This window comes from Alligator mississippiensis, chromosome 14 (genome assembly GCF_030867095.1).
Source record: "Alligator mississippiensis isolate rAllMis1 chromosome 14, rAllMis1, whole genome shotgun sequence".
Lineage (NCBI taxonomy): Eukaryota > Metazoa > Chordata > Crocodylia > Alligatoridae > Alligator > Alligator mississippiensis.
The window spans coordinates 17,769,884-17,840,489 of NC_081837.1; the positions used below are offsets into that span (position 1 = coordinate 17,769,884).

At 51.2% G+C, this 70,606-nt stretch overlaps 2 protein-coding genes, 1 long non-coding RNA gene and 1 other non-coding gene across 5 annotated transcripts; 1 reads left to right on the plus strand and 3 right to left on the minus strand.

Annotated features, from left to right (window-relative positions):
• Positions 1–32,305: 32,305 nt before the first annotated feature.
• On the minus strand, positions 32,306–34,367 carry LOC132244837 (nicotinamide N-methyltransferase-like). Its single transcript, XM_059717364.1, has 2 exons — positions 34,027–34,367; positions 32,306–33,775 (listed from the first exon to the last, which is right to left on the minus strand). Exons 1-2 carry the CDS (start codon positions 34,287–34,289, stop codon positions 33,349–33,351), a joined length of 690 nt encoding a protein of 229 aa, XP_059573347.1. The 5' UTR covers positions 34,290–34,367; the 3' UTR covers positions 32,306–33,348.
• A 13,096-nt stretch (positions 34,368–47,463) lies between these two features.
• On the minus strand, positions 47,464–49,391 carry LOC132244786 (uncharacterized). Of its 2 annotated transcripts, none has more exons than XR_009456551.1 (3): positions 48,019–49,391; positions 47,847–47,936; positions 47,464–47,524 (listed from the first exon to the last, which is right to left on the minus strand). It is a non-coding gene; the product is annotated as an uncharacterized LOC132244786 (long non-coding RNA). The 2 variants fall into 2 exon arrangements; XR_009456550.1 differs by having other exon boundaries at positions 47,696–47,936.
• A 3,728-nt stretch (positions 49,392–53,119) lies between these two features.
• Positions 53,120–53,193, minus strand: TRNAT-AGU (transfer RNA threonine (anticodon AGU)). Its single transcript has one exon. It is a non-coding gene; the product is annotated as a tRNA-Thr (tRNA).
• Positions 53,194–66,691: 13,498 nt separating this feature from the next.
• LOC132244865 (olfactory receptor 5AP2-like) lies at positions 66,692–67,733 on the plus strand. The gene has a single exon (XM_059717520.1). The coding sequence runs from the start codon at positions 66,780–66,782 to the stop codon at positions 67,731–67,733; it is 954 nt and encodes a 317-aa protein (XP_059573503.1). The 5' UTR covers positions 66,692–66,779.
• Positions 67,734–70,606: the final 2,873 nt, after the last annotated feature.

The window sequence follows — 70,606 nt, forward strand, 5'->3', positions numbered from 1 at the left end:
ATGACAACTGGTGTCCCAGTACATTGCTTTACTGTCTACATTTAAGGGTCACACCCCGAGATCCGCTTTCCCCACAAAAACAGTTGTATTGCAAATTTCTGCTCTGGGGGTATCACTCCCTCTGCTCCAGAAACAGTCACCTTCTGAATAAATCAACCACCCTCTTCCCCTTCCCCCCAAATCCTGGGGCTCAGTCTATTGGTTGTAACATAAAACAGAAGGGACCCATCTTTCACTGACCATCCTGAGACACCGCCAGAGAGGGTTTGTTCCCTGGGAGGGAAAGGAAGATCCAGAGCTTTGACAACTCCTGGCTTTTAAACACTTTCCATAATGCCTTTAGGTCTTTATCGGCTTCTCCAGGTTCCTAAACCCCTTGGCTTTCAAAGCCGCATTATCAGTAGACAGATGTACATTGTGTTCAGTGAGGTCAACAGAAAGGACATTTATAAAACAAGCTCATGCAAATCGTGTGACCCGATTTCCTGCTTGACACCTGGAAGTGTCCTCATTAAGCACCAGCCCTGGATCTGGGTGCTTCAGTGTCTCCTTAGATTTGCCCCCTCCTTTCTCTTGGGGATACCGGGCATTAGTCAGAAGGACCATGACACCAGCACTGGCTTTGCTCATCCTGCTGGCAACACCCCTGGGTCAGTGCCTGATGAGATGTGGGGCAGGGGGATGCAAAAGCATGGGCAGAGGGTCCATTAGCTAATGCTTTATTAATTTCTCCATTAGGTGTCCTGTCCCAGGTCACTTTGAAGGAGTCTAGCCCTGGGGTAGTGAAGCCTGGACAGACCCTCAGCCTGACGTGCACTGTGTCCGGATTCTCCCTCACTTGCTATGGTGTGCACTGGGTTCGGCAGGCAGCAGCAGAAGGGCTGCAGTGCATCGGAGGTACCTGGCGTAGTGGAAGCACTAACTATAACAGCTCTCTCCAAAGCCGCTTCACCATCAGCAGAGACACCTCCAGCAGCCAAGTTCACCTACGCCTAACTGGACTCCAGCCTGCAGACACTGCCCAGTATTATTGTGCCAGATACACAGTGAATAAAAACTCATGAGAGCCTGCACAAAAAACAGCCAAGAGGAACCACCTGCCTGTGTGAGCAGCAGAGGCAGCAGCTGCCAGCCCCGTGCTGTGCCTGCTGGGTCAGACACATCAGACTTTTTACATCACTTGAACAAACCAGGAATTAAATCCAGGGAAGGCTCAAAAGTGACCAGTAGGTCAGAGTCTCTGAGAATTGAACTCAGGTGCCCTGCCCTGGTCTACATCGTGCCCCCTGCTCTGCCTGTCCTTCTTATAGCAATCCAAGGGACAGACTCCCCAGCGTGGCACCCAGGACTCAGGTTGCCACCAGCCTGCTGTGCTGTTACAGGATTACAGGGGGGAGATGCGAATGTGGAGGTGACTCCTTGCTTAAACCTGCTCCATGCAGCCTGAGCTGCACAGAGGGGCAGAGCCTGGGTGCTGGGTCTGTGTAGGGACCAGCTCCTCTACACCAAGAACTTCCCCCCCAGCAGCATGAGGCTCTGGGCCCTGGCCATACTCATGGCCAAAGCCCTGGAAGGTATAACCCTGAGTGCAGGAGAAGGGATAGGGGAATCATGGCTCTGGGCACTGATGTTTCTGTGAACAGTTTCTCCTCAAGGGGTTATCTGAATGAGGGGTGGAAGACGACCTTGAGGAGACTGACGACCTTGCTAAGATCTGCAAGGTCCCTTCCGACCCTACATCTATGAATCTATGGCGGGGAGACATGGGGATGGGGGGAAAGGGCTGGACTCGATGATATCTCGAGGTCCCTTCCAGCCCCTAATGTCTATGAAATGTCTGAAATCTATACTCCAAAGTTCCTTCCTGCAGGAAGATCTGGCCAAGCATTTCAGACATCATCCAGCGTACTTCAGCACTCAGAGCTTAGCATACCACATGCCAGATTGAACCCACCAGCTGGATTTGCCCTGGGAATTAACTGGGCACTGTTCCTCCATCCTATGTGGCAAAGTTTGAGTGCCACTGCTTAGATGATCACAAGGCAAGGAGAATTGCTCTTAACCAACTATAGGAAGACTTTTCTGTCCTCCAGTGCTCACAAATCCCTCATGATGGCCTGATCTGCTGAAGGAGATTTGGCCACCCATATCCCAAGATGATTGTAGAATGTGGGTGCCCTCATCTGCTAGATAACCTTGGAAATGGGACCCTCTTACCCAGTTGAACTCACTGTCCAGGTGAAAAAAAAATCTCCTGGGGTCAGGTTCCCAGCTGTGCAGGGTTCGATGTCAACCGCCTCCTATATCCAACAATGTACCTACCTACTCATTCCTGCTGGAATTTATTGCAATCTCCTGGTCCCAGCAGCCTCTGTCTCCTCCCAGATACTGAACAGCCCAGTCCTGCCTTCTGGGACTCTGCAACCTCAAATCTACAGTGTCCCAGGCAGCAGCACTGAACCCCACTGTGCTTCAGACAACATACCCTGAATCCCTCCCAGTCTTGCCTGGGTCCTATTTTATGGGGCCATGGATAAAGTTTGAAGGTCTCATATGGCACTGCAAAGTGGGGGGCAGGCTGCAGGGAGTATCTCACCGGGGGGCAGTAACAGACCCAGTCTGACTGATCTGCAGTCCACAGCCCCATCTCCCCTGGGTGTCCAGTCTCCCACTTCCACCAAAGCACTTGAACCTCCAGGACCAAACCCAGCCCATCTCCTCCTGCACCTGCAGCTTCTTTCCCACAGCATGTTCTCAGCGAGACTAGCTCCCCAAGTGGGTGCTGTGCATTGCTCAGACACCTGCCTGGAGCATGGCATGCAACAGGTACTGCTGAGAGGAGAGACCCAAACAGTGCCCATGGGGTAGGGGCAGGGATCAGACCCAGAGACACGAAGAACACAAAAGACCCTCCCCAACCATGAAGACACGAAGAACCCTTTGGGGCTGGACTCGATGATCTTTCGAGGTCCCTTCCAGCCCTAATGTCTATGAAATCTATGAACCTTCCCCGCACCAAATCCCACTCCCAGGTTGGAGGCCTCCTGGCTACTACATTCCTTCTAATATATAGCAAACAGTTTGAATACACAATACCCCCTCTGCAAATGGCCTGTGTTTTAAATGGGATGGAAAGGCTTTGAAAAAGACCAGAGCTACGTTACCTCATCTGTGTACTTGCTGTTTAATTTTGTTTTCTCATGGGAGGCTCACAAGATCCACGTCTTTTACATTGAAGGTGTTCTTATATTCCAAAGAAAGTGATAGCAAAATCCAGGCTGGGGAGAACCGTAGAGAAGCCCCCTGCCCCAGGGGGGTTTCCTGAGCCCTGGTCCTGTGCCCACAGACTCCCACAACCTTCCCCCTACTTCCCATTAGAGCTCAGGCCTGGGCAATGCAGATCTGAAGAGAAGGGCACAACGTCTGTCTCCAGATCAAAGAGCTCACAGACCTTCACCCTGACCTGTGCTGTCACAAGCAATCCCATCAGCAGCTGGTACTGGCACTGGGTTCAACAGTCTACTGTGAAAGGCCTAAAATGTATGGGATGGATCAGTGGAAATCATGGGAGAACAAGCTATTCCTCTTCTCACCAACCCCAACCTCCATGTGCAGAGACACCTCCAAAAACCAGCTCTGGTTTCACCTGTACTCCCAGACAGCCACAGACACCACCAGGTATTTCTGTGCAAGGCAATTCAGAGTGACACAGAGTAGGGCAGGGGCTGTGCCAAAAGAAGAAAGTCTGAACAGCCTGGCAGAGTCTGTGCCCAGGCTTCCCCATTAGAATGGGAACGAGACATGGACTCAGGGGCTGCAGGTTCAGCAAAAGGGGGAGGTGAAAGGAAAAAATCCAGGTTACCCCCAAATCAATCTCAAAGAGACCAGGCACAAAAAGATGCCCACAAACTGATTGCTCACAGCCAGGCTGCACTCCCCTGGGCCAGACCCAGCTGCACCTCCCTGCTGGGCACAGATCCCTGCCCAGCCTGATGGCCCTCTCATCCAGACCCAGCTCTGTTGCCCCACAGGGAGGAGAGGGTGACCTGCTGAAAATGGACTGCGAGTCCCTGGCAAAGCAGAGCAGCTCCTGCAGAGAGATATCTGCCCCCTCCCCAGACCCTTCCTGCCCTGTCTGCTGCTAAGCCTTCAGCCCCAGCCCTTCCAGAGCTAGCCCCAGACTGGCAAATTCCCCAGCTGCCCAGTGCACCTTCTCCTTGCCTAGACCTGGCTGCTGCAGCTGGGGGATGTCACAACCCAAAGTTGTGATTTTTTGTGTGTGCGCTTTGGCACTGCTAAATTATTTCCTGCCATTTTTGTCGCTTTCTTTGCACGGTAGAGCTCTCTGCTGCTAGAGAGAGCTCTGGTGCAACGGGGGATTTCCCACCAACTTACAGCTTCTTTGCAGTGTGCATTCCTTTTGCATTGTAGTGATGCTCACCGCAAAGAAGTTTCCGCCATTTGTATTAGAGTCTACGCCATGTTATTGGCCGACTTAATTTAGGCACACGTGGTGGCTAGCGATTGGCTTGCTAGCCGTACATAAGGCTTGGGTAGTTTCCGCCCAAGCTGGAGGAGGGAGGAGAGAGAGATATTCTGTGTGAAGATCTCCAAGCGCTGTGGACCCTCGCGGATCCGGTGCGCCTCCCCTAAGCAGGCAAGAGAGGCAATAGAGCCGAGTCTACGGAGCTTTCGCTTCTTGCCTCTCCCCGTCGCCAAGCGCAATCCTAGACGTATCCCTTTCCTGTAATTTCGGACCCCGCGGAGCCTAGCAAACTCCGGGGAAAACTTATCGGACCCGCGGAGCCTGAATAGCTCCGGGGAAGCTTTTCGAGTTCAACTTGACTGGACCCGCGGAGCCTAGCAAACTCCGTGGGAGCAATCGTTTTGTCAGAGTCCTCCAACGAGGGTTCAAGCGGGAGCTGTGCCTGGAAATTTATCCAGCCTACACCGATACCATCTTTGGGTGTAAGTAAACAATCTTTTCAATCAACCGTTACGCCTCCGTGACTAATTCTAACTCGCGTGCACAAGACCATCCCGCGGTTTCTCCCACCCTGCGTGTCTGGGCTGACGGCCACAGCCCGCGTGCACCGGAGACGGGTCTGGTACGACCCCGGTTCGCCCCCGGCTTGCCCATGGCGGCCAGAATGGGATCGGAATCACCACCGTGCATGGTGACGAGGGCGGGCTCGGGGCCCAGCCCGCACATGGCGACGAGGATGGGATTGAGATTGGGAGAAAACTCGAACATGGGATTGAGATCGGGAGACAGTGCGCACGTAACAACTCAGACGGAATTAAGAGAGAGCATGCTAGAGTTAGAATTGGTTAGGAATTGCCCTTGGCGCGATAACCAACGCCAAGTGAAAAATTTTGAAGAACTAGAGATCCATATCGCTTACCATCAGGCGGGTGGAACGGGTGAAAGATTTGTAAGCGGCCGTTTGTCGCTAAAGGGAGAAGAGGGAATCTCCGAAGACGGAGCCCCGAAAGAAAGGGAAGTGTATTTGCTCCCCGCGGCGTTCGGGTGTATAATGAGAGATAAGCAGGTCCTGTTTAGGCCCCTCGATACTATGTCCCTCGCCGAGCCCAACCCGGCGGGCAAAACGAACCCGACTTTCACCCGGGAGTGTGCCCGATGCCTACGATATGCTCGGGAGAGTGAAGAACCGGAGCCCATCGGCCCGTTCTCTCGGGAATAGTAATGTCTAGATTGAAATGAGGGAGCTCTCCACACTCTGCACTGGTGTTAATGGCTGAATATGACCTACAACATTGGGAAGGGACTAACCTGAGGCCCTGGGGATTGTCCTGTCCCTGTGTGACAGAAGCACCAAGAGAAAGCCCAGGCACAGTCCTGCTCCTGTGATAACAGAAGGTCACCTGTCAGACCTCTCCCAGTTGGCAGAGCCATGGGACCTTCCCCCTGGGCATGGATAGCAGTTCGGCTGGACCATGGGTTTTCTCCCATAAGGGCCCAAGGAGGAAGTGCTGAGCATCTTCTGGCAGTGGCAGCAGCTGCTGTGTGCTTCTCAGGCATTCCCAGCCCGAGACGGTGGGTGCTGAGGACACAGGAAGAGATACCAAGTCCTTGCCTGGAAACACATGGGGAAAACCCTGCCCCAGGGAGCTGTGACGGTCACAGGGGCTCAGTGAGATGAGTGCCCACAGCCTACGTGTGGCCCTGGGCATCAGCTGCTGACATCCCTTAAACCTCTTGACTGTGGGCCATGCTTCATCCACCCCAGTCTGGAGAGGGGGTATCATGCTGCACACACCCCAAGCCCTGGCCAGTCACCACCTGCACCTGCCCTGTTCTGAACCCAGACAATCTTCTCCCCCTGCAGATGCTCATGGGCAAAACTGGACCTTTAGTGTGGAGTGCAGTATGCCTGGGATTGGTCCCCAGGCCACAGGTCAGAGGTGTGGGGGGTCACTCAGGTTTATTCATTGGCAGCCCTGGGTCTGCTGTGGGCTGTGTAGCCCCAATTTTTGTCACTGCCCCAGTGTAGACATATCAGCTCATTAGTGGGAGAGGCTCATGCCCCTTATTGCAAAGAGGGTATGCAAAGGGCAGTGCCAGGTCCTTGCTCAAATCTGTCTGCCCAGGCTGAAGTTGGAGAGAATCCACTGCCCCTGCTCTGTGCAGTGCTCAGCCAGTTAGTTTCACATCAGCATTGTCACTTGAGGGGAGATTCACCGTCTCCAGCAATAACTCTGAGAACCCGTTGCACCCGGCATTACCGTGCAAGGGACTCAGGGCATTCGTGCATGGCAGAGGGGTTTAATTCTCTCTAAATTGAAAAGGTGGCTTTTTAAAAACACTGCTTCAATTTAGGGCAAAGTAAACCCCTGTGTCATGCACACTCATGTTGGAGCCCGATCCTTAGCTGCCTCTCCAGTGGCAGGGAGGAGAGAGAGAGCTGCTGGTGAGCAGAACAGTTCCTGAGCTGCGGGGGGCAGGGAGGGCACCCACCCGCAGGCACCCAGTTCGGGCAGTTCCAGGGGGCACTGCAGCTGTGGAGGGGAGCACCAGGGCCCTGCACAGCTTAGGTAGGCAGGCAGGCTTGGAGGCAGTGGGATTAGGCTCACCGCTTCCATTTTTTTCTCCCTTCTGTGGAGCCTGCCTTCCCGGGCTGCTGCCAGGCTGCCTGCACAGTCTGTCTGCACTGCCCCTGAGCTGCACAGAGCCCAGCGCTTTCCTCTGCAGCTGTAGGGTAGGCAACAAACTCCTTGGAGGTGTTTTAGTTTGCAGCACCCCAAAGTCATTTGCTGCCTCCCAAAATCATTTAAGGCACATTGCACCACTGAATGTGCAACAGTGGATGGAATTAAAGTGCAATACACTGCCAAATGTGCAAACAGCAGTGGCATTAAAGCATTGCAAAAGACATTTAACCCACTTTAAAGTGTCATCTACAAACTCCCACAGTGAAGCAACTCCAATTAGAGTTAATGTCAAAAACTTATTGCAGTTCCTTCTCCAGTGGCCCCAAGGAGGACAGCAGTGACCAGAGCAACACAGCCCTGGGAACAGGGGTAGGACAGGGAAGGCTATGGAGTGAGGAAACCTGGCAGCAAGATTTAACTCTTTCTTTCCTGACAGAATCACACATTTCAGTCAGTCATCATCATCCTTTCCAGTAGATCCAAATGCCCAGAATCCCAGGTAACATATGAGCCCCACAAATATTCCAGTTTCATACAAAGTAAGTCTGGCTACCAGGATTATACAACCCCAGTATCTACAGCTCAGGTACAGATGGGCACAGGTGAGCCCCTGAGCTCACAAAACTCAGTCCCGAGAGGCAGTGGTCACAGCCCACTGCTAATGGGAAATGTAGGGGCACAAATAGACATGTGCTACTGTGCCAAAGACAGATGGCCATGAATGCACAGAGACACAGCAAAGCAGGGCATTGTGCAGCCTGAGGAGTGGGTTTTGCATAACAACATGATGCTGGGTCAGCTGGGATGGTGTAGCAGGCTCCCTGGCTTCCATATGCAACATGTAGGAAATACAGAAAAGTGTCCTGCACTCATACATCTGAAATAAGAGCTGTGCCCAAGAGCTCTCCAGGGTTTTACCTGCTACTTAGCTCAGGCTTCACGGGATTCTACCCCAACCCTGAGGAAGGGCTCTGTGTAGTCAAAGATTGTCTGACATGATCTCAGCCAACTATGCATTGGGTGCAATGCTCAATACCTCCCCAAAAGCCCTGGCTTCCTGCACCATCACCACCACAGCAACACTGCAACCCTGGTGCATGATAGAAGCAAGCATAAGTGATGAGGACAGCATCAGGGAGACAGGTACTGTTGGAGCTCAAACCAGTTACATTAGATTAGAGAAATCCTCAGGGTTGTTACCAGCAGATGAAGAGCTATTCTGCCACATGAAGTACTCCATAGGAGACCAGGCCAGGGGCTCAAAGCCCTCACCAGAGCCTGGACAAAAGAAGATGCTGATTCTGACCAAGCATCTAAGGCCCATCCCAGCCTCCTTCCTTGTACCATCTACCTGCCAAGCAGCTACCAAGGGCACAAGCTGAGCCCAGTCCAGCCCAGACCCAGACCCAAGAGCTCTGCTGCCCCTCCAGTGCTGCCAAACTCCAACTCCAACAGCTCAGGCCCTGTACCACCCCCCCCTCCCCCAGGAAAGGGCTGGGAGGGGAGAATCCTTTGGATGCAGTAACCAGGAGCCTGCAGACACAGACACCCCCTGGCCTGGAGCTAGGTAGTAGGGCTGTGCGAAGCTTCGGACCATGATTTGGATTTGGAAAAAAGATTAGATTAGACAGTGGAATTCAGACACACTGCAACCTGGCGAACATCCGACTCCCCAGGCACCTCTGCACTTTTACCTGCACTGCTACATCCTGCTTTCCCACCCCCCAATCCCCACCCCAGTCTGTCCCTCACCCCGTGAAGTCTCCATTTCCATTTTCACTGACTAGCTTTCTTGCCTGCATTGCATGACAGTCCAGCCTCTGGCTTCTTCACTATTCCTTCCATCCAGGACCAGAAGACACACCAACTGCAGGTACTTCCTCAGCCTGACAAAGGGTTTTTCAACCTGAAAGCTTCCAAAGAGATATCTATAGATATCTATATATTTAAGTATTCCTTTTGTTTTCTCCATAATAAACATATAGACATAAAAATACAAGATAAGCTATCACATACCATGAGTAACATCATATATCCAACACAACACAATATTTTTAATTCTTGCTGCCAATACTTTTATAAAAAGAAAGGCGCTGTGACAGTTCTGTTTGGGTACCTTTGATGCTGCTGCTGCTACTGGTGTTGAGCCAGCTCAGTTATTTTGACCTGCTGTTGTTTACAGTGGTGGACCGGACCAAGGCTGTAGGGAAGAAGGAGACCTCACTGGGGCACACTGCCATGTTGTGCAGAGGCCCCAGCGCCAGTGAGGGCACACCTTAACACACACACTGTCACCCACCCACGCCACGACTTTTGCCTGTTAGCAGCCAGAGGTGCAGGGCCCCAGAAGCCAGACTCCCCCCTGCACTTATCTCCTTGAGAGCTGGCAGGCTTTGTGGCCACAGCAGGACCTAGCAGGCCTGCAGTATTCACCCCGCTGTGCATTCACACACACACACACACACACACACACACACACACACACACACACACACACACACACACACACACACACACACTCTGTTACCAATGTTACATGTTTTGCTGGTCAGCAGCCTGAGGTGCAGTTTCCCCAAAACCCCTGCACCTGTCTCCTTTAAACTTAGCAGGCCTCATACTCTCTGCAAGGGCTACCACCCCTGCAAGTTTCATCTGAATAAGGCAAAAAACAACAAAGTTATAGATATGTCATTTATTCCCCATTATACCCTATGGACAAATCTCTGAATTGGCTCCACTGAATCAAAGAGGAAAAATGATTTGGAGCTCCGAATCGAATTGCTGACATCCAAAACAGCTGAATCCAGATCCAAATCGAACAGTTCCCTATTCGCACAGGCCTACTAGGCAGGGCTGTGCTCCCAGGGGCCCTCACTGCTCAGGGAGAAAAACAAACCCTCTCCAGGGGCCAGAGAGGACACAGAGAGCCCACAGCCTCAGTCCAGGGGTGTCCAGCTCCCAGGACAGTTTTCACTCCAGGGCTTCAGATCTGAGGCCCCAACCTGAAGTACTTGCATCCTGGCCACATGCACACATATATCCAGCAGCACTGTGCACCTGCAGATGGACAGCCCGAGAGCTGAGGACATGCCAAAGACACAGTGATCTCAACAAGGGCAATGTTGTCTGGCACCTCACAGCAGCCTGAAAAGCAGCACCCGAGGGCGCTGTGCACCCTGCCCCAGCATCCAGCTGAAGTACAAAGGTTTGCTTCAGTCATTTTGGGACCTGCTACCTTTAGGTCCTGACTCCTGATCCTATTTCAATCCCCTGGCAGCTTTTCTGTCTCATTGCTGTAGTTCAACTCATTAATTATCTTTAGCAGGCGATTAATGAAAGCACCCTCCTTTTAGTATCTGCCCTTGCAACGCAGTGCTTCAGCCCCCAAAACGCGGGGACCCGCTTCTCAGCACAACACCTCCGCCCACGCCGCGGCCGCGTGGCGCATACTAATCCCTGAACGCCAACGGTCAGTTAACTCTCAATCTCGGTTGCTCACCGCAATTTGCCTGTCATAAATTTCTCCCTTGTGTTTGGGGGAGAGTTTTTTGCAGGGGGAATCCTTTTTTTTCCATTTAAAAAAAAAAAAATTACATAAGGCTGGTGTTTGGGCGGGGGGGGGGGGCGAAGTTGCACGTGGGCTCCCACTCCTCTGTCCTGAGTTGGCGTTGCTGGCAGGATGGGTCTTCATTTATTTTTAACTTCAGTTGTAAGCGGGTTGTAGTTTCACTGATTCCATCTGGGACAAAAAGACACCACCGTCTGGGTGGATGACTTTGATTTCTTCCAGCTGGCAGTCAGGGAGTGCAAGAGAACAGAAAACCTCGTTTTGAGAAAATTTGCCTCTTTCTCACCTGATGTTGGGGGCTGTTTATTCTGGATTTAATCTATTATTATTATTATTATCTTCTTTTTCCTTCCCACCCCCACCTTCCCTCAGTTTTTTTCAGCTCTGCCCAGAAAGCACATGGTAGGGTAGTGGATGAGGCTGAAGTTGGTTGTTTATTCTCAGTTCCTTATTTCTTGTTCCCAGTTTCTTTTTCACACCTAATCTATACCCAATAAAAAGCTTGTTATTAATGAATTACATATCCTAGAGAAAGAGCGTTTCATTGGCTATGCATATATACTAATTAATATGTAAAACAATATCCTGCATCTAGCATAGAGCCCTAAATGAAGGTCAGATGAGGATGGGATTATGGGGCAAAATGCATCTTGGGCCGCCCGAAATTTTCTCTTCATGCCACTGGGGGACTGTCCCAAGAAATCCTGATCACAGTCCTACCCAGCCCAAAGCATGGTCTGGCCATGCCAGGCTGCCAGTCCCCATGCCCACTGTACTAAAGACAATGGCTTCAATAAGGACCTGGCTTTTGGGCTGAGATTATGATTGGCAATTCTTTTTGGGCCATCCCATGCCATGTCTCTCTGTCACTGTAGGACTCTCCTGGACATCTCTGGCCAGGGTATTGCCTGGCCCAAAGCATGGTTTATGCACGTCAGGGTGCCAAATGACCAGTCCCCCCATGCCCACTGTACTGAGTACATGGGCTCCAATAAGCAACCAGTTTTGGCTGGGTTTCTGGTTGGAAATCTTTTTTGGGCCACCCCACGCCATGGCTCTGTGCCACAGGAGAATCTGATGGACATTTCTGACTAGAGACGCCAGGCCCTTGCCATGCCAGGCTAGTAACTGGCAGCATCCCAGCCACTGTGCTAAGTATATGGACCAGAAAAAGGAACTGGAATTTGGGCTGGGATTACAGCTAGAAATCCTCTTGGGCCACCCCATGGCATACCTCTGTGCCATAGGTCAGCTCTCCTGGACCTCTCTGACCAGAGACTTGCCCGGCCCAAAACACGGTTTGGCCGTGCCAGGCTTACAACTGACCCCCCAACACCCACAGCCACAGCACTAAATATATGGGTTTGAATTAGGAACTGGTTTCTGGGCAGGGATTAGAGACGGAAATGGTTCTTGGCCCACCCAACACCATGTCTCTGGCACTGGGGCACACTCCTGGACATCTCTGACCAGAGTCTTGCACGGCTCAAAGCGTGGCTTGGCCCTGCCCCCCCAGCCCACACACACACTACTAACTACATGTGTTTGAGTAAGGAACTGGATCTTGGGCTGGAATAATGGTTGGAAATCCATTTTGGGCCACCTCACAGCATGCCTCTGTGGCACCAGGGGACTGTCCTGGTCATCTCTGGTCAGAGTCCTGCCTGGCCCAAGACCCAGTTTGGCTGTGCTAGGCTACCAACTGACAGCCCCCCGAGACATTGTACTAAGTATATGGGCCTGAATAAGGAACTGGGTTTTGGGCTGGGATGACAACAAGCAATCCTCTTTGGGCCACCCCCTGCCATGCCTCCGTGGCACCGGAAGACTCTCCCGGACACCGCTGACCAGGGTCTTGCCTGATAGAAAGAGCACTTTGGCCATGCCAGGCACCAATTTACTCCCCATCCCCACGTCCTATTTACATTTCTACCAATAAGGAGCTGCCCTTATGCTGGGATCCTGGGGCCAAACCCTCATGAAATCATCCCAAAACATGTCCCCACTACCAAGGGAGCCTCCGGAAGAAATCTGGGCATGTCCCTGCCTCGCTTTTTGAGTGTGCGCCTGCCAGTTGACACCCAACCCTTAAGACCTTTATGTTGCTGTTCCACCAGGCACTGGATGGTAGGACGACTGCCTGCATGCAAATACAGGGCACCGGTACACGTGATGCAACTCTGCTCCGATGCATAGTCAGAGCAGACCCGATTAACTGAGTTTGCTGCCAGTCTGCTGAAGCATGCTAATTAGTGCACTCCAGCAGCCTCTGCATCGTGTATTCAGTTGACTGTCCCCGTGTTTTAAAATGGCAGCGCCAGCACTTTAACTAAAGCTCTTCTAACAAGCTTTGTTAAAGCGCCCCTGCCGCCATTTTGAAGCACAGGACGCTGAATACATGTAACCCTGCAGCCGACTTAATTAGAGTGGCTCTCAGAGCCGTTCTGTTTAAAGCAGGCCCTCTCTCCACCCCAGAGCATGTATATAGAGGCCCCTAGGGATTTTTCAACAGCTTTTCACACTTACCTCCAGCCGCCACCCAGAAGCTTGGTAAAGTAACTTAAAGCTGGGTGTTGAAATTTAAAGCAACCTGCTCACTCACTAGCAAACATTAAATTAGAACAAGTTTATTACAAAGGAGAAGGGGAACAGTGGTACTCCAGAGCAAAACCTTAACTATTAGCCTTCATTTGTAACTAAAAATGGATCACAGTCACAGTCAGTGGAAAACCAACCTAGGGAGCTCCCGCCTAGCCGAGTCACTGGGGAAGCGAGTCTCACCCACGGCTGCCATCCAGGGACCACCTGCAGTCCAAAAGAAATTCCTTACTCAAGCCTGTATACTTAGTGCAGTGGGCATGGGGGGCTGCCAGTTAGCAGCCTGGCACGAAGCTAAACTCTGATCAGGGGTGTCCGGGAGAGTCCTCTGGTGCCACAGAAGCATGGCGTGGGGTGGCCCAAGAAGCATTTCCATATCTAGTCCCAGCCCAAAAGCCAGTTCCTGGTATCCACAGACAAGGGGATGGTGTTCCCACGCCAGTGAAATCTGTCTGCCCCCGGGGTGCAGCTGTATGTGACCTAGATCAGAAATGCGCCAACTCAAGGCAGGTTCCGGAGGTGAGAAACAAGCAGAGTCTGAAGTGAGGGACGATGGTTGTGGGATGTGCTTGCTCCTTCCCCCCGGGGGCCGTTGCCATCCTTTGGGGGGAGCTGTGCAGGACCCCAGGCCTTACCAAGGTGGCGGTCCTAGAGATCTCAGCAGCAAACTCATTGGGCTGCACTGGTTTGCTCTCCTGAGTCCTTCTTCGACACGACCAGTGCTTCACAGCGCAGACGGTACCAGCTCCCTCCCGCCCTGCACTTGGTGCCACAGGCCAGCGGCAGTGACGTGTGGCTGAGCAGCCTGGGCTGTGCCAGGTGTCGAGAGGTTGTGCCTGAGTCACACACAGGTCACAAGAGGGGAATGTTCCCATAAGTGTTGCTCTTAGGGCTGGTCAAAGAGGGCAAGTGGCCCTTCACCTGGGATTCAGTCACCAGAGGACCTTGGGGCTGGGGAGCACAGCACAGGGGAGAAGGTATCGCTGCTGCAGAGCACGCAGGGGCAGTGAGTGGGGTGGGCAGGGATGGACAGAGGGCCCTTGAGTGCAGGAGCAGCAAGCTTGGGGGGTTACATTTCTGCTATCTCTTTGCAGGGGGTTCCCGTGGGTCTGTCTGAGAGATATGCAAAGGAATCAAGTCCAGACTCTAATGTGTCACTCTGGGCCTTGCTCCAGCCCCCAGCACTTCCCCAACCAGCTCCAGGATGTGCATGAGGCCCAGCGCTGATGGCCCACCTGGGACCTTTGTCCACTAACCCGAACGTGAAGCAGGAAGGGTCCCAGATGCCAGAGCCTCCCTGCAAACCAGTGATTTCCCATCCTTTCCCCAGCCTGCCTATGCCTCTGCGCCCTGGAACAGAGGCCCCAAGCACAGATATCCCCACACACACCATCCTCACAATGCTCCAGGCTGAGCCAGGCACCCGGGGAGCCAGAAACCTCAGGGGCCGTTTCGAACCACGGTTTGTAGCCCCAAGAGATTCGAAAAGCTTCCAAATCACGAGCCCTGGGGATTTATCCAGCTCAGCCTTCCCCGCTGCTGGGGAGAGCACTTCTGACATGCAGGTGACACTTCTCTGCTGTGTTAGAGCTACCATAGCTGTGAGGAAAGACTGAGGGGCTAAGCCCTGCAAGGTGCTGGGTGAAGAGGCTGTGCTTCCCCAGTGTTGTCCCATGCGTCGGGTAGTGGGCCAAGCTGGCTCAACTGGCTGGATCCCAGGGAGGATGGAGCCTGCTCTGACCACAGCAAACGGTCTTGCTCTGTCCGGTGGGACAGCTGAGCCCTCTGCTTGTACTGCTGAGAGCCAAGGTTGAAACCCCACGGAGGAGTCGTGACCGGGGCTGCTGAGCAGCACTTGGTGCACAGGCAGCTCCGCTGTTTCCTGCCGCACTTGAGCAGCAAAATAGGAAATCCCTGGCCGAGGTGTTACATGGTGTGACTCTGAAATGCTGAGGAGATCAGACTAGCCCGGAGAGAGGGCCCCACACAGCTCACGGGGCAGGAACTTTGTTCTGAGCTATGAGCAGACATGGGACATTTGTTACATATGTTTGTGCTGCAGCGCCAGGCACTTTTAAAAGCACCCGGTGCTGCATTACATACATTTGTATAAACAGTGAAATGCATGTCAGCGCTGAGAAAACAGTGGTGGTGCACTTTCGAAGTAAAACACATCAAAAACGTTTTAGTTCAAAACCACACTGCTGCCATTTTCTCAGCACTGATGCACATTTCACTGTTTATATGAATGCAGGCGACGCAGCACCAGACACATCAGCTCGTGTACAGAGAAGACTCGATTAATTGAGTCTGCTCCAACACACGGGATCTCTGGCCCATTACAGCAGACAAATATACGTGGATAAATGTCCAAGGTGCCTAAGGAGGCGCACAGCATCGCAGTGGTTAAAGGAAGAGATGGTACAGAAGGGCTAATGCACCACACATCGCACAAGGTAGCCCCACATCACCTGCAATGGGAGCAGGAACCTCCTTGCTTGAACTCAGCCCCCTGATTTAGTCAGTTCAATTCTCAAGTCCAGAAATGCAAACATTTGAAATATCCATATTTAAAACTGCAGGTGGCCACGTACATCTCATTAGGGGATCTGTGCGTGGGGTGTCCCCATATCTTGTCTGTCCTGTCTGACCGGTCTGTAAACACAGCCGCCCACCCAGCAGTGGCTGCATCTGTGTGCTGGGAGGGACGTGACTGTGGGAAGAGGCGCACTGTGTCTCCTGTTGGAGCTTGTGCAGTACCGGGGCCAGGTGCCTCAAACCTCCCCCCAAAAGAACGTGTGTCCTCAGCAGCCTGGTGTCTCCCTGCTACCCCTGCACACACGGAGCTGCCAGCGGCTCCTGGCTCTTATTTGACTGAGAAAGTCACAGACCAGGGGAGCAAAACCCCTTCCGTGAAAACTCAGCACATCACCTCATCCACCACTGTGCTAAACCCCTCCTGCCTCTCCAGCCAGGCACAGCTCTTGTATCACTCAGCCCTGCTTCCTTTCTTGATGCTGATAGCAGAACAGACCATGTCTCTGCGTCCCAGCTCCTGGGGACTCACTGGAAGGAAAAGCCAGGTTTCACTTTGGCCTTGACTACCCCAAAAGCTAAGCACCTCCTGCTCCCCTCACGCTGCAGTCCCCCTGGGCAGCCCAGGCACAGCCCCAGGCAGCAGGGCTGAGCACTGATCCAGTCAGATGACAGGATCCCAGAGCAGTGGGGCTGGGAGGGACCTCCAGAGCTCACATCTAACCCCTGCCTGAGGCAGGACCAGCCCTGGCCAACCCATGCCAGGCACATCCACTGACTGGCCTCTTAGCAACACTACAGTCAACCCTGACACTACACTGGACATAACATGTAAACTGGCCACAGCTAAAGCAGAGGGGTTACCCCAATACCTTGGACTGGGGACCCAGGGAGTCTTTGGGAAAATGAAAGCTCGGGAGACAGGAGTTTCCACTCCACTCACGTAGGTTTTCTCAGCACTCACTGCAGGGGAGCAGCAATCAGCCAGGAAAGAAGCCCTCTCCCAGGCCAGCTCCACAGAGCAGCAGGGAGAGCTGTATGACCTGGCTTTGCTATGCTATGGGGCTCAGCCCCGGTGCTGAGAGATAAGAGGGAGCCAGGGGAGAGAGACAACAGTATGGCGGGTGCTGCAGGGTTAGGAGAGGAGCCTGGTCTCTCGTTGCTGCAGACACTCTCGGGTCTTCCAGGGGGTGCCATTGTGTGGTCACATAGCTCACAGGCTGGTGGCACTGGTTCCCTTCTGCCCAGATGCCTTGGTCTTCTGAATCCGGGCAGGAATTGAGATCAGACCATGCCAGGGTAGCACCCACCGGGGGGTTTTTTAGGTCTACAAAGCAGGAAAGCAGGGCAGCGTCCTCCCCTGCGTGACCATGCACAGGCTGTGCCTCTGGTCTGCTTGTTCCCAGTGTATTTCCCCTCCTGCCTTCCAGAATGTGCCCAGGCCTGAAGGAGCTGTGCACCAGCACTGGGGTGGGACAGGGAATCAAGGCTGGTCCAGTGTAGCTACATGCACTGCACAGCCCAACACAGAGGGAGCAGGATGGAACAACTGCTGCTTTGTACCCAGTTGTCCCAGATGGATGTCAGCACAGTTGCATGTTATGGGCAGGCTACAACAAATAGCTGCTTCTGTCTAAAGAAGCACAGAGGCACATAAATAACCAGCATCTAATATATACTACAAGGCAGTTTACCACAATACCATATAACAGGAAATAAAACAATATAATATAACTTAACCTAGCCTAACCTAACATCATATATAGGGGGAAAGGAGAGGCAGGGAGGGTGGTGAGGGCTGGAGAGGGAGGGGGCAGAACAGAGGGAGTAGCTTTCTGGTGCTGATTTTCTTCCCTCCATCGTACAGCCCCCAAATCCACTCCTTCATGCTTGATGTCCTGCAGACCAGGTCCTGAAATACAAAAAGGCAACAGAGAAACTTTCAGCAACTTCCCAGGTGGCAGAGGAGGGAGAAAAAACAAAGGGTGACTTATAGGGGTGTGCAGAGACCACCACACAGCTGGAATCACCTGTCAGGACCCTTAGCAAATACTCTGAGCACAGCCTTGCTGTCCCACAGGGCACCAGCCCATCAGAGCTGTCTTCACCCATCCATCCTGCCCAGCTGCCTAGATGTTCGTCCTGACTAACATCAGCTGAGTCACAAGAGTAGAAACTTCTACCAAGGAGACAGGGTGGACCCCACAGTGTGCTGGGGTTCCCACAGCACTGACACCTGCTGCCTGCCTGGGACATATGTTGGAAATCCAGTCTCTAGCAGTGGGAACTGTCCCCAGGGGTAGGGCAAACAATGCCCCCATGCACTGAGGAAGCTTGCCCACGGTGCCAAGAAGAGGCAGGCACCAAACCCTAGGCCCTCTCCCCACTGAGCTCTACCCAGTAGCCACTGGGGCTCTACTGTTCTTGCATCTTACCAGGAGGGAGCTGGGGGCCGCGGGTCACAGTCCGTGTTCCCAGAGAGGCGTGGGAACTGCCATAGTACAGCCGTAGAATCATCTTCAGTGGCTGCGGTGAAAGGCATCGTGACATGGCATCAGTGAGAGAGAAAAAAACTCATGGGATTAAAACCAATACAAAACCATGGCCACACCCTGATCCCAACGGGGCGGCACCCCCGGCAATGCCCATGGCTGTGCCTGGGTGAATGCACTGCTGATACAGCTCTCAGATGGGCCAGTGAAAGCTGCTCTGTTGCTAACCCTCACTTCCATCCAGCTATTCGTTCCCGGTCCCTATTCCAGGGTTAGGCCCCCTAAACCTCTCACTGCTGCTATCAATTCCTGCCCAGGGCCCCTTCCCTCGAAGATGTGTCCTAGAAGACTTCCTTGGAGTCCCAGCTGTGGGGCTCCTAGGTGTCAAGAGATATCTCTGGTGAGTAACACAAGACATGTCTGAGGGGAGAGGTGATGGAGCTGCCTCCAAAACTCAGCCATCTTGTGTGAGCGCAGCCACTTCTGCTTTACACAAAGTTCCCATCACTGTAAATAATTTCAAGGCTTGGAAGCCCCCAATGCATGTGCTTCTGGAGATAATCTCTGTACAGGCCAAAGGCTGCACAAAGCAGTTGCTGTAGGGGGATACTGGGAAACTTAAGAGGAGACCAACCATAGAAAGCAGATTTCGGATGCTGCACCAAGCTGCACAGTTCTTGCCTGGAATCTGGAAATAAAATACAAATTATTTCCAATGGACTACCAGTTCTCAAAAGTAAAAAGAAACATTCACTAGTAACTTCACGTGAACAACGTAAAACATAAAATCGTAGAGAAGTGGGGCTGGAAGAAGGGACCACCAGAGGTCACAGCCAGTCCAACCCCTGCCTGAGAGAGGAACATCTCTATCCAAACCATCCTATACAATCCATCATCTAAACTCTACATCAGACTGCCCTCAACCCTGACATGACGCAAGACGTAACACCCTCACCTGCCACAGGTGAAGCAGGAGAACCATGGCAGCCAACGTCCTGCTTCTATGAAATGTTATCAATATACACTTGAGAGATCTTGCATACAAGCCACACTCCCCACTACAGAGGAAGGAACCCCGCACCCCGACAGACCATACCAATCTCACCATGGGGTAAAATTCTTTCCTGACCCCAAATGTGGCGTTGGTCTGATCCTAGGCAGATGGGTAAGACCCTCTAGCCAGGAGCCTCTGGCTTTGGTCCCAGCAGGAGCATTGGCACAGCACAGTCAAGGTCCCCAGTCATAACACCCTCAAGGCACATATGTCCCAAAACATAACACCTTCACCTGCCTGTCTCCCCTGACGTCATAAAGAGGAAGAACAATCTGAGTGGCCTCAAGCTAATTCAATTCCCTTGCTTGAAGGGGATTCTCACTTGAAGCTTGGATTCTCACTTGGATTCTCACTTGAAGCTGAGATGACATGTAAACATATTCCAGCCCAGCACATGAAAGGGAAATTTCAGATACATCCTTACCACACGGGCCATTGCTGGAGTGCAGAACTGGAAAATCAGTTACCACTAACAGACATGATACCTTTTGCAATGGCTCCAAGACATGCTGGATCCTCCCCTTCCCAGTGGGTCGAAGCTGACCAGGACTCCAAGTTTTTCCTGTCTGGAAAGTTTAACATGATGTTACTGGCAGAACTGTGAAGTCCAAGAGGTGCCCAGGAGGCCCGCTGTGTTAGGACTCGGGCAAGAGAAGACTGTGCACCAACCCAGTACTTCTACTCCCAAGGGATGCAATTAGGAAAGGTGGAAAAATACAGGAGCTACTGCATGAAGAACATCTCCACAGGAGCTTTAGGATTTCTGTTCCAATTGTATGATAAACAGCTGACAAAAGCCTCCCAGTTGCTCAGCAGTTTCACCTACCCATTAAGGCTGCCATGCTCTGCCACCTGATCTTGCAGGTTCCAGGCTTGGAGACATTGGCCAATAGCCCCTAGGCAGAATGGGGTTTTCTACATGTCTGTACAAAACATGAATTATCTCAGTGGGAACCTCTGAGAAAGGCAAAAGCTGCAAAGGGACATTCATGGACAAAGGTTCCTGCATCATGAGTCTAGAGGAGGCCGGGGCACAAACCTCTGCTTCCAGCAGTACCAAACGTCTGATCTTGCATCACAAGGTTGGCTTCCCTGGCAGTGGGGCCAGGGTGAGTGATAGCACTGGCATGGTGTCATATGGGAATTGGAGGGCACATTGTATTTCCATCACCTTCTCTCTCTGTCCATCCTGTCCATTTGGCTAGAAGTTGATACTTGGGATACAATAAGCATCCCAAGAATCAGAAACTCCTGTCAGGGAGACAGGGTGGGTCCCATGGGTTTCCATTCCCACAGCACTGATAGGTGCTGCCTGCTAGAGACACATGTTGGAAATCTAGCTTCAAGCAGTATGAAGTATCCCCATGGGTAGTGGCCTGAAGGGATCCTAGCCTGGGTTCAAAGGCACAAGTGGACAGCTGGGAGAAAAACTCACCTCTGCCTGCCCTGTCTTCTTCCCAGACATGGCATCATCCTTGGTCCATGCCCTCTGAAAAGATCAAAGCATTTCTGTTTAGACCATGCAGTCCTGGCCACGGGGCTGCATCCCACTCACCTGAGGAAAAAACATGGACTGGGCCTTGTCACTAACCTGATGCATGGGATTTAAGGAGTAGGACAGAGGGTATTTCAAACCAGTTATGTCTTGTTTGGATTGATAGCATTGCAGGAGGCTGCCCCTGAGACCCAGAGTGAGCCTCAGTCCTCAGCTGTCTAGTGCCCCATGTGCCCAAATGCTACCAGTCTTGTCCTTAGCCACTATATCTCCTGAGAGGCATAAGTGGCTCCATCTGTCCCTGTAGCCATACCCATGCCTTGCAGGTGGTACTTCATATCACTTCAGGGGGTCCCTGGCTCCATCACAACACTTGGACCGCTCAGGCCTCAAACCTTTGTTGGGGCTTCAGCCTTCCTGGCTTTGGTCCTTTTTCTCTGGCTGTGCTCCGTCAGCCAAGGTCCATGGCCTTGGACTTCAGGTTCTGGACTTCAATCCCATCTTGCCCTTCTCAGCGCCCTTAGGCCCCTGACCCTGGTCTTGCCCATCTTGGGCTACTTGGGCCCCTGGCCCTGCTCTCAACCACCTTGAGCTGCTTGGTCCCCTCGCCCTAGCCCTGGCAAAGCTGCTGCCTTGCATCCCCACCCCCAGGGTCCCTGACCCAGGCTGGGCTGCTCTCATGCTGCTCAGGCCCTTTAAGGTCTCTCCCCTCTGCACAGCTCTATGCTGGGTGCCTCGCAGGTGCCCCCGTGACTTCCATACCACCCCCATAGCCACAACCCAGTCCTCCAGTCTTAGACTTCAGTGTAACACAAGTATAAGCAAGCAGCTTCCCAAGCTAAACTTTACCCTCACTCTGGGTCAATGCCCCACCACAAGGCATACCTCCCTTTAGCTAGGCTGACCATAACAAGATCATGGACATCCGGGACATTGCCCCAAACCTCTCCTCCCGCACTCTCACAAGCTGGCAGGGGGCTGGGTCGCCTTTAGGTGGGCAGCCGTTCCTGGCTGCTGCCTGCTAGCTGCGTTGTGCCACTCAGTGCCGTTCTGACTCCCTACCCTGCACCCCTGCATTTCCGAGGCACCCATTATAATTCTTCTCAGCCAGCCAGGCTGACCTCTTTAATCTGGGACTGTCTCAGCAAACCAGGCCAGGTGGTCACCCTTCCTTTAGCTGCTCTGTCTAGCACCCCTGGGTAGCTCGGGTGGCCATGGCACTGTTCCACGAGGCCTCTCTCTTCCAGGAGCTCCTTCCCCCCAGCATGCAGGGCAAGACTGCCCCTTTTGCCGCAGGCCCTGGGCTTTTATACCTCTAAGCCGCACCGCTTCTGGTCATGTGGCTCACCAGCCACACACAGGGGTTTCCCCTTTTCCCCATGGCCAGCACGTGCTCTCCTGCTGCAGCTGCACACAGCCCACTTGGCCCGCTGCACCCTCATTAAAGTGACAGGAGCCTCTGGCTTCCTGCCACGCCATTGATTCACACAGAAAACGGGTGCCGAGGGCGTTCCCTCTGACCTGATGATTTATTCTCTGACCAGGAAGATGAGCTGGAGAAAGATCCAGTCTGACAATGGAGGAGCAAAATGTTGGGAACACAGAGGAGAGGAGAGGAGAGGAGGGCTGGCCGCCTCTCAGCAGAGGGTCACACAGCCCTGGGGTCCAGCACTGCCAGCGATGGGCCCTTCTTATTCCCATACCCAAGCCGAGGAGGTCTCCACTACTACCACGTGAATTCAGCTGCACTCTGCGAAGCAACTGTTTTGCCAGTGGTGGTCTCTCTTCTGTGAATCGTACTGACCAGAAGCCCAGGGGTCCTGGACACGGCTGCCTGGGGCCCCATGGAAAACAGTCCCAGCCGTCCACCTCTAAGGAGAGGCAGCGAAGGTAGGAAAAGCCCCACATTTCTCTCACTGCTCTCTCTGGAAAAATGTAACGTGGTATTTTCCCTAAACATTTCTCTTACCTCAGCAGATGTTTTGGGGGACTCAGCCAGGCTCCCTCTCAGGGCTGATCCAAAACGCCCACAAGGTAGCAAACAAATTGCTCTCCGAGCTCGTCTCCTGTGCCATTGGCAGGCCCTGAGTGGAGAGAGGGGGTTAGCTGTGTGAGACTGGACTCCGGCAGAAGGCAGCGCAGGGGTCTGTATTTCAGACTACTAGAGTTGCAAGTCAATGCTTTCACATGGAGATGGAGCTAATTGTCACGTGCATGTGAAATCAAGGCTGTTACAGGCAGGATGGCATGACCAATTTCTTGGCACTAAGCTTTGTTGCCAAACAGTGCCTATTAGGGCTAAGCAAAGCAGTTTGCGATGGCATTTCGAAACCCTCCACTTGCATGGCCTAAGAAACTGGGGAAAAGGAAAAAACAGAAGTAAAGCCTCCCTTTGGTATTTTTGAAGTGAGATGGTTCACACTATACCTGCAAACTATATTTCTGTTTCAGTCTTTACCTGAATGTATTTGTTTTGAAATGCATCTCCCCAAATTCAAATGAAATGCTTCAAGTACACACCAACTGCTGAAACTTCCTTAGCCTGACAAAGAGTTTTTGAACTCGAAAGCTTGCTTAATAACTATTCTCCAACTATTTGGGTTGGTCTAATAAAAGATATCAAATTCACTCAAGGAACCTTGTCTGCCTCATTCAAGCAAAACATTCGTTGCCGCCTTAGCTTGCCTTGGCTACTGCCTGAAAAACCAAATCCTCAGACACTTGCCATGGTCACAGGGGTGAGATTTCACTTTACAGCTGAACAGAAATGGGATTATTTCCCTCAGAGGAAGTAGCATCTCCTCTAGTTCAAGGTCTCCGTATCCCCAGACACCTGCTGCTCAGCTTCCTTTCCAGGCAACTTTCCCAGAAGACCAGTCGAAATGCTAAGGAAGAGAACAGCCCGGGTAGGGGCTAAAAATCAGATGATGCCAACAAATAAGGGACTGTGCATCGCACCCTGAAAGGAGGGGCATAGTTAAAAAGGGAGCTCGCCACACTATGGATTCTCCTTACGCCTGGAGACAAGGAGTCCCCACGGGCAGAAAGAGATTCTGCCGACTAAGTGAGAGCAGCAGGCAGCTGTCGCCTGGAAGGGCGGCCGGGATACCTGGGAAGGAGTTGATGGAGTGGCCTGGCCATCTTTGGAAGCAGGCTCTTGTTTTGCCAGAGTCTGAAAAAAGGAAACCCAGGTAGTCAGACAGTCTTCCAAGGGTTTTGTGGCTCCAGCAAAATTCAGCATCAGTCAAACACAGAACACAAGTAAATCACACATAATACACTGAAGCAAAGCCAGAGACAGTCGGTTCTGTTTGCTCTGTAAGGAGAGAAGGAGTAAGCCAGCAGTAAAGAGCGGGCACAGCCAGATGTCAGTCCTTCCTAGGGAACGCCTCTGTGGGCACAACACCTTCCCCAGGCTGTTTCCCTCAGGGGGGTTGTAACTGGTCAAGCAGTTTCCAAAACCTGCTCCCACAGGAATGGCTCCATCTCTGCTCCATCAACTCAGGTGAGATTGTGCCATTAAACCAAGGGGATTCATTAGAAACAATTCCAGCCACCTCTACAGCTTTACCCAGCCGACAAAAGCCTCCTCGCTGTTTGGGAGTGTCACCCACTGGGTGCCTATGCACCTGCTCTGACCCGCTCTATTTAGAACCCAGCTGAGTGACTCTGGCCAAGTCCTGGAGTGCCGACCGCCTTGGATCGGCATTAACGGTGGTGCAATGAAGCTGCTTTCTGGCTGGGGCCCTGGATGAGGTCAGAAAAGTTATTTAAAGTTGCGGCCACTTGGCCTGATCTCTCTTCTTGTTCCTGGGGTGCTGAAGTCTGAATGCTGATTTGGGAGCCAGGAAAGCCTGATACCCATGGGCGGAGGGCAGCGGGGGGGCACCCATGCTCTTCACCGATGAAGCAAACTGAAACAATGTGCAGGACAAGCCTCAGGGACAGCGAGAGAAAATCTCTCAGGGCTTGAGACCTCTGTTCTCTCCCTCTGCTTTCTGGGTTTTTGAGTGGGATGAAGCTGTGTGAGGGACATCAATCCCTGCAGCAAACTGGCCAAGGTTGAAACCTGGCGTGAATCCAAAACACCATAAAACCAGTGGGACGTGTTCTTTTATTAGTATGATGAGATGTCCAAAAGGCGAACAAAATCTCAAACTAAAAGTCTAAAAGACTCTCAAAAAAAATTAAAACAGCAGTTAAAAGCTGTTCGGGAAAAATTGGCTGCTCCCCCAAATTACACGCCGGCCACTGCACCAATGTATCCAGCATTGCCTGGGGTGCCCCCACTGCCAAAGCCAGCAAAGAATATCCTTAACTTTTGTTCGAACCCTGCTCTCCTGAAACTCCCACATCAGCAACAACCGGTTCAACATCAGGCTGCAGCCCAGGCTAGTAACCCATTAGCTGAAGCTCCTTTGGTAAACTCATCTACGGAGCTTAATAGTCCAAACTCATCCACCATACCTGCCACTCAATCATCACCAGTGTGGCAATTTACTCCTGGGTCACAACCCACCACAGGTGTATTTAGAAGAATGAGAATAGGCACGGAAAGATCTGCCATTAATCTTAGATCCCGGGATGTACAAATTCTGCCCCTAAGACAAATGCCAGGCATTGGCACCAATGGACAAAATATAGTAACCGTGCATGCACCCTGGACTCCAGGTGATCTCTACAATTTAACTCAAAAATTCCCCAAAATCAGGGAAGACCCAGAAAAATTTCAGGAAGAATTGCAGACTGTTATAAATTGTTATAATCCAACATGGGCTGACATTAATCAGCTCATGCGATCCATTTTGCCCAAGGAAACTATGCTGAGTCTGTACGCTGCCAGTACTTGGCCAGATCAAAACCCAGGGACTGGCCAAGACTTTATTGACAAGAGAAATGCTTTGGTTCGGGCAGTTCTCACAATTTGCCCAAAAAAGGCAGACTGAACCAAAATAAATACCTGTAAACAAAACAAAAATGAACACCCCAGTGACTATTTGGAACTCCTCAAACAGGCATTTGAATGATATTCAGGAATGGATAACCCGGTTGGAAATGCTAAACAAGCAATAGTGGTAGCATTCGTCCAGGGACTTAACCCTAAAATTGCTGAGAAAATTCAAACAGTTATTATTGGCTGGGAAACTAAAGATTTGACTGAAGTCCTTGCTGCAGCTAACCATTTTCATAACAAATTGGAACGGTTCAAAGACAATGCTGAGTTTAAGTTAATGGCCTTACAGATTTCTCAGTTGCAGGGTCCAGGTAGAGGAAGGGGATGAGGACAGGGAAGGAGAGGCCCCAGTAGATTCAGGGGAAGAGATAGATCCTCGGGCCCACAAAACCCAGGCTATGGGAACCAATGTCATTATTGCAAGCAAGAAGGACATTGGAAATCAGAATGCCCCAACCGCCCCGGCCAAGGACCCAGCCCCCAGCCCCCACCTCCTCTTCCTGTCAGTTTTCCCAGTGTTGAATAGGACAGCCTGAGGGACAGTGACATCATCGCTCCTTTGCTTGCTACTGACCAATCCGGTCCCTTTGTTGAATGCCTTATTTCTGGTAAACCTGTCTCCTGTCTTGTTGATACCGAAGCTTCCCGCTCCACGCTAAAGGCTACTGAATTTCCTTTCCTACCTCATTTCCCTGAAACTGTAAATGCTGTCGGTATAGGCAGACAGCCTATCCCACATCCCGTCTCTGAACCTGTCTCCATCTCTATTGGCCCTTTGTCTGAAAATCATGCCTTTCTTCTTAGCCCTTGTGCACCTGCTGAACTCATTGCTTTAACACATACTTACATTCTTGCAAAAAATCAAACCACAACCATTTATACTGACTCTAAGTATGCTTTTGGTGTTGTTCATGATTTTGGACAAATCTGGAAACAAAGAGGGTTCCTCACTTCATCAGGGACCCAAATCAGTCATGGTTGTTATGTAAAAGCGCTCTTAGAAGCTGTTCAACTGCCTTCTGCTATTGCTATTGTTAAATGTAAAGCTCATGAGAAACCCGTTGATGATGTCACACGAGGAAATGATCGGGCAGACCGTTCTGCCAGAAACGCGGCCCTTTCTGGCCCACAGGCTCCTAACTCTGGTCTTGTTTGTTTTTCAGCAGACCAGTCTCCTTTGGCTAGCCTTTCAAGTCTGGCCCTTCTTCAAAAACAGGCCCTAAAAAAAGGAAAGGATGGCTGGCTGCGTGCAGGATGTTCACTGCGCCCCGACTCTCTCTGGCGCTCCCCGGACGGCCGCCTGGTGGCGCCTAGAGAGCTTTTGCCACATCTTGCTCGTTTAACCCACACTGTGGCCCATACGAGCAAAGGGGGAATGATTGCTATAGTACAAAGAGATTGGTTTGCCCCAAATTTTCCTTCCATGGCACAACAGTACTGTAGCTCCTGTCCCATCTGTCTAGCTTACAATATTGGGCAACGGGTAAAAACGACACCTGCAGCCCATCCCCCTGCATGGGGACTGTGTAAATCTGCAAATGCTGCGAGCGAGGAGAGCCCCCCCCGGCCTGGTCCGGCCCGGCCCGGCCCGGCCCCGCTGCTGCTTCCCTGCCCTGCCCTGTCCACGCTATGGGACCGCGAAGGATCGCAGGCGGACCAATCGGCGCACAGAACGGCATCCCTCCCAGCCAATCGCCGCACGTCTCCAGGTGTCCCCCTGGCTTTAGCAGGGAGCTGATGTTCTTCAGGGCAGCACAAAACGTGCCCAGGTCTTTGCAGGCAGCTTCCAAGCACAGTGTGGAGAGCAGGCACTTGGCCGCAGGCAGTGTCATGGGGGCCAGAGGGTTGGGCTTCCTCACATCGCACTTCAGAGCCTGCTTCACTTTCTTCCTCGGTTTCTCTTCCTTCTCAGCCCACTTTTCCCTGGGAAGAAATATTGAGTGCATGAAACCTCTCAGTCAGCTGCCTGCCTAGAAGCTTGTGTTGATAGAAAAGGGAGGGCGTTCAATGAAACTGAAGAGCAGTGCCTTGAAGAGGGGATGCTCGCCCCCGCTCTATTATACACAACGAGGCTGTAGACCTTACTGCCACAAGAAGCCATTGAGGCCATGGCCAGGCACCTGCACTTGTTCCCAGACAGAGAAAGGCCCCTAACTCTGAGCTCAGGGTCCCCAGAGGGAGACTCGGGGTGCATATGCACTGCAAACTGGAGGAGCAAGGGCATCCTGTGCAGACACCCCCAAAGCTGCTTCCGGGGAGCTCCGATGCCAGCATGAGAAACATTGAGCTGTGGAAACCCCAGGACCAGAGAGACTAGATTAAAGCTATGTGAGTTGGTCAGCACCTGCTGTATCACATCAGGAGAAACTGCTAGAGTTGCTGCATGTAGCTACAGCTGCAGCTGTTTTCCCACTTACCATTTGCATTGCCTTATTCACATCAGGGCCCTTTGCAAGGCGGCAGAGATAAAGGTCCTGTTTGGAGGCCCTCTCCTTCAGGGACAGAGGCTGGTGAGAGCTGAGCTAGAATGAAGGGCCCACGAGCCCTCTGCTGGAATTGTTCAGAAACTCACCCAGAAAGGTTGTGTTGTCTGCAAAAATATCTAGTGTGCGGTTGTCTACGGTTTTCAGAGACTGTCAGGGGCTGCAAGGGACCTGGTAGATCGCCGGGTGCAGCCCCCTGCACTAGGCAGGAAAAGACACTGGGGTCAAATGACCCCAGCGAGGTGACCATCCAGTCTCCTGTTGAAGATGTCCAGGGTAGGTGACCGCACCACCCCTGGGGGGAGTTTATTCCACAGTCTGGACACCCTGACTGTGGAGGAGTTTTCCCTGGACTTGCACCTGACGCGGCTTCCAGGAGTTTGTACCCATTGCTCCTGGTCTTCCCCAGGGGTGCCCTGGTGAACAGCTGTTCCCCAAGCCTTTGATGTACTCCCCGATGTAGCGGTAAGCTGCTACCACGTCCCCTCTCAGCCTGCTCTTCTGTGGGCTGAAGAGGCCCAAGTCCCTCGGCCTCTCCTCGTATGGCTTGTCTTGCAAGTCCCTGATCCTATGAGTGGCAGCGTGGTGTTTGCCCTGCGGGCCGCAACATCGCACTGCCAGCTCATGTTCGTGCGATGATCTAGGACTACCCCTAGGTCCCTTTCGGCTGTGGTACAAGTCTAATTGTTGCCACCGAGCCTGAGGTCTGCTGGGGACTGTTTGCCCCCAGATGCGGGTGTTTCAGGCATGCTCAGCAGGAATAAGGAGCCTGTCCCATCTATTTTGACTGTACAGACCTGCGGTCAGGACAATTGCTTCCTGGGTGTTTGCACAGCACCCACTGCTCTGGGGCCCTGGTCTCAGGGCAGGCCTCTAACCACGGTTGGGTTAGTCTTTACCTATCCTAAAGCAGTTCAGCAGGGGACTTTGTCCAGACTGATGCAGGACAGGCTTTACCTACTTAGCTGCCTGCTGTATTTTTCAGCTTAGGAAGGGAAAGAGCAAGGAAAATCATTTAGGAACAGGATGCAGAGGCTACTTGTACCTTCCTGTGGGGTGGGGTGGTGGGAGAGCGAAAGGTTTAATTGCTGGTGCCAGCACCACCTGTTAATCCATCCCCACCTCTCTTGAATGGAGACTGCCTCCCATGTGGACATGGGTGAAGCCCAGTAATTAGCCAGTATGCTGGCAACGTAGTGACATGTGGGGTTAACAGACTTTGAGATACTGGCCATGGCTGCAGAGAGGAGCGGGTAGTGCGATGCACGGTGAGCTGTCCTGGCCCCACAGCTGTTGCTACCAAGATGGGGGCGGGGGGTGTTTCCAGGCCCCTAGACATGCCTTGGCACTTCCCAAGTGTGTCTACACAAGACACTTATTGCACATTAGCCTAATAACACTGTGCAGTAGCTTGTCATGGCAAAAAATGTGCTATTAGTCTACTGCGCAGTCTTATTCAGGTAATGTACAGTTAGCATCACTAAATAACTATGTGCCAGTGCTACTGCACTGTAACTTTAGTGCATTTCGTTAGTACTAAAATAAATGCACAGTATCTAAGGCGCATTAATGAACACGAACCCACACAATGCAGTGTGCTGTGTGACACTCACTTAAAGCAAACATCTCACACAGGCTTCTCAGGTTGAGTGTCAGGATCTTGTTTCCTTTGCAGTGACTTGCACCGAGGCTGCAGTATGTTTCCAAGTAGATCCTGGGGTTGAAATCCATCTGATTCCCTTGTAAAACTGCTTCAGCAACTTTCTTAAGGACTGGATACAGAGGCTATGGGACGAGTGTTACTATAACAGCGTGCTGGGGCTGCGAGCTATTGCTGGGGGGGTGCTGGAGGATGGAAGTGGCCTACAGATGCTTGTGTGTGTCAGGAAAGCAGAGACATGTGGGATTGCTGAATATTCGTCAAAACTCATCCCTCTTCCAGCACCGCAGCAGAGGGCTGTAGGACAGGGCATCGTTCCCTGCTTTTATCATCCTTGTGAGTAACTGTGGCCATCGCTCCCTGTGTTTTATCATCCTCATGAGTAACTTTTCATGGCAGCAAAGTGAAGCAAAGTCAGCAGGAGAGGGATTCATTTTGGCTGTAGGAGTGCAACTCACTGAACCAGGCGGGAGATCCAGAAGTCTCTGAGCTCCCTAGGGATGCCTGTGAAGTAGGCACTTGGTAGTTAACATGTGACGGCATTTTTCTTGATGTATCACAGGCTTCAGAACAGGACGGAGAAGAAACTGTGCCCTGTGCGATGGGATGGGTTGCATTGGGTGGGTGAGATGCATTGGTGAAGTGGCATGGGAACTGCCCGCTGGGACAGCAAACAGCGCTATAGCTCGGCTCCAGACAGACTGTGCTGAGGGCACCTAAGGGCTGGCAGCCTTCTCTGGGTTTGCTTCATGCTAAACAGGGCTCTTGGTATTAGATGAGTTAGAAAGCAGCAAAAAAAAAAAAAAGCGGGGGGGGGGGGGGGGTGTTGCAAAATAACTCCTCCAAACTGGCAAAAGTTTCCAGTTCTGTTTTATTGATCCATAGATGAGAACTCCGTGCAGAAATAGTTTGCATGTTATACTGGATACGAGCATTTTCTATTCAAGAGTTAAAGCAGACTATTGTGTTTCAGGCAGGTGTAATTAGTTCTAAGAAGCCGATCTAATGGATTATTTGATTGTTTTCAATGCAGACCAGAGGGCAAATCACTCTCCACAAGAAACAACAAATACCATCCGACTCACAACCCACTTCCTCTCCCATTCCTGGCATTGGTGCCTCCTATTATCAAAGACTGGGATCAGACAGACCAGACATTGGACCAAAAACCACAGGGCCCATCTTGGGTGCCCATATACAGTGCCCTTCCAGACGTGGTGAAAGGTTTGTCAAGAGCTTGAGAAACCCAGGGCCTGAAAAGATCTGGAATGGCATAAGCAATCCATGATTAGTACATGTGGAAGCAACACCCTGGCCACTCTCAAGGCAGTTTTCACGTTGCTCCTGTTGTTCAGGGTCAGAAGACACTAGCATCACACCTGAGAGTCTGCGCTCCTCTCCTGCCTAGCGGGGACTTCCACTCACATGCAAATGCTGCAATTTCTTATTTTTTAAGGAGATGTGTGTATTTTCACAGGAAAGGGTGAAACACATTTTAAGCAGGAATATATGCATCATCCTGGGCATAATGTAGCTTTTTAATTAATTTAATTTTAATTTCTATTTTAGAAGGATCCTTTTGTGTCCCACTTATTCTCCAAGGGACTTAAATCACTTTCTCTTTGTGGGCGACAATGAAGTACATCCCAGAAAAATGGCAGATTTCCTGCATGGTGTCGCCGTCCCTGGAGAGGACATCAAACTCCTGAATGGCAAAGCCAGTTGCACTAAGGGCCCCCCTCAAAAATTCCTCTGTCAGAACAGAAGAACTTTTTGGGACCGACCATGTAGAAACTGGTGCCCAAATCTCCACTCAGCACCAAATGCCCCCGTGGTTTTAGCAGAGAGCTGATGTTCTTCAGAGCAGCACGGTAGGAGCTCTGGTCTTTGCAGACTGTTTCCAAGCAAAATGATGACACCGGGCAGTCAGCCGGAGGGAGGACATCTGGATCCAGGGGCTTAGACTCTACCTAAGACTACCTTCAACCCTGATGCAACATAGACCTAGCATCTTAACCTGCCACTAGTAAAGCAGAGGAACCACAGCTTCCTTTAGATGTTGCCACTATACGATCAAGAGGTCCTGGGTAGAGACCACATCCCCCACTATAGAGAAAGGCAAAACCCCCACTGTCCAGAACAAGCCCTTTCTCTGAGCACAACCCTACCCCCAGCACCTTGCATGAGCAAACTGAGGGAGAGGGTAAGAAATGGAGGAGTGTTACTTCTTGGGAATATCCAAGCTTCCTATGCCTCAAATCCCTGACCTGTAAAAAATTGTCTATCCCTGCTGAAATTGTGGTGTCCTGGCAATGTGGTCGGGAAGGACATGGGTGATGCACATTTCCAGGGAACTCATAAACCTAAGGAAAAGGATGACATAGTACAGTTAGAGAACAATTCAGCGTTTATTGGAAACAATGGCAAGCCACACATAATACATTTGGTTTAGGTCTAGTAGAGTCAGTCTCTCATGTTCATCACTGGGAATATTTAATAAAGCTGTATTTTGATTCCATTTTTCATACAGCTAATTTTGAGAAGTAACGTGACATTTGACAAACACTTGAGCAGCATCCATTGAGTTATCTGGAGATGCCAAAAATGTGGAGAGCAAGAACAAGGACAACCACCACGACAGAGAACAGCTTTCCTCTCACGATGTGGTTTCCTGGAGGTTTGCTTCAGAAAATGCCAAGGCCAAAAGGACAGGGTGTGCAGAAAGCGTTCAAGAATCACCTAAATTTAAGGCATGTTAATTAGCATATTTCTACTGGACTATCTACTGCAAAGGAATTTGATTTTGATTTGTTGCTGCAGCAACTAAGTTTTGGGTGCCACTGTTGAAATGGGCACAGTATCCAGAGTCTCTCTTGCCTGAAGAAGGGTGTATGTGCCTGAAAACTTGCAAAGGACAATATTTCCAACTATTTAGTTGGTCTACAGAGCACCAAGGAAAAAGAACTGTCTGCTGCTACAGAAGAAGGCGAAACCCCCTATAGTTCCCACTCAGGCTACGTGACAACTTGACTTTTCTGCTCATAAATCCCAAATTCCATCAGTTCCAATCAATCCCATTCCAAGGAATGAGGACAGATCAAGGCCAAGATACCAATTAGGGTCTGCTAGTTATTGCCTCGAATTGTCCCTCTATGAGAGTAAACGTCTTCAGTCCAAATTAAGGGCATGTAGGAAAATCTTTCCCTGTCATCACGGGGAATGCACAACAATTAAAGGAGAAGAGAGCCATGACCAGCAAGAGAATGAAGCCTTAATAAGATTCTCTTTTCCCACTGGGGACAATTTTCCCCCAATTCTCCAAGGGACTTAATCACTTTAATTTTTGCGAGCGACAATGAAGTACATCCCAGAGAAATCACAGATGTCGTGCTGGGCCATGTCAGCCCAGGAGACAACCTCAACCGTCTCAACGGTGAAGCCCGTTGCACTAAGAGCCTCCCACAGAAATTCCTCTGTCAGGGGCAAGCAGGAGAACTTTTTGGGACCGACCATGTAGAAACTGGTGCCCAAATCTCCGCTCAGCACCAAGTGCCCCCCTGGCTTTAGCAGAGAGCTGATGTTCCTCAGAGCGGCGCGGTAGGAGCTCTGGTCTTTGCAGGCAGTTTCCAAGCACAGCGATGAGACCAGGCAGTCGGCCGGAGGCAGGACAACGGGATCCAAGGGGTTGCTTTTGTGGACATCACATTTTAGGACGCGTTTGATGGCTCCTCGTAACTTCCCCTCTTTCTCAGCCCATTCGTTCCTAAAGAGAGAAGAGGAAAGAGAGAGAGGAAAGCAAGAGGTTATCTGTTTTGGTGTGTTTTAAATGCCTTCCCCAGGATACAGATCTGAGAAATGGGCACGTGGGTTTTGTGTCTCTGATTTCCATTCCCTTGGAGAAGGATTTAATAAAGGGGGGAGTTTTGAAATCCATTTTGCCCCACCCTCCCTGAAATTTGGGTGGATTCTCACGGGCAGGCTTAAACCCACGGGATTTCGATGGCAGTTCGGTACCTGTCTCCCTCCAGCTCACACACGTGCTGCACCACCAGAGTCCAGTCAAATGCTCCGGGCTCGTTCTTCAGCCACTTCAGCAGCTCCTGGCAATTTTGGTCTATATACTCTGAAGCAATAATCTCCTTAAATGACTCGCAGGCAGAAAGCAGCTGGTAAATGGTGGGTCCACTGCCAATATCAATCAGGGTGTGGCCGTCACAGCACCTGGTTGGGGTTAAAGAATGGTTCAAGATGATCATCACCTCTTCCCCATGCTGCATGCCCTCCAGCAGAGGCAGGGGACAAGCAGCCCCCCTAAAGCTGCAGCCTTTCCTGATTCTTGCTCTGCTTTACGGGTGCTCCTTCCTTTCCAGGAGCTGCAGAAATGAACTGATAAAGAGCCAAAACAATGCTTGAGTTTTTGCAGTTTCTCCTCCCTGCTCCCCCTGCACTCAGCCTCTTTCCGTTCATGAACCATACCCAAAAACATGATTTCTATTGCACCTAGGTGAGCATTTTTATTCAGCATTAATTATTTCATAAAACCAAGTGCCTCCAATCCCATTGCTGCACCCTGACTCTTGCAACCCCCTTTGCAAATGCTATGAGAAAGGCCAATCTCTATGTTAAACCTGCCTGCCTCTGGGCTTACAAAACCTGATATTAATAAAGCAGCGGTGTGTGTGTGGGCAGAGCTGCACTTGCAATCCCATAGGCATATCCCGCTTACTTCCCCATATCCGATTCCTTCAAAACCCTTTAGTTCAAGGGATGGCTTCATGACAGTCTAAGGAGAAGGGGAAATCTGCTATATAACAATCTGCTCCAGGACAGCGAGGGCGCTGAATAGCCTCTCCTCTCTGCTCACGGATCTCCAGGCACTTTAGGCAGGGCAGGAGTTCACAACATCACCCCTTGCTTAAGGGATGAGGACGAGCAGGGGGCACAGAGAGCTGACACAACTGCTCTAGAGTCCAACTACTCTAGAGAGGAGGGTGGTGGTGTGGACACGGGGCATCATTTTCCTAAGAAAAGTCCAGTGCCCGACTCTTTGCAGGCAGTGCATGAGAGGGGAGGGTGGGAGAAGCTCTCCAATGCTCTGCACCCTGTTCAGAGGCTAAGCATGAACACTTGGCATTTTTGCTGTGCTTTGTAGCTGGAAAGCCCTTGGGAAAGCACTTGCACAAAAGCTTGTGGGCAGCAAGACAAACTTGGTGAACTGCCAAAGAACTGTTTGTCGCACGACTGAGACACTTGTCTCTAGCAACTGCAGACCACAAGCACGTCGCACGAGCAGTGCAACCTCCCACCCTGTCTCCTCTCTGAGTGCCTGGCTGGTCGTGCCCCTGTCTGGCCAAGGGTAGACAAGAGTGCCCAGGGCTTTGGGAAGGACCTACCAGAAGTGAAGGTTTTGCAGTAGTGTTTCAGGACAAATGTGAGGAACTTATCCCCCAAGGTGCCTCCTCCAAACTTGAAATATTCCAGGTATGCCATGGGCTCGAACTCTGCCTTGTAGACCTCCCCTCCCGTGAAGGCAGCCATGGGTTTGCTCTGCCCTGGCTCTTCCCTGGCTTTGCTCTATTCTTGCCTGAGTCTCTTCTTGGGGCTTGTATCATCCCATCTACACTCAGCCTTTTAACCCCTTTGTGCCCCTGACACTGAAAAGCTGCTTGTAGCTTGTCTATACCTCAGAGGGTCACTTTAGGGTTGCAGCCGGCTGTTAACAATCCCCACTTGCTCTTTGAGCCGAAGGGGGAGGACACCCCGGGGTTGCAGCAGTCACAGAGTGATGTGAATAGTTAACGACTCAAGGCCATCCCGTTAGCTGCCACCTTGGCAGCATCGCAGTATATGTATATGTATATGCACAGCAAGGGACTTCTGACCCTTGGCCAAATTCCCCATCGTGGACGTGAGAGCAGCGAGGAGAGCAAGTTCATATAAAGATCAACATCAGCAGCACAAAAGCTCTCTTAATGCCTCACTGCAGCATTCGTGTGCTTCATCTGATGTGTGAGAGGAGCCGGAGAGACTCCCCACGGCTGTTGATCCCAAGAAGCCCAATGATCATGGCAAAGGAGCCTGGAGATCTGAGTCTGATAGGGTAGGATACAGTGCCCAGGAATAGCCCGCATAGGCGAAGTGCCTGTGCTTAGGAGTAGCCATGAGAGGTGAAGTACCTGGGAGAAGCAGGCAAGCCTGGAAATCACACCTCAGAGTAGCTGAGGGAGGCCTGGTCACAGGGACTGAGGCCATGGACCAAAGGGGCTGATGAAGGAGATGGTTGATACCACCTACAAGGCATGGGCGTGGTGTGAGGGGCAGTTGAGCCACATCAATTAGCCCTTAAGGCAATGACCATGGACACCTGTGGTCACAAAAGTAAGGCCAGGCTTGGGAAGCCCTGGGACAGCCTCTGTTTTTTCTAAAAGGTAGTACCATCAAGGTGTGGCAGGAAAGTGAAGGGGGAATGCCCAAAGAAAGCCAGACTGGGCAATGGCTGAGTGTCACCACCGGCCCTGGGACCAGCACTTGCTACACCTCTGCGTTTGATCCAGGCCCCGGTTACTGCCAGCCTCCAGCACATGCAGAGCAAGAGGCTGTGCACACATTTAGGCGTGCTGGTCCCCATCCTGCCCTTGCCAGAGGTGTGACCCTTGCGGGGCTCAGGCCATGCTCCCTGCAGCTGGCTGTTCATACAGCTGTGGAGAGGAGTGACATCCTCACCCAGCATCTGCCCCAGATCCCCAGGTTCATGTCCAAAGATACCTAAGGGGAAGGTAGTTCCCCAGGACATGGGTGAGGGGCTTGTAAATCTTAACCGGACCATGTTCTACCGTTTACCCTCTGGTGAACCAAGGAAATCAACTTCTGGATATAATCCTGCCCTGATCCCCCATGGGCTGCCCAAGATGAGACCTGATCCATCTCGCCACCATCTCTATGTCAAATTTTTCCCTGCACATTTGTTAGTTGGCTCCGTCTGGCAAGACCACAGGACGGAGCTGTGCCATCCTGCCCGGAGCTGTGCCTTTTCCCATCTCTCTTGTGCTTGTCCTCTTCCTCTGCAAGGAGGAGCGCATGGATCCGGAGCACAAACACACGTCGTCTCAGCATTTCCAATGAGCAGGTCTTAGTGGTTTCACCTGTTCCTTTCCCCTTCCCTCAGCCCATTTCCATTCCTGACCAGTACCCCAGGATATGCTTTTAAGTGAGCCTATATTTTGTGTTCAGGTTTAGTTTTTCCATAACGCAAGCTACTCTAAACCCATCACTGCACCCCTGAGCCATGCAATCCCCCTTACAAATTACTGTAATTAATGACAAGCCCTTGGATTACATTACTTGTCTCTGGGTTTGTGGTAATTGATAGTAACAAAACAATACAACGCGATTTGCTAGGGCTCCCATTTGCCGTCTCACAGCTAGGTAAACAGCATTAGAAATAACAGCTCATTTCCTTCACAATAACAGACGAAGGAGGGCATTTGATATTTTAATGCGGTGCTTATGGAGAAGCTTTGCAATCAAATGTTATCAGTCTTATCTCTGCTGCCATCTTCTCCAGCACTAACATGTTCTGGATTGAATTTGGATCATACCCTGCCATGTTAATGACTCTCCAGAGAAATCTGGAACTTACACGTTCGGTGCATTTCTTTCCCCTTGGCTTCCCTCTCCACACCCAGCCTTGCACCCTGTATTTGTTTAAAGCTTACAGGGATGCGAGACCTGAGCTCAGCCGCAGCAGAGACTGGTGAATGCCCTTGCTTATGTGCAGAAGTGCAGGAGGCTGGCCGCCTTCTTTTAAACCTTCTTTTAAATCCCATTTGCTTTCAGATCAGGAGGGAAGGGCTGTGGGGCCCAAACAAAGATCTTGGGACAGGTAACACATCCTGCAAAGTCCTCTGAGGGGTCGATAGCTGCATGCCCTGATATCTGGGGGAAATACAGACACACCGAGAGCATCCTGAGACATGGCCCTGTGCCTGTCACCAGCATGGTATTGGGGACCTGAGCCTCCCAGACTGGGGCAAGGCACCGAGATGCGTTTGTTGTCATTAGGGGTGTAGGTTGCAGCCACGTTAGTCTAAGGACACAGGCAGACAAGGTTTTGGGGTTAAGTCTGATATCTTTTAGAATATCAGAAAACTCTTCTTCTCAAGCTTTCAGGTACAAATAATACCCTTTGTCGGGCTGAGGAAGTGTCTGCAGATGGTCCGTGCTCTTCCTGGATGAAGTAGTAAAGCAGCCAGAGGCTGGCAGTTTGGATCACTTGCAAGCACTTTAAGCACCGAGGGCCTTTGTCCTCAAAAGCCTTTGGTAGAGAAGACCATTTTGGACAGAGAAGACCATTTTGGACAGAGCCTTTTGGACAGAGAAGACCATTTGGCTGTGGGGCTGGTGTTACTCCAATCTCCAGGCAAGACTGCAGGCTGCTTTATTTTAGGTGCCGATGGATGGGCCCACTTCAGTGATCAAGTGCTCCCATCTCGGCTCATTTCAGGCTTGTGGCACTCTCTGTAGGTAGATGGCTGAATACTCCCAGTTGGACCGGGATAGCACAGCATATCCCCTTGCAGGCGGAGGGGAAAATCTGCCACATCCTATTGAGTTCTCATCATGCTTTCTCTTTTCTGGCCACGAAGAGGCAGCAAAGGCTCATGTGAAACTCCACTGCTCCTTGTTCTGTTATCTGCCCCCACTGAGAACAGCCCAGCTCCATCCTCATTGCAACCCCCTGCAGGGAGCTGAAGCTGAGCGGCAAGGACAATTCTGCTGCTGCTTGAAGGCACCTTGCAAAGAGAAGAACAGGTTTGTGCATGCACCAGTTGGGAAGGGAATTGTTCTTGGGGAAAAAAATTCACCAGAAGCCTTTATTTTATTGCTTTTACTCTCAGTTGCATGAAGGGATCTTGCTGCCGCTTTGGCTGTGCATACTTATGTCCAGGAGAATACCCACAGGCCCTCCTCACCCAGTACAGAGGTAACGAGGGTCCTTCATCCGTTCTTCTCCCAGCTGCCAATGCAATTGGTGCATCCAAGGCAGGCTGTGGGCAAGTTGGGGGTCAGGGGAATGGTGGGAAAATGTGGTACCATGGCTAATTTCTGCTTCCAAACCCCTGAGATGGCTCTGCCTGCATTGGGGGCCAGACAGACCAGTCTGCATGTCCCAGAGTCTGATCAGCACAAATCCCCTGCAATTCTCTAGAGGCTCCTACACTGCACTGATCTCCGTGGTATCTGCGTGTCCCCAGTTGTGTGATAACTACCACCTTCCTTGTGTTTTTCTCTAGTCCTGACCCTGGGACAGCAGGGTGGGCACAGGGGGAAGGTTTTAAATCATTTTAAATGATCTCTGTTGGTATTTATGCCACTGATGTGCACAGCGGTGCCAGCTCAGGCATGTTTCCATAGGCTACATTGGAGAAACCAAAGTCACGAAAACTTGCCAGGCATTTAGAGGGAAAGCTGGCAAGGTTGGATGGTCCTGTGCTTTCATGGGGGCCAGCCCCTGAGATAGCTCTGGAGTTTAAAGCCAGCTTTGCCCTCCCTTCCCCTTCTTCCCTGCCTTGTTCCTGCACCTAAAACACAAGCAGTAACCGAGAAGCGGACCCAGAGGTCCAGAGGTGGATACACCTCTGTGGCTATCCAAAAGGCTTCCTTTGCCTCAAAACCTCTGGTGGCCTGAACTTGTGGTATCTTTGCTGGCTCACAAACTTTCTCCGTGGTCAAGGCCTGATTCCAGCGCAAGGCAGGTGTGAAACTGCAACGTCTATTTTATAAAAGTGAACTTTTTGCCCTCTTTGCTCGAGCAGTGCTGGGCTTCTGGTGTTACCTGCAGAGTCCCACCTCTTGCACTGGATTCCTCTCCCCTGGGAACAAAAGATCCCGCTTGCTCCCGCAATACAGGATTGTGAAACAAAGGATTTGCATCCTAGTTCACTCTGTCCTTGTCTTTCTCCCTCTCCTTCCTGCTCTCTCTCATACCCTCCATCGGTGGTTTAAAAGGGTTCTTTTTTTTTCTTTGAATTTCTCTCTGCTGTAACAAGAAACTAGCAATTAACTATTATAAGGCTATTTTACAGTCCTATGGAAACCCCTTTTATCCATTTTGTTTTAAATGGTTATATCTTTTATTCCTAGTTTTCAGGAATATAAAACTTTACAACATTTGCTGCAAACCTTCATACTTTGCTTTGCAGTTTATGGCTCCCTCTGCAGATATATCTTACACATAAATAAGGCTTTCATCTCTACAGTACTTGACCATGCACTGCAGTGGCTGGGAGCAGTTTCATTAATGCAAATCTCTCTGCAAATCGCAGCGTGATTCATATCCAGTCTCCATCTAGGTTGGTCCCGTGGTGCAGAGCCTGGAGAAGTGATCCTAGCTGAGCATCTAGTCTATTCGGACTGTCAGTTCTTCAGGGCAGGGACCATCTCTGGTGCATGTGGGCAGAGCGGTCAGCCCAAAATGAGAGCCCATCTCTTCAGTGGCCTGGAGATACAAATAAGCCCTAATGAACCCTCTCTGTAATGAATGTAGCCAGGAGCTCTGCTGATTTCCCCTGCTGCTGCTGATCTGGCCCGCAGGTGTCTGTCTGGAGAGGGAAACCCTCGGCCAGTGCGGAGGCCTGAGTGTGCCGTTCCCCTCCGATAAAGGCATTTTAGGATTAATAAGGGGGTCCCGTGATGCACTCAAGCTCAACAAAAGTTTTGCATGCCCGCTCCCCCGGCCCCATCACACAAACAGCAGTCGGCACTGGTTGCTGCTGGCACTGGGGTAGCCGGCATCGTGAAGCCCATCCCCATGCTCCCACCCAGAACACCCCATGCCAATGCACCTCTCTGCTTCCACCGAGGCAATAAAAGTCACCAAGAGGCTTTGGTGTCCATGCAGATTTGCAGTGAGCTGTACTTTGTCAAAGGCAAGAGCAGCTCATGCCTTTGGAGCTGAGCTCCAGGGTTTGACCCCACTGCCAGGGGCAGGGTGTGCCGCGAGGGATGGTTTTAGCAGGACAGATGGTTTGGTTCCTGGGTGGGGCAGCATCTCCACAGCTGAGAAGGGACATTCCTACAAGAGGCAGATCCCTGTGTAACATTGTGGGTTTTGGATACACGATGGTGGTGGAGGATCGGATGTGAGCGAAGGCAGGTCTGCTGCATGTTGAGGACTTAGCCAGTAATGGGGGGGGGGTCTCTCTTCGAGTATGGAGAAGCAAGTGCCAATTCAGTTTGCAGGCAAGGTTTCATAGTTTCATAGTTGGTCGGGTCAGAAGGGACCTGAGCATATCATCAAGTCCGACCCCCTGCCATGGCAAGAAAGAGTACTGGGGTCAAACGACCCTGGCGAGGTGTTCGTCCAACCTCCTCTTAAAGACCCCCAGGGTAGGAGCCAGCACCACTTCTCTTGGAAGCTGGTTCCAGATCCTAGCCGCCCTGACCGTGAAGTAGCATCTCCTGATGCGTAGCCTGAATCTACCCTCTGCCAGCGTGTGACCGTTACTCCTTGTCACCCAGCGGAGTCCACCCTGCTCCTGCAAGGTATGTCCCACCTCTACTGCACTACGCGCTGGCTGTAGGTCGGAGTAGCAGGATGACTGTCGCGTGAGACTGAACCTCTTTTTTCTTTTACAGCAGCAACACGAGCCCAGGCATGCTGTCACCCACGTTTCTTAAGCAGTGTGCCTATATATATATCTCTGTCTCTGTATATATATAAAGCTCTGTATATCTCTATGTAGGCATATACATAAAGCTATCTCTCTGTCTATCACTATATATTTCTATCTCCATTTCTACAGAGGTGTATTTCTATCTCTATCTCTATTTCTCATTGTGTTTGCTGTGCAAGCCCCAGACCCTGTGAGAGGCCATGGCTTTCTCTCTGCAGCCCATTTTGTAGCAGTCCTGGCTCTGCGCAGCCAGGGCACCTGAGTCCAAGTCAGAGCCCCTGGCCGTGCCCCGCCTCAGGGCTGGCTGGAAGGGGAGGCAGAGGCCTGAGCCCTCGGAGGGGCGCCCTTACCTCTTGGGTGTCAGAACCCAGCCCAAGCTGAGCCGGGGAGCCGGGGCTGGCTCGGGCTCAGCTCCCAGCTCCGTGACACGTGGCTTGTCCTGGGAAGGAGCCTCGCAAGCGCCCATCAGGCGTGACTGCTCATGATCAGCACCTGTCCCACCGCTCCCCCAGGGACCCGCGGCTCCCAGCTCCCTGCAGCTTTGGTGCAAGTCCCCGGCCACTGCCACTGCCCCTGCCGCCCCACATATCATCTAATATGGGCGGAAGGTAACCGAGCAGAGCATAACTCGCCACTCGCACGCAACATCTGTCGTGAGCGTGGTGAGCACTCCTGGCCGCACGGTGCAGCTGGCCCTGGTCCCCCAAGTGCCGCAGCTGGGGTGCTGGTGGCCAGGACCCGCAGCCCCAGCAGAGGCCTGTGCAGCTTCCTCGCACCGTACCTCCAGCCACAGCTCCGCAGATGGACATGCCCGTGTGCAGCCACAGGCCCTGCTGTGCTCCAGGTAAGTCGGGCACGGAGAGACTGGGCACAGCCGGGGAGGCAGTGCAGGGGGTAAACGAGGCGATGGCTGGGGCTTGCAGGAGCTGCCTGAGGCAGGCTTGTGCAAGAGGCAGAGGGCAGGCAGTGCCTGTGCCCACCCCGGAGCCTGGCTCGCCTCCCAGGCTGCCTGACCTGGACGTAGCACTTCACCATGTCTCCCCAAAGTCAGGGTAGATGTACACCCGATAGACTGGAGACCTGGGATCATGGCTCTGCTCCAGGTCAGGTCAGTCTAAGTTTCAGCAGCCAAGCTGTCTGCCATGCTGCTGGGCTCCTGGGTGAGATGCTCCTGCCTGCTCTCACCTAGCTGGACCCATTCCCCTGACGGGAAGTGAAACATGGAGGTTCAGACCTGGTACTAAAACCAACAGTCAGGCTGGGGCTGTAACCATTGTGCTTTTTTGAGGCTCTCAGCCGGGGCCACTTAGTGCCTACAAGGAGGAGCGTGCTCAACAGAAGACACATATTAGCCAGCGTTTCCAGGAGCCTGGGGGGGGCAGCGTGTTTTCAGAGCTAAGTCCCACGCTGCTCCATCAGCGAGACTGGAGGTCAAGTCCTGATACAGGAACGGTGGGTGTTTGGGTGCAAGCAGTGCGACTGAACGGGGCCCCGTGTTAGTCGAGATGAACAAAGACACCAAAGCCCCCAGTCTTTAATGCTCTTGTTCCACCTCAGAGGCACCGAGTCAAGGGGCGCAGCGCAGAGCTCTATGTCCAGAGGTGCTTGCTAGCCTGGAGGGCAGAGTCCCTGCCTAAAGCCTCGGTGTTGTGGGTTTGAATCCTTCCCTGGCTAGTAGGGTGATTTCCTGGGTCACTTCTTTGCTCTTGTGGCCTCCTCCTTCTTTCATTGCTGGGGCCGGTGGCACCGGGTCAACAGGCGCAGCCGACAGCTTCTCCTTCAGTAGAGCTTGCTGGCCTGGTGGGCAGAGAGCTTATCTAGAGAGTTGGTGTCATAGATTCAAATCCCACCCAGGTTCTATGAGCAAGTGCCCTTTGTAAGCTGGTCTCTGGGGCCAGTGCTGTACTCCCAGGGCCCCTGACTCTTTCATTGCTGTGGCCAGAGGCACCAAGTCAAGAGGTACAGCCAAAAGCATTTTCATTAGGAGAGGTTGCTATCCTGGTGGGGAGAGTGCTAGCATAGAGGCTTGGTGTCATGGGTTCAAATCCCACCCTGGCTCAGACAAGCTGGTCTCTGGGGTCAGCTCTTTACTTCTGGGGCCCCTGACTCTTTCATTGCTGCAGCCAGAGGCACTGAGTCAAGAGGTGCAGCCGACAGATCTCCAGGAAGAAGAGCTTGCTGGTCTTGTGGGTGAGGCGCTGTCTTTAGACACTGGAAGCATGGGTTCTAGTCCTGTGTGTGTCTCAGCTGGATGAGTGAGCCAGAGACCCATGGCCTGCGTGCCCCCCTAGCTGTGCTGTTTGAGCGCAACGCAGTTGGGGTTGGCTACATGTTTCTTCTTAGGCTGCTGTGCAGGTACCTACAGGCACTGGGTACTGTTGTGGCAGGACCTTTTGGAGGGGTCTGGGGGCATCCAGTTTTGGCACTTCCGGTGTACATGTGCAGTGTACAGTCGTACATCCAGTGTACAGTCGTCCAGGTGAATGTAGAAGTCCACGTGGACATGACTAGTCTGGTTTTGAGCCTCCCAGTGACTAAAAGGCATACACATAATCAGTAACAGAGACTTCTTTGTTCACCTGGATGACTGTACACTGTACATGTACACCAGGAGTGCCAAAACTGGATGCCCCCAGACCCGGGGGACCTCTCAAAGGTCCTGTGACAACAGTACCCAGCAACCTAAGGCATGCTGAGAAGCAGCATGGAGCCAAGCCCAACTGCTGTGCACTCAAACAGCATAGCAAGGGGGGCACCCAGGCCATGGATCTTTGGCTCACTCAGGATCACTCACCAGGCCCAGACCCTATGCCACCAGTGTCTCAAGGCAGCATCTCACCCACAAGGCCAGCAAGCTCTCCTTCCTAATGACCTGTCGGCTGCGCCTCTTGACTCGGCGCCTCTGGCCGCAGCAATGAAAGAGTCAGGGGCCCCCGGAGTAAAGAGCTGGCCCCAGAGACCAGCTTATCCGAGCCAGGGTGGGCTTTGAGCCCATGACACCAAGCCTCTATGCTAGCACTCTCCCCACCAGGCTAGCAACCTCTCCTGATGAAAAAACTGTCATCTGCGCCTCTTGACTCGGCGCCTCTGGCCGCAGCAATGAAAGAGTCAGGGGCCCCCGGAGTAAAGAGCTGACCCCAGAAACCAGCTTATCCATGCCAAGTGGGATTTGAACCCACACCACCAAGCCTCTAAACCAGCACTCTCCCCACCAGGCTAGCAACCTCTCCTGAAAAGGAATGCTTTCGGCTGCGCCTCTTGACCCTGTGCCTCCGGCCCCAGCAATTAAAGGGACAGCAGGTTGACCACACTGCAGTACTCAGTGCCAGGGCTCGGGCAGAGGTGCAAGTGCAGCCAAATCAGGTGGAGAGAGAGAGAGAGAGCGCAATATAGAAATATAGTGATAGAGAGAAATAAAAAAACCCTGCACTATTTCTCCCTATATTGCTCTCTCTCTCTCTCTCTCTGTGACACAGGAGGGAGACAGCTGGAGAGACCAAGGGTGTGCCACAGGCCTTGGGCCCCGGCCCTCCCCGGGAGCTGGTTAAATACAGGGTTGTGTTCCTGTATTAATGCAGAGCCTAGGACCATCTTAGACTCCTCTCAGACTTCCCTTGCTTTACTTAACCAAGGGGTCATCATCACTGCACCCGCGTGAAGCAGGGACCTGTTACATGGAGCACCTGGTGCGTGGAAGGGGGGTGCAGATTGAGACTCAGGGCAGAGCCACAACAAAAACGGACCTTGGGCAGGTAAAGTGGGGCTTCGGTTGCAAGCCAGGAGCCTGCATCCAACACTGCTACCCGAAAACCGCGACTTGGCTGCTGCCCAAACCTGGAGGTGACCAGACATCAGGGCCTCCTGTATCTCGGACCTTAAGGCTTCCCCGATGGCAACAGCTGCGTCTCAGTGAAGGCCAAAAAGTTTCCCAATCTTACCCGATCAGCAGCCAGGCGCCCAACTCCCCTAAACCCGTCAGCATTCAGAAGATACGCCTATCTCCCCAGCCAGCCCCGCTGCCCCCATGGAGCAGCGCCGGCTCACGCCGCCCCGCACCTCTTCTCCGGCCCTGCAAACACCACGTCCCGCAGGCCGGGCCCGCCACCTCCGCCAAGCCCTCGGCTCCCGGCTCAGCCCTACCCCGAGCAGGGTTGGCTTTCCCTTGCGGGCTGCCAGGTGGAGCTGGCAGCACTGAGCAGGGGTTCTTCCTTCGGTACATTTTTTGTTTTTTGATGTGGATCAGCCAAAAGCAAGAGTAGCTTTGTATCCTATGTCAATCAGAAGCCTCCACTTGGTCAAATGCATTTTTGTTTCCACGGTTCGAAAATATTCATTCCCTCCCTCCAGCCAAATGTGCTGGGAAACGTGCTGACCGTCACTGACTCACCATTTCCCCAATAATTAAAATAAGTAATATGGCTGAAAATAAATTCAAAATAAATTTAAAAATTATATATTTTAAAAATATAATGGCAGTGAGAAAATGTGTCTGGCTCTCTCCCAACTCAGTAGCCCCTCAGGGATGAAAATCGGGAGACATGGCTGAAAGCCCGTGGACATTACATTGAACAGGCATGGGGAGGGGCGGAAACCACAGTTGGACTTCAGGGACTCGCGAAAACCTGGAGGCGACTGGGGATCGACACAGGCATTCTCCTTCTCGCAAGGGGACAAGTACATCTTCCCCCTGCCGTGACCCAGCCTGGTACAGAAAGAGCACCCACCGTGCTAGTAGAAGTAGCAAGACTCGTACCAGAGCCATTCAGAGACTACGGTCTGAAACGCTGGAACTAAACCACACCAAGAAGCTGGGAAGTTAGTCCTAAGTATTTTACTTTTACTGGGACCAGTTTCTCTTTTTAGACGAGGATCGGCTGAACTTCCACAGATCGTACCAAAGCATCACTACTTCACTGTACCTTATTTTCAGTTCCTCACAGAATCAGGACTGATTTCCTACAGTGCATTAGCAATTGTGAACTGATGACTAGGAACCATCTGTTACAGTCTTTTACCACTTGTAAATCACAACAGGAAACATTTGCATTAAACAAGTAAGACCACGGACTGGATCAGTAGATAGAATGAAAAAGTTTATTCCTTCAGCCAGCCTCAGTAGGAAGGATAATGGCTGAATCTTCTCAATGTAGACAAGCACCAGCCACAAGGTAAAAAGTTTTTTATACCGTTGAGTGTTCGACTGTGTACATCTTAAGCCCACTTGTTCCTACCGGTTAGACAATGACGTCAATTAACTTTACGATCGTTTGGACACGGGACAAGATCTTCGTCCCAATTGGAGTTGGAGATTAACACTTTCAAACACCCATGGAGCCTTCACTTCCAGACGCAAACAAACTGCACCACAAACAGCCTCAAATTGGCCCCGCAACCTCCAGCCGAAGCAGCTACAGCCAAGCCACGAACAGAACCGAGCACAAACCTGCGTTTCTACGCTACCACCGAGAACCGCTCAACAAGAAAAACCTACACGCTGCCTTCAGTCGCATCTATTTGGACCAACCGCTTAACTAGCAAAGCCAAACAACCCGCAAAACCCTCGACTGCCGCATATCAGTACGCACAACCGGCACAATGCCTCAACCTCGTCACGCACAATTGGGGCCAACCCAAGACCAAATGCACGGTGCAACTTGAAGCGTGGGGCTGCTTGCTCCTAATGGGTGTTTGAAAGTGGAGAGATGCACACCGTCTCCATCAGGACTCGTCTAAGCATGCATTAACAATTCCCCTCCCGCCCACCCCAACCCACGCTATTTGTTCCCCAGCTTCTTTTCCTGCTTCCGTTCGCTCTTGTCCAGCTGCCCTTCAGGGACCTGCAATAGTACACAAGACAGAAGTCAAGCTGACTGGCAATGAGTTGCACACCCCCCATAGCATATAAAATAACGTAGCTCACACCGCCTACTCAAACTTGGTGTCCTTTCAAAACAAGGGGGGGGTGACATATGTCTGGTTTCCTAAATGAGTACCCCGCTAGCACTCACCCGTGTATGACAACAGGAGGACCTAAGGCACGAATCCTGTGTATAAGGGGGTCCCACTGCTCCAAACCTTCCACGACATGTTCATCACAAGGTCGGCAACTTGGGGATGCAACTTGCAGAGAGGACAGACACTGTGTTCAAACTCCTTTACCTTCCCTCCGGGTGGGCTGACGTGGGTCTCTTCCCTCCTTGGTGGCTAACTCCTGCTCGTCTGCCATTTCCCTGCTTCTCCTTCTGGAGCCTTAGAAAACAGACAGGCACTGGATTTAAGTCAGCACGTCAGAGGACGAGACTGCAGGCCCCAACTTCTCTTCTCCTCTTACCTGTGAATGGACCTGCTGCCACTCCATCGTCAGTCCGTGCAAAGTGGGAAGAGCAGACGTCTGCAGGTTCGGCCTCTGACATCCAGCCAGGAGCAGAGTGCGATGGGCCAGAACTCCGGACAGAACTGCTCGGGCGGCACCATGAACGGTGACCGCAAGCACCGGCAACCCTGCTTACAGGGCGGTGCTCCCTGCACACAGCTGGCTGCTGGGGTATGAAGCCCGGAGACAACCTGCAAAGCCCCGAATGCCAGCTGACAGCTGCATCGGGAGGTCTCGATCAGGGGTCAAAGCTGCCCCGTGTGTCCAGAGCACAAGAGGGCCACAACTTCAGGCTCCCATCACAGAACCAACGGAGGCCAAAGGTCTAAACAATGTCTCTTCCCCCCACGGCCAGAAGGGGTGGGGGCGCAGCCCTGCTTACAGGGTGCCGCGGGAGGCCGTCTCAATAGCGCCAGGAGCAGCAGAGCAGAGGAGCAGAGACCTGGACCCAAGTTACAGGAAGGTCAGGAAGCCTTGGGGTCCCAACACACTCAGTATCTTCCAGAAGCCTGCAACTTTCCCTGCAATCCGTGGGTATCGTCTCTGGCTGGCCTCTCCAAGTGGAACGAGAAGTAGAGAATCAAAGGGACCTGCACCCTGCTTACAGGCTGCAGGCCGGGCGTGGGGGTGCCGAAAAACAGCCGGCCAAGTGCCAGGGCGCTCGTCTCGCCAAGGACTTGGGGATGGAATACATAGCCTGCTCTCAAAAATGACGGCAGTAACCCTTCATGCGAGCTACTGAGTGACCACAAGAACATGCTAGTCACCCAACAAAAGGGGGCCCCTACCCTGAGATACACTGAGGTCTTTTTTCCAAAGTGATTAGGGGTGGCCTAATGCACCCCCAGGCCAGAAGGCACAAGAATTAATAGCAGTGCTTAACCCCCTAGGGGAAGAGGTGGGAGGAGAAGGCAACGAGGACGCATCTCACCCCTTTTCCAGCACTGGGAAGAAAACAAAGTACGCTGCAGCGATTTTAAGAACATAAAGAAAATAAATGCTTTTGTTCCCAGGCACTCCTCTCTCTCGTCATCCACACTCTCACACGGGTAAAAAGACTGTTCCCAGGCTGGAAAGGAGCTCCATGCCGCAAACCGCTTCACCTCCAGCCTTCCACGGGAAAATCCTCCTCCGCTCCCAGGGGGCAAGAAGGCTGAGACCGGCACCCGCCTTACAGGGCCCGGCCTGCCTGACTAGTCACACTGCCCACAAGGGGCAAAAGGGAAAGGCCCACAGCCCTGCTTACAGGGAGAGCTGATAGCCAGGCAAAGGACAGAGCTGTCCCCAGAGGCACAGTGAGACCTGGACCCTGCTTACAGGGTGGTCCACAGCTCTGCAGACCCCAGCCCTCCACCAGGGGCGTGGGACTCGCACCCTCATTACAGGGTGGCCCAGCCATCCGGATGTGGAGTGCCAGGCATAGATGCAGGAAGGAGGACCGGTGCCTGGACACAGGGATCGGAGAGGAGGCCACTAGCTTCAACCCAGCCACAGGAGGGTCGTCCAGCTCTGGGGTCTAAGGAGTTTGCCATCACCCCACGAGACTCGGCTCCTGTCTGCAAGGCTGCCCTGCGGCACTGTGCTGCAGACTGCTCTGGCTCGCTCACGCCAGCGCAAGGAGGCTACGTCCACCCTGCTTACAGGGGCACCTCTCCGACTGGCTGGCTATGGCAGCGGACCTGGCCTCCCAGTTACGGGACGTCCAGCGCTACGCACGTCCAAACCCCCTGTCCTTCTCCTGTGATAGCAGGCACCACGCACCCTGCTTACGGGAGCCTGCGCCGTTGGCAGCCACGTCTAGCAGCTGGCCTGGACCCCGACTACAGGGCGGCTGCGCTGCGCTGCACAAGACCACCAACCAGATCCACAGCTTTACGAACGAGGTGGCGGCGACACACGCCTTGCTTACAGGGCTGCCCACCTGCCACCTGACTGCTGCACAAGTGCAACACCATCGAGGGCAGAGACACATTTCCAGGTTATAAGGAGTTTGCCCAAAAGCTCACGCGCCCAAAATTTGGCCAATACATGATGGAGACCTAAAGGCAGGGAGGCCGTTCCGTCCAGAGTCCCTTTCCTTTGCATCCTGCTTTGCTGGCTTTTGGCCTCTCGTGGTTTGCCAGCCGCATGTCCTTCTGGCAGCTGCAAGAAGGAAAAAGAAGAGAAATAACAACCCACCCCTGGAAAAATACAGAGAGACAGTCTGGGTGTGAGGCATGGAGCCAGGGACCGAGACAGAAATTTCTAACGCTCTGTTAGATCACCAGGGCTTACAGGGAAGGACCAGTCTTCTGTTCAGCAGAGGGGCGAGCATGCCCTCTCCTTGTTCAGCTTCCCAGGACTGGGGCAGTTGGACATGGCAAGCCATGGGCCACAAGCCTACAGGCCCAACTTGTACCATGGCACAATAGATGGCACCTGGGATCCTACCGACAGGATGGTGCCCCTCCCAAGCACCGGCTTCCGTGGCAGAAAGCCAGCCTCACAAGGGTTGCTCAGGTGGCGCGGTTCAAGAAAGCAAGCCGCCCCACACCTGGAGGACAACAGGCAGAAACTACCACTTTCCTGGCAAGGAACTCAAAACTCTCGAGTGCGGGTGTTTTCAACCTTTGCTTGGTCCTTCAAGTGGGGCATGTAATGAAACCCCGGATAACAGCAGCGAGTGGGGGAGCCAGGCTCTTCCCCAAGCGACAGGAGGCTCACAATGCCCGCTGCCCTAAAGAGCTCGCTGCCTTGTAAGAAGAAGGGGGACAGGACATCCCTCTGGCTTGCAGGACCCTCAGGACTCCACCTAAACCTGACCCATGCACGACAACATCAGGCGCTAAGGCATGAACTTGGCACCTCCTTATAAGCAACAGTCCAGCCTTCTGGGGTCTACAGCTTGACAACTGATCCCAAGATCTAGTTTGACAATGGAACCGCACCACCCCAAATGTCACCCTGGCAAAACTCCGTTACCTTTCTGGGCTGGCACGGTTTTCTGGCCTCCTCAGCCGACTCCTGCTTGTGTGTCATGATCCTGCTTCTCCTCCCAGCGCAGACAGGCCCTGCACTCACTCACCAGATGGGAAGACAAGTTTGTGGGCCGCAACTTCTCCCTGTCTTTCACCCATACCCGAATCTGCTGCCAGTCCGTCCTCTGTCTATGGAAAAGGGAGAGGGAGAGGGCACACGTGCTGGCTTGGCACTGACATCCGGGGCAGCCAGCAGCAGAGCACGATGGCCCAGGACTCTGGACAGAACTGCTCAGGCGGCACCATGAACGGTGACCGCAAGCACTGTTATTGCCTTGTTCCCCCTGCCTTTCCCCAGACCTCTGACACTGCTATCGCCTTGTCTCCACTGCCTTTTCTCCTGATCTCTGCCACCGCTATCACCTTATCAGGAGAAAAGGCAGTGGAGACAAGGTGATAGCAGTGGCAGAGGTCAGGGGAAAGGGCAGTAGACACAAGGCGATAGCAGTAGCACAGGTCAGGAGACAAGGCAGTGGCAATCAGGTGATAGCAGTGGCAGAGATCAGGAGAAAAGGCAGGGGAGACAAGGTGATAGCTGTGGCAGAGATCAGGGGAAAAGACAGTGGAGACAAGGTGATAGCGGTGGCAGAGATCAGGAGAAAAGGCAGTGGAGACAAGGCGATAACAGTGGCAGAGATCAGGGGAAAAGGCAGTAGACACAAGGCAATAGCGGTAGCAGAGGTCATGGGAAAAGGCAGTGGAAACAAGGCAATAACAGTGGCAGAGATCAGGGGAAAAGGCAGTGGAGACAAGGCGATAACAGTGGCAGAGGTCAGGGGAAAAGGCAGTAGACACAAGGCAATAGCGGTAGCAGAGGTCAGGAGAAAAGGCAATGGAGATCAGGCGATAGCAGTGGCAGAGATCAGGAGAAAAGGCAGTGGAGACAAGGTGATAGCAGTAGCAGAGGTCATGGGAAAAGGCAATGGAGATCAGGCTTTAGCTGTGGCAGAGGTCAGGAGAAAAGGCAGTGGCAATCAGGCGATAGCGGTGGCAGAGATCAGGAGAAAAGGCAGGGGAGACAAGGCGATAGCCGTGGCAGGCCACGGTTAGAAGAGAACAGAGCAAGGGTGAAAAGGACCCTTGGCTTGGGGGACCAAGGAGACAGGGGCAAAGAGGTGCCTAAACCTCCCTGCTCTGGGACATGCACCAGCTGCACCAGGGAAATGGGGCACCTGCCTCTGGAGCTGGATAAAGGGGGATGCTCAGCACACCAAGCTCCAAGGCCAGGCTGCCCAGGCACAACACCAACCAGGGCTCATCTGGGAGTTAAACCCAGGATCTCTCACATCCTAAGTAGGAATCATGCCCCTAGACCAACAAGTCACGTGCCTATCATTGCTCACCTTTACCCTGCAAGAGTCCATGTGACCCCTGAGCACCTGAGCAGCAGCTGCACCACAGGCAGGCCCTGCTGGCCTTGGCCTCATGCTGCAGAAGGGGGAGAAGACAGTGCAGGTGGAGCAGCAGCCACCCTCACTGCTGGGGTCTGGGGGTGCAGCAGCCCTCCCATGGTGGGCACAGGATCTGCAGACAGAGTCATAGAGGGCTGCACCAGCATGCTGCAGACTGCTGTGGGACAAGAAAGCAGGTGGCCAGGGAGCATCATGTGGGACTACCTTTTAAAGAGTAATCCTAGCACGCACGCAGCTGTGGCTGGAGCCTCCACCTCCTGCTAGCTATGGCAGGGAGGCAGAGCAGGGCCAGAGGAGGCGTGGACCAGGCTAATCCCATAAGGAGGAAATCTCTTCCAAATGGATGCATGTGTAGACAACATCCCAGGGCTGGCTCATTGCACAGGACATTACTGAGCAGTAAACCCAAATAGCATTAATTGCATGTGTAGGCAGACCCTGTGACTTATGAGGGACGACTTGTGACTGAGTACAATGATCTGACGAGGTTTGAATAATGATTGGTTTTAGAGTCCAGAGTTCCAAAATGTATCCCACGAACTGTGTTAAAGCAAGGAAATAGTGAGAGTTGAACTCCCAAGCCCAGGCCTCTACACCCTGAGCTACAGAGCCACACCAAGTGCAAGACATAGGCCCTGCTGGGATTTGAACCCAGGATCTCCTGTTTACTAGACAGGTGCTTTAGCCAACTAAGCCACAGGGCCTCCTGTCTCTGGGTCAAAATCATGGGAATTTCAGCAGTATCATTCAGGATTTATGTCAGGACATCAGCTTAGTTTATTTGTGTCCCTACAGGAGCCTGATGATCAGGGTTTTCCATTTCCCTCGGAAAAACATGGAGTAAACCGTGTTGCAGGGGTTTAGGTTGTAGCTGTGTTGGTCTAAGGATATAGGCAGACAAGGTTCCTTGGGTGAATTTGATATCTTTTATTAGACCAACCTGAATGGAGTAAACCGTGGATTTTACCTTTTACCGGAGGCAAATGTGGATTTCTCATTTTACCAGGGAAGCCCGTAAATTTTGCAGTTTTGCCATGAGCTCCCTGCAGACTGGCACAGTTCATGTTTGCCAGGAGCTGGCAGGGAGCTGGAGGAGGGCGGTACACGCACATGGCCCCAGGCAGCCCAGAAAGCAGGTCCTGATGGGGGGTGTAGGAAGGGGCGGTATTGAGCCCCCATAGGGAGGGAAGGGGAGATAGGGGTAGTTGGAGAAGAAGGGGGCTGGGGCTGCCCCACTGTTCCCTGCCATGCTGGGTCGTGCCCACTGGGCTGCGGCGGTCCCAGAGTAGGGGAGCAGGGTGAGAGCCTGAGCCCGCAGGCTGTGCCCACAATGTGGATAGATCTGGGGGGTGCAGGTCCCCCCTGCCTCCAGGGAATGCGTGCAGAGCCAGAGAGCTGCCACCCCCTCCGCCCAAGGACACAACCTGCCCTGCGCTCAGATCTGGCGGGCACGGGTTCCCCCTGCCCCCTGGGCGTGCATGCAGCAACGGAGAACCAGCCTCCCATGCCCAAGTCCACAGCAGGCAGGCAGCAGCGGGGAGCCGGGCTGCAGAAGCTGTGACCTCCTGCCTCCTTGCCCAACTCACAAGCTTCTCCTCTTCTCCTTCCCTCTTCTCCTCTTCACACACCACACCAGGTAACAAGGCCACACACCTTGCCAGAGGAAGGACTTCAATCAGGGAACTTCAAACTGGGCAGCCAATGCTCTACCAGCTCAGTGACACAGCTTCTAGGAAAGAAAGAGCATCCCTCTCGGCTCAAGACCGTCAAGCAGGCCAGCGAGCAAGTGAAAATGGTAGCAGCCAAGCATTTCTATCGGCTTCACCACGTGGTGGAGCTTGCACATGGCCCCTCCAACTGAGCTCCAGCCCCTGGCACAGGTACCACCTTCCACATCTCCACACCACAGGTTCTGCACCAACCGAACTGTGCCCTGAAGACGCCTTGCTCAAGGACATTCTTCCCTAACGACAGCTCCCTCACCCACACAAAAGTACTCACCTGTCCCGGTGCCAGGCACTGCCTTTTGAAAACCCCCACAGCTCAACTTGATGCCTCGATGGCCACCGTCATCCAACACTATGGGTTTGGGGGGAGCAAGGAGGTGTCTAAATCTCCCTGCTCTGGGCCATGCACCAGCTGCACCAGGGAAATGGCCTCACCTGCCTCTGGAGCTAGATAAAAGGGGCTGCTCAGCACACCAAGCTCCAAGGACACGTGGTGCAGGCACAGTGCTAAACAGGGCTCATCTGGGAGTTGAACCCAGGACCTCCCACACCCTAAGTGGGACTCATGCCCCTAGACCAACAAGCCAGGTACCATTAATGGTGATTTCGTGAAGGAACATCTTGAGAAGCTGGATGCCTTCAAGTCAGCCGGCCCTGACAATCTTCACCCCAGCGTACTCAAGGAGCTGGCGAGCATCATAGCCCAGCCTCTAGCACGGATCTTTGAAAACTCTTGGCGCTCTGGTGTAGTGCCCGAAGACTGGAAGAAGGCCAATGTGGTGCCTCTCTTCAAGAAAGGGAGGAAAGTGGATCCGGCTAACTATAGGCCCATCAGCCTGACTTCTATGCCCGGGAAGATCTTAGAAAAGTTTATTAAAGAGGCCATGCTTAATGGACTGGCCGACGTCAACATCTTAAGGGATAGCCAGCACGGGTTTGTTGCGGGTAGGTCTTGCTTGACCAATCTCATTTCCTTCTACGACCAGGTGACCTATCACCTGGACAAGGGAGAAGAGATTGATGTCATATATCTTGACTTCAAAAAAGCCTTCGATCTGGTTTCCCATGATCGCCTCTTGGAGAAACTGGCCAATTGTCGCCTTGGGTCCTCCACGATCCACTGGCTGCAAAATTGGCTCCGGGGTCGGACCCAGAGGGTAGTAATTGATGGAAGTCACTCATCGTGGTGTCCTGTGACCAGTGGAGTCCCCCAGGGCTCTGTCCTTGGACCAGTACTGTTCAACATCTTCATTAATGATGTGGACACTGGAGTCAGAAGCGGACTGGCCAAGTTCGCCGATGACACCAAACTTTGGGGCAAAGCACCCACACCAGAAGACAGGCGGGTGATCCAGGCTGACCTGGACAGGCTCAGCAAGCGGGTGGACAAGAATCTGATGGTGTTCAATGCCGATAAATGCAAGGTTCTCTACCTTGGGAAGAAAAACCTGCAGCATCCTTATAGGCCCGGCAGTGCTACGCTGGCTAGCACTATGGAAGAAAGAGACTTGGGGGTCATCATGGACCACAAGATGAACATGAGCCTGCAATGCGATGCTGCAGCTAGTAAAGCGAGCAAAACACTGGCTTGCATCCATAGATGCTTCTCAGGCAAATCCCGGGACGTCATTCTCCCCTTGTACTCGGCCTTGGTGAGGCCGCAGCTGGGGTACTGCGTCCAGTTTTGGGCTCCACAATTCAAAAAGGATGTGGAGAAGCTTGAGAGAGTCCAGAGAAGAGCCACGCGCATGATCAGAGGTCAGGGAAGCAGACCCTACGATGACAGGCTGAGAGCCCTGGGGCTCTTTAGCCTGGAAAAGCGCAGGCTCAGGGGTGATCTGATGGCCACCTACAAGTTTATCAGGGGTGACCACCAGTATCTGGGGGAATGTTTGTTCACCAGAGCGCCCCAAGGGATGACGAGGTCGAAAGGTCACAAACTACTACAAGACCATTTCAGGCTGGATATAAGGAAGAATTTCTTTAGTGTTCGAGCCCCCAAGGTCTGGAACAGCCTGCCACCGGAGGTGTTTCAAGCGCATACATTGAACACCTTCAAGAGCAAACTGGATGCTTATCTTGCTGGGATCCTATGACCCCTGCTGACTTCCTGCCCTTTGGGCAGGGGGCTGGACTCGATGATCTTCCAAGTCCCTTCCAGCCCTAATGTCTATGAAATCTATGAAATGTAGGTGCTTGAACCACCTCCGGTGGCAGGCTATTCCAGACCTTGGGGGCTCGGACAGTAAAAAAATTCTTCCTTATGTCCAGCCTGAAATGGTCTTGCAGTAGTTTATAAGCGGTTGCCCTTGTCATCCCTAGGGGTGCTCTGGTGAACAATCGTTCCCCAAGATACTGGTGGTCACTCCTGATAAACATATAGATTGCCATCAGATCACCCCTGAGCCTGCACTTTTCCAGGCTAAAGAGCCCCATGGCTCTCAGGCTGTCGTCGTAAGGTCTGTTTTTCTGCCCTCCGATCATGCGCGTGGCTCTTCTCCCGGCTCTCATGACAGTAGATTCAGAACCAGGACCCTATTAATGATTACTGAGCTAATATTTTGTCAACATGATGCTTTGCAATGGGGCATTGCAATGGGGAATTATTTGTTTTTTGCACCTTACAACCTGAGGTTATGTTCTCATGCAAAACTGCATAGGAACTATCCCAATTGCAATCTGGTGCCTCCCTGCATCCTAAGGTGCCCAGTCTGGCTAACAGGGACAACTGAGCAAGACAGAGAAGCTCAGGGCCTTCTCGGAGATCCCATGACTTGTGTTGTGAGGGAGATTAAAGCAGAGCACAGCTCTGCTGTTCTGCTAACATCTGTACAGCTCAGACTGTTTACATCTGGGCTTTTCCTTCTGAGCTGTGCAGGACCCCAGGGAACGAGTCCCAGGAGCCTTTGGAAGAAAACTACTGCAAAATTGCCGTCTTGCTTCACTCCTTTTCTACAAGGCAGAGTTGAGGTCAGCTGCACACTCAGAAACCTGGTTGGATTCACTCCAGTCGTTCAGTGACAGAGGGAACAGAGAAAGACCTCCGAGTTAGCTGTGCTTCTGGGGACCTAGACTAGTGGTTGGTGCAGAGGAGAGCTGAGACATCAACTGGACAAGAGCAAAGGATCTTGGCAGGGGAAGCCTGAATGGGACACAAGAGATGAGGAAACTTCCACAAAAACAATTTCAGTAAGTTTTCTGCATCAGTGAAGTGTCCTGTCTTAGTAAGATGCAGAGGAGATTTTAAAACATTACAAGTTGGAAAACCTGGCTACATAAATCATTCTGCATTTTCTGTATAATAGATTCAAAGCTACACGAGTGAACGAAGACATTTTCAATGTTTTTGCTATGAATACAGATAATGTTATATAGCATATTGGAAGTAGGGTGGGAAGAGGAGAGGGGTGGGATTGGGACCTCTAAGGAATGCATCTTTTTTATATAATATCTTTTATTTCATACATATTTGTTTCCAGCATACATTTTCTAGGTGAGATCTATTGAAAAAATGATAGACTTTCAGATTTAAAGCACAGGAAAAAAACTCCTGAGGTGTGGCTGGGTTAACATTTTCTTCACTTTCTAAAGGAATATCAAAATATTTTATTTTATGTAGGGTCTTGCCAGGGAAAAATCATTTATTAAAATCAAATATTTCATGGGAAGAAAAATGGATTTTTTCCATTCTTAGCATGAAATTTGGAGACATTATCAATGGGAATATCAAAGCCACTGAGTTTGTTACTCTCCTCCTTACCACTGCCCTTCTTATATTATACCTAGGACTTGCACAGCACCCTGGGAAGGAAGATGTCCAACTGGACCACTGTAACCGAATTCCTCCTCCTGGGCTTCTCGGACACTTGGGAGCTGCAGATCGTACACTTTGTCATATTTCTGGCAGCGTACCTGGCAGCTCTGGTGGGGAACCTCCTTGTTATCACTGCTGTAACTACAGACCACCACCTCCACAGCCCCATGTACTGTTTTTTGGCAAATTTGTCCATCCTTGACCTTGTGTCCATCTCTGTCATTGTCCCCAAGTCCATGGCCAATTCTCTCTTAAACACCAGGACAATTTTGCATGCTGGATGTGTGGCCCAGGTCTTTCTCTTCTTCCTCTGTTGTGCAGCCGATCTTGCGTTCCTCACCGTCATGGCATATGACTAGTACGTTGCCAACTGCAAGCCACTGCACTATGAGATAATAATGAACAGGAGAGCTTGCGTCCAGATGGCTGCCGGTGCATGGGTTGTTGGTGCCATCAACTCTGCAATGCACACTGGGAACACCTTTAGTCATGGAGAAACCTCACTCCATCAGGGAGAAGACAGTACTATCCAGGGATCCTGGTTTTCTCTGATAAAAACAATCCCTCATTTTCAGATTAATCATAGAAAAATGTGGATTTTGGGTTACTTTTTTAAAAATGAAACACCAGTATATGTATATGTATCTATATATTAGTGGTGTTTCATTTTAATCATGGAAAAATGTGGATTTTGTGTTACTTTTTTAAATCCAAAAATTAGGGATTTTTTTTTTTAATCAGAGAAAACCAGGCTCTCTGGTAATATCCGGATAACGTATATGTAGCACCCTTTATTTTGGTAGAGGTGGTATGCAGTAACAGCAAACACACCAACACAGGGGAGGCCTGAGGCTCTTTGGGGATTGAAGAGACAGCCCATTCACTCCACTTGTTGGCAGGACATATCATGTGCCTGTGCACCTGCAAGCAAAAAACCCACACACACAGCAAGTCCCATCCCATCCACATTGCGACACACCTGCACACAGTCCTCTCACTCCAGCAGGGAGCAGTGCACAAGATTTGCATGCCTGTGTGTGCACACTCATGTGCATGCACACACCGATGCACAGAGTGGGTCTCATTGCCACCAGCAGAAGTCAGCATGTCGCAACACACACATGTGCATGCACATACACTGATGCATAAACTCATCCATTATTTCAGTGGGGAGCAACATACTCAATGCAGTCAATGTTTCAAGCAGGGGACAGCATGCAAGAATAAATACAAATGTGTTCACGTGTGCATGCATATGCAGGTACCTTGTATGCAGCTGCCTCATACTAGAGTGGGTCTCAACCTTTTTAGACTCAAGGCACCCCTTAGAAAATGCCAGCTCTTAGTTTTCACTCAGTTCTTTGACCCAAGAAAAATAATAGAGCAGTTCTGCTTCAGAGAGATTGCAGCAGGTCAGAATATTTTTGGCGCTTGGATTCCTATTTGAAATCAGTGGGTTTATCTTGTGAATCATGTTTGCACACCTAACAGTGCTACTGTTGTGTGGCACGCCTCGGCACCCTTGAAAGGCTCCCAAAGCATCCCAGGATGCCACAGTACCTTGACTGAGAATCACTATTCTACCAGGTAGCAACATGCAACATGTGCATGAGTATGTACAAGCACAAAAACATATAAAGTATGGCTCATCCCTCCTACCTGTCAGCGTGTGTCTCTGTGTGTATATCACACAGAGACATGCATGCATACAGACACAGATGACGGGGTTCATCCTCTAGTAAGATGTAGCACGTTATTACAGCCCCTCAAAGGATAGCCTGTTTCCCCCTCAGCCTTTTAGGGACCAGCACACAAGATTTGATGCGAGTTTGTGCATGGACCTCCCTTACTTCCGCAGGGTATACAATGCACACAGCTGCCAAGCAAAGCCTAATCAGTGTTCTTGCTCTCCTACCAAGAAGCAGTACCCATCGTATCACACATTTGCAAGTATCTCCTTCAAATCAGCAAGGAGCAACAGATAGTAATACTCACACCAACATCCATATATGCACAGAGCAGGGTTCAATCTGTCCAGACCGGAGCAGCACACAGGAGGGATACCCACTGCTCAATTCTGCAGGTGCAGCACACAATAGTGTACACACGCACACCCCCCAAGGCTCAGTTTCTCAGCATGGGATGGTGGTGGACATGCATCCTAACAGAGAAAGCAGGATGTATGTCCTGCATGCATCCTAACAGAGAAAGCTCAAGCACTCTAGCAAGAAGCACCAAACAGCAACACCCAGGTTGCTCCTTTACTTCAGCAGGGAGCGAAACTCCATAGTAATACTCCCCCATGCGCACAATGCAGAGGCCATCCTTCCCAGACCAAGGCAGCACACAATGCTACACACAGGCTCACACCTGCATCTTGCTTCAGTGCGAAGCAGCACACACAGTAACATGCATATATACACAAAGCAGGGTTTGGTCTTTCCATCAGGGAACTGCAGGAACACCTCTCTTCTACACACCCACATGCAGGGTGTGCAGGGCACATGCAATCGGGAGGATTAAATCATTTCCAAAGCAGGTCAGAGGACAAATATTCACTCGCCCACACAGAAAACAAGGCTCTGTCCCTTTTCCAAAGATCATCACACATACTTGAACCACACACACACACACCATGACACCCCTTAGGAAGGAGTTGTGGGGAGCAGGAATTCTGGGGGTTGATTTACACCACTCCTTTTTCCACCAGGCGGCAGCACGCAGCATGCAGGCTCATACACAACAGGGGATTTAGCTGTTCGGCTGGTGGACAGCAGCGTTCTCTCTGTCCGACAGGTGGTAGCACACCGTCAGCAATACACGGGACCTTCTGTCGGCCTCAGTCCTTCCAGGAGGTGGTTATAGGAATGCTACGCAGCATAAGATCCTCGAGACTTTTTCAACGGTGCTGCAGGATGCCACACAATGTTAACTGCTGGGTGTGCAAATGCAATTCATAAGATAAGCCTAGGGGTTTCAGAAAGGAATCCAAGTGGCAGAAACATCCTGAAATGTTGTTATCCGAGCTCTTTGCAACTGCAGCACGGATCTATTGTTTTTCTGTAGTCAAAAAACAAGTGAAAATTAAGCTGGCATTTTACGAGGGCTGCCTCGAGTTTATAAAGGTTGAGACCCCAAATGCACACACGCCAGGCCTCAAGCTGTTCAGCAGGGTGCAGCAGGAACCTGGGTGCTGGTGTGCATACCGGAGGGCTGCTATGTACAATTGAGGTCTAAGAGCGGCACTCGGGCCCGCTGGAGGCAGGTCTACTTGGTGCTTTTTGCCCTTATGTCCCCTGCTGGCATTGCTGTGGGCATTGGGGTCTCGTTTTCTGTGGGGGATGCCAGCAGCCTGGCCAGGGCTGTACTGGAGGGGGTGGCAGCTGGGACTTTTCTCTATGTCACCTTCATAGAGATCCTGCCCCATGAACTGCACTCCTCGGAGGCTCCACCTGCCAAATTCTTCTTCATTGGCATTGGCTTCACTTTCATGGCTGTCATTGCCATATGGGCCTGATGATGAGGGAAGGCCAAGAAATGGGATATGGGGCCTTTCCTCCTGGCAGGGAGGCATGAGGATGCCAGCTTGTGGGTGGGGGAGCTAGCTACCTGGCTCCAAAGGGTGGGGAATAGGGCACAGGGTGCTAGTTCTGTCCCCAGGGTAGGGAGACTAGTCAGTGTGGGGTGTGGGGAGAGGTACCCCCTAGCCAGTGAGGGGTGTGGGGGACATGGCTTATGAGGACAGGCTGAGGGAACTGCATTTATTTAGTCTGGAGAAGAGCAGACTTGGAGAGGATTTGAAAGCAGCCTTCAACTACCTGAAGGGGGTTTGAAAGAGGATGGAGCTGGATTGTTCTCGGTGGTGGCAGACGACAGGACAAGGAGCAATGGGCTCAAACTGCAGCAAGAGAAGTTGAGGTTAGACATTAGGAAGAATTTTCTTACTAGGAGGGCAGTAAAACACTGGAATGGGTTACCCAGAGAGGTGGTGGAAGCTCCATCCTTGGAGGTTTTCAAAACCTGGCTAGACAAAGCCTCAGCTGGGATGATGTAGTTGGGGCTGGTCCTGCTTTGAGCAGGGGGCTGGACTAGAGGTGACCTCCTGCCAACCCTAATTTTCTATGACTCTGTAATTGTGGTACGTTTCTATGCATGCCTCAGTTTCCTTTTCTCAATGTTTTGCACTTAACACTGGGAAGGAATGGGATAATATTCACCCTGGACATGGAGTAGGGGGTAAGAGGTTAATTTCTGTGGGTAGCTGTTGAGGCTGGTAGAGCATGTCCAACAAGTATGGAATAGATCAGTTTACATGTGGAAAAACACCTGTCCCATTCAGACAAGGTTCCTTGGGTGAATTTGATATCTTTTATTAGACCAACCCAAATGGTTGGAGAATAGTTATTAAGCAAGCTTTCGGGTTCAAAAACCCTTCGTCAGGCTAAGGAAGCTTCAGCACTTGGTGCGTGCTCTTCCTGGATGTCCCATTCAGTGCATTTGAGGGTGATGTTTGCAGGAGATGGATCAAAGACATCCAGTGTGGGAAAACTGAGCTGAAAGGGGGCCATGGCTTAGACCTTGGGACTCAAACTAAGATAGTATGACCCAAAAAGGGACGCAGCTGCGTAGGCCTGGGCAGTGGACATGTCTTATTGACGAGGACTTTGCTTAGACTTGACTTAGCATCCTTGGAACAGGATCACACTTAATACATGCTGACTGGGTTGAGAAGGGCTCCTTGCCTCCCTGAATTTCACCTCTGGTTTTGCCAGTTCCTGTTAAAGAATGAAACCCCAGTTACGTCCTACAGCTGCTTGAGCTTATCTGTAGAGCTACGGAGGCAGAGACGGGGCCAAGTGAGCCCAAAGAGACATGGGCTCACCTTCACTAGTCTCCACACCTGGGCTGTGTCCCTGGATAACCTGAAAGGCTACCAAGAGACGCACACTGATATTTACTGCAAAAACTAAAATTGGCATTAAAAAAAATGAAATATGCATTTTTTGTTTCCTTCAGGAAAAAAATACAGCTTTGCTTTGAAAATATCCTTTCTGTTTTAAATTGGATTTTTGCACCTTTTTTGTTAAAAAAAAAAAAAAAAAATATATATATATATATATATATATATATAAAATAAAGGAAAAGAACCCCCACTTTCTTGGGCTTCTAGTTTTTACCCCAATTTTTCAAATGGAAACAAGTAAATAGGGATATGAGGGTTTTTTCTCTGCTTTTCACCTCTGGTTGAAGGTGCTAAGGTGCCTTCCTTATCATAGCACCTTATAAAGGTCCTTAACTTATACCCTTTATTGCCTCTTATATCAATGGGAAAAAAAAGGAGAAAGGATAATAATTAAAAAACCCTGAAAGTAAAAATTCCCTCACCATTTTACGGTAAAAAATATTGACCTTCTGCCTCATTCTTCATATTTTTAGTTTCAAAGCTTTTTTTTGAAACTTGAAACTTTACTGGAAAATGCTGTTTTTAATTATTTTTTTTATTTGTTCAGAAGTCCCACATTTCAATATAACATATTTCTTGGGCCACAAAATACATTGCATGTCAGTCCAGAGAGGAGTTAGTGTAGATAGATAGGTCTTTTAGAGAAAAGCTGAACATTTTCAGAGCTACCTAAGGGATTTTGTCATGCAATTCCCCTTAGTTTAATAAAAATGCCATTGATGTACAATGGCAGATGATCTGACCGTAACAATTTCTACCCGGCCTCATAACTTTGCAATTCTAGGATGCAGGGAGAGACTCAGATGGATAAAAGGGATGCAGATTTCAGAGGATTCATCTCAGATCTGTCTACATGAATTATCCTTGTAATTTGGAGGAAGATTCCTGTTTACTAGCTGACCCCGGTAGTGTAACAAGAGGTGGGCAACTAGGGCACCAGCCTCAGGTGCCTAGTGTGAGGGGGCACAAGAATGGCAGCCACTACTGCTGCCACCCAGGGCACAGACCCTGGTTGTTAAGTCTCTGGCTGGCACATCTAAACATTCAAAAACCTGTCTGTGCCTCTGTCTTGGCAAGACTTAAGGGCACAAATGCAGTCATTTAAAGCGTTCCTGAGAAAGAGCCTTGCTAAATAAAGATCAGCGTGTAAAGTGTTTTTCTCCCTCTAAAAAAAAAAAAAAAAAGAAGAATTGTCTTCTTGAAGTTCAATCTGTTGAAGCTCTGCTCACTGAATACAGCACTCAAGAAACAACTCTTCTGGAAATCACTTGAAACAGTGTCTGTAAAGCACCGAGAACTGATGCGTGACTCCCCAGGGAGACCACTGCAATATCTATGCCAGCCCCACACTTGCTTAGCCAGGCTTTCAGCTATTAGTACAACACAGCACTCGGTGGCTGATGGGCTGTGTCGGGAGATGCTCCTTTCCCACCAGGACGGGGTTGCAGAAGTGCAGAGGCGATTCTTTGATGGGAGACAGCAATGCCTCCCTGTCAGGTAAGGTTATTTTTGCTAAAAAGAAAAAAAGGCGAGGGTTCAAGATTGCACTGTGGGTCAGTTTTCTTACATAGGAATGTATGTGCCAGACCAGTTGCTGGTGTATATAATTAGCATGCTCACCTCTACTGCCCTTGATCAGACCAATGGGGTATCTAGCCTAATATCCTCTCTCCCTTGCCCACCCAAGTCTGTTGGCCCAATGAGTCTGTCAGCCCAACATCTCCTTTTGCCTGACACCCTGTATTAGACAGCTGGACCCATCTAACACAGTAGCCCTGCTATGTTAAATGTCCTCTATCCCTTCATTTCCAATCAGAGCAGTGGAGTCAGAACCATGGCTCTACCTGATATAATAGATCCTTTCCTTTTGGCTCTAAATCAAACCAATGGGCCAGGCTAGGGCAATATTTCCCAACCTGCCAATCAAGCTTTAACCAATGTTTCCACCTAGCTTGGTATTTCTTTCCCTATTCTTCGATGCCCCGAATCATACAGAATGGCCCTTTATCCCCATCTCCCTGCCGTACTGGGAGGCTAGTGTCCCATCCCCCAGCAGTATGAGACCAGACTGACAGCACAGCTGGTCCTTCCCCCAACCTCCCTGCCATAGTAGATTATCCCTTATTGACCAAAAACCTCAGCCTCTGGTGCCAGGGTCAGCAACTTCCAGGAACATTTTTTGTATTTCTGACAACCTACTTTAAGCCCTGCTCTCCTCTCCCAGCCTCAAGGTTGGGACCCTGGGACTGAGTCACAAAAGAGCAGTGGGGAGGAGGAAGATAAGCTCACCTTTTGCATTAAGTTTTTCAGAGATTGGATCAGGGTGGAAAAGACTCACATTTAGGCACCTAAGTCCACTTTGGTGTTTGATAGGTGGAATATACAAAAAACTAGAACTCTTGGTTCCAAAATGGTTATTAGACCAACTGGAAAATGGCAAGAAAATTGTCTTTTTCTGCAAACTTTCGGGATCAAAGTCCCTTCATCAGGCTCTGGGAAACGTGTAGATGGTACAGGAGGGTAAAAAGTCCCCATAGGTAGGAAATCAACCATTTTTGCACAGAGGGAGCTGAAGATGGAAGTCTGTCCCTCTGGGTCCACGAGAGTGTCTTTGTGAGCTGTGTTGAGTAGCTCTTTGACGTGTTGATCAGGTAGAAGTCCTTCCCTGGAGGTGTCAGATGGGAGGCAGGGAAGTAAAAATACTTCCTTGTAGTTCTGCAATGAAGTTTAAAATCCAAAATTGGCTGAAATTCGGCATCTTCCATGTTTCAGGGGTGTACTTGGTAGCCGTGTTAATAGGTGGAATAGAATCTGGCCCTTATTTTCTGAATCATAGTGAAGCATAGGTGACAGAAATAAAAGACGCAGGCATACAAGGCACTTTTAGGGTCCAAAGTGGGGTTTTGTCAGGATCAGAGTTTTGACCTGGGTGCCTACGTTCCTTCTCAGACCTGCGCTAGGCTCTTAAGCCCCAAGTAGGTTTTTTCAAAAACATGTCATCTGCTGAGTCCTCTTGCTTTCAGTGACAGATGTGAAAGTCCCATTTGGGTACCTTTGTGAATGTGGTTCTCAGCTTTTTTGCATTCAGTGCACCTCTGGTTAGACTCAAGCTCCCTTGCATAGATATGAAGCATCCCTGGGAAAGTGCTAGATCTTAGTTTTCACATTTTTTTTTGCCTACAGAAAAATAAGGGCGGGGGGGGGGGAGTTTCTGTTGCAAAGAGCTCAGACAGAGCACAACAATGGATTTGTATTTGTAATCTCTGGGTTTATCTTGTGAATCATGTTTGCAAACCTAAGTGCTAATCTTGTGTGATACCCTGCAACAACCTGGGGTGCCTTAAGATCCTTTCAAAGGTGTCTTGGCTGTGCTTATTGGTGCACACTCAGTGCTTCTCTAAAGCAACTGCATTGTCTCTTTTCTTGACTTTTCATTTCATCCAAGAAGAGCACACACCAACTGCTGACACTTCCTTAGCCTGATGAAGGGTTTTTGAACCTGAAAGTTTGCTTAATAACTGTTCTCCAACTAGTTGGGTTGGTCTAATAAAAGATATCAAATTCACCCAAGGAACCTTGTCTGCCTTGTCTCTTTTCTGGCATTTATAGTGGGAGGCAGTGGGTGGATCATTCTTCACAGTGGTTCTCCTAGGTTTGGTTCTGAGATGGTGTAGGTGTGTATTAAGTGACTTGTCTAATCCTGCATAGTGAGTCTGTTTAGGTCCTCCCTTACCCCAGTCTTGGTTTAGTGCTATAAGCATTGAGTCATCTTTACTCTCCTTCTAGATGAATGACCCTCTGGGATGCGCCAGGAGGGAGAATGGCACCATGGTGATGGTGACACAATTCATACTCTTGGGCCTTTCTAGCCGCTTGGAAGACCAGTTCATCCTCTTTGGATTCTTCACAGTCTTCTACCTGACGGCCCTGGTGGGAAACCTACTTATCTTAGTGATGATCAGCATGGACTCCAGGCTCCACACGCCCATGTATTTCTTCCTGGGCAATCTGTCAGTGGTGGACATAGGCTACACCACCTGCACGGTGCCCAAGATGCTGGTGAACTACCTGTCACAGGACAAGTCCATCTCGCTTCCTGGCTGCCTCACTCAGATGTACTTCTTCATTTCCTTTGGGGGGATCGAGTGCCTGCTGCTGGGGGTCATGGCGTATGACCGCTATGCTGCCATCTGCCACCCGCTGCGCTATGGTGTTCTGATGAGCCAAAGGGCATGCTCTTGTCTGGCTGCAGCTGCCTGGGCCGTTGGCTTGGCCAACTCGGCTGTGCACTTGGGTCTGATGTTCCGCTTGTCCTTCTGTCATGACAACGTCATCCGCCACTTTTTCTGTGACATCCCCCCACTTTTCCAGCTCTCCTGCTCTGACACGCGGATCAATCAGATTGTCACTTTTGCTGTGGGAGGTGCTGTCATCATGGGCTCCTTCCTGGTGACTCTTGTGTCCTACATCTACATTGTTCTGGCCATCCTCAGGATCCACACCAAGGAAGGACGCCTCAAGGCCTTTTCCACCTGCACCTCCCACCTGGCTGCAGTCAACCTTTATTTTGGCACCATCATCTTCACCTACATCCGCCCCAATTCCAGCTACTCCCAAGAGCAGGATCGGGCTCTGCCTGTGCTCTATGGCATTATCACCCCCATGTTAAATCCTATTATCTATAGCCTGAGAAACAAGGAGGTGAAGAGGGCTCTCCAGAAAGCCTTAGGCAGGAGCTAGAAGAGTCTTGCCTCCTAAATAGTAGTGCCCTGGATTTTAGCCAGGATTCCTGGAGGTTTAGGAGAAGAATAAGGCTGAGTGAGTGAGAACAGGTTGGGGCTGGTAGCCAGGCCTCTCGATGTCTACTCCCAGCTCTAGGAGAAGATAGTTAGAGCAGGGGATTGTGCATCAGGAGTCCTAGGATCCCTACCTAACATAGGAGGTGTGTGCATGTGTGGGTTAGTGCTCCAGCCAGGAGGGTTTCAGCAGCTAAACCCAAGACATTTTCTGGCTTTCACTGAACTCTGTTCTCTTTTAAACCATATTAGGGCTAATGTTTTTGGATTTGGAGCAAAATTTGTAAGGGTTTTTCCCCCACCCAATTTCTGAAAATGAAAAGAAATCATCTGATTTTAGTTTTTTGACCAATAGTAACCCTTCCTTGAGAAGTCATTTTTCCCACTAGAAGGAGACACTCAGATACCCATAATTTGGGTGCACATTGTTTCCCATTTGTGCCTCAGTTGTTAGTCTGTGCATCTGGGAAACCCTAATTCAGTGGGAAAAAACCCAATTATTTTTCATAATATTTTCCCTACAAAAAAGAAGAATCTGTTGGGAAGTTGCCAGTCCATAGCCTGCCTTCAGCAACAACAACAACAACAAATCTGGAAAAAGGAAAGAACAACAATCCAGGATTGTTTTTATTATTTTTAATTTTCCAGTGTTGGTCCTGGCCCTGGCCTTATGTCTCCAGAAAGGCAGAAGCAATCCTGCCATTGTCTCTCCATTGTATTCAACGGCTATGAGATACATGGTTCATCAACACCATTGGGAAAAAGAGCACCCATCGCATCCTCTTTGCCAGGGTGTCTTTCTTACTGATCCACCCTCACCCTAGCTTGCTTGCTTTCTGACCCCGCATATTCTTTCTGCTTGCTGTCTAAGGCTATATACAAGTGTTGCATTTGAACTGGTGGAATTGCAGTTTCCCCAGTTGAAATGCTATGTAAAGTACCAGTCACTGGGCTTCAAATGCTTACAAAAATGGCTGATGTCAACCCCATAACCCCAATCAATTGGACCCATTGGGATGTGCTTTGGCATCCCAGTGTGCCCTGCTTCTGCCCTCTCCTTCTCCCCAGGGAGATGCTTTTTGACTCAGACTACACTCTACTGGTCCAGCCCAAATGATAGAAACCACCATATAAGCCCAGCCTCTGGACATGGAGAGGACAGTTTGACCCTGGAGGTAGGTGAGGTACTTGGGGGATGGGACTGGGGAAACAAGCCTGTCCTAGGTAGGAGGACTAGAGGATACAGGGACCCCAGGCAGGTTGGAACTAGTTGAGTTGGTATTTTATGCTCATGAAGACTTGAGTAGTGGGGAAGGTTTGGAGGCCATGTGCCAGGGGTGCTCCTCAAGATGAGACCTTCTCTGGGCAGGGATGTGAAGGGGTGAAGCCTGGGAGCCAATGGGCTGAAAGCTTGCCCAGAAAAAAGGGGGGCAAGGCTGGGGCTGCTGAAACCCAACCAAGTGTTTTGAGGCCGGTGGGGGACTGCCCCAAAGGGGAAGCACATTAGGGAAGCACAAAGACCCTGGGGATGAGTTTGGGTAGAGAAGCCCAGGGATAACGCCAAAAGTTACTCCTTGCCTCTAGGGGCCACCTCCCCAGTATATTAGTAATAACAAAGGTGTGGCAGGAGAGACACTGGAGGTGAGGTGGGGTCACGGAGTGTGGCAGGCAGATTTGACCCAAGGGGGCATCAGGAACTGGGGTGGACCCACAGGTCTGCTACATGGTGCTTCTTATATTGCAGGTGATCTGCAGAACGTGCAGACAATCCTTTGAAAATATTGTACAAGTTTCAGCTGGTTGAATTTCACATGGCTTAAAGTAACTAATTGAACTCCAACTCTTTGACGTGAATTTCTTGTACACACCTTGAAGGGACAGTTTGGTCAGGAGGGGTGGAAGGCATGCTCAGCGGTTCCTGGTCTATGGGTGTTCCAGTGTCAGCAAACTTCCCCACTTACAAGCAATATCAACTATAACAGGGTTTATAGAATTGGGAAAGGGAGATGGGATGACAAACAGGTTTAAGAGCCCCATAATAACCAGTATCTACCTCAACCCACTGTTAACAGCTCCAGCTCAGTCAATAGGTTTAGAGTTCTTGCCTAGTCCCACAGATAGTCAGCAGAGTTAGTGTAGCTTTAGCCCAAGGTTTCCCTTGCCTCGCTGCTCCTGGGGCGCACCGCTTCTTGCTGCTGTTCTTTTAGATGCAATCTCAGCTCTTTCAGGATCTGGTAGATACAAATTTCTGCTTGCTGGTATGCTAAGGAGTTCCACTTTTTAGGAGCAAGTGAGTAACAGGCTCAGACTGAACCTACTGAAGGAACTTGTGTATCACTAGCACATATCCCTTTATGGTTGGATGGTGAGACGTGATACCATCCCCCTAAGAAGAGGTCACCGACCTGACACCTCTTCTCCGCCAGCTCTTGGGAATCCTGAGCTGGGTGTTTCTTCACCTTAGACTTCGACACAAGTCATGGTGAGCACCAACCATTGGCTACATTTGCTCAACTTTCTCCTACAGCATCAGTCCCCTGATGAACTTTCCGATTTCAGAAGGCAGGACCAGTGCATACAAACCTGACTTCTCTTGCCTCTTAAAAGCAGGTAAAACATGTTATCACAGTCAAAACAAGCACAAAGGAGTTTTTCATCCCTTGCCCATATATACAACTAGATGATATGCAGATAAGAGAAAAAGTTCCCTGTAATCTGACCTTGCACACTAATGGTGGTATGCAAATAAGCACCACAGAAATGTAGTTACACATGTACAGTAGCAACAGGATCATAATTGTACCAAGTTTTCACTTG

Bases quoted from the DNA above. Each gene is read 5' to 3' on its own strand.
- LOC132244837 (XM_059717364.1), bottom strand. From the start codon at position 34,289: ATGCAGCATGGGGAAGAGGTGATGATCATCTTGAACCATTCTTTAACC. The intron at 33,776-34,026 runs GTACCGAACTGC...TTCTCTCTTTAG, and splicing joins TGTGAGCTGGAGGGAGACAG to GAACGAATGGGCTGAGAAAG.
- LOC132244865 (XM_059717520.1), top strand. From the start codon at position 66,780: ATGAATGACCCTCTGGGATGCGCCAGGAGGGAGAATGGCACCATGGTG.